This window comes from Sphaerodactylus townsendi, linkage group LG02 (assembly GCF_021028975.2).
Source record: "Sphaerodactylus townsendi isolate TG3544 linkage group LG02, MPM_Stown_v2.3, whole genome shotgun sequence".
In the NCBI taxonomy this organism is placed as follows: domain Eukaryota; kingdom Metazoa; phylum Chordata; class Lepidosauria; order Squamata; family Sphaerodactylidae; genus Sphaerodactylus; species Sphaerodactylus townsendi.
This window is the reverse complement of record NC_059426.1, coordinates 103,365,956-103,426,903: the sequence shown is the minus strand read 5'-3', so window position 1 is coordinate 103,426,903 and position 60,948 is coordinate 103,365,956. Positions and strand designations below refer to the sequence as shown.

General features: G+C 41.3%; 2 protein-coding genes across 8 annotated transcripts; one reads left to right on the top strand and one right to left on the bottom strand.

Annotated features, from left to right (window-relative positions):
- The first annotated feature begins 233 nt into the window (after positions 1-233).
- On the top strand, positions 234-35,801 carry ZDHHC13 (zinc finger DHHC-type palmitoyltransferase 13). 6 transcript variants are annotated; one of them, XM_048484304.1, is made up of 17 exons: positions 234-380; positions 4,133-4,278; positions 7,980-8,102; positions 9,459-9,536; positions 10,385-10,529; positions 12,502-12,566; positions 14,192-14,354; positions 16,088-16,213; positions 20,125-20,258; positions 21,445-21,545; positions 23,853-23,977; positions 26,831-26,893; positions 29,193-29,286; positions 29,804-29,887; positions 30,570-30,727; positions 34,058-34,155; positions 35,197-35,801. In XM_048484304.1, exons 1-17 carry the CDS (start codon positions 336-338, stop codon positions 35,333-35,335), a joined length of 1,887 nt encoding a protein of 628 aa, XP_048340261.1. In that variant the 5' UTR covers positions 234-335; the 3' UTR covers positions 35,336-35,801. The 6 variants fall into 6 exon arrangements, with proteins under 6 accessions (XP_048340261.1, XP_048340262.1, XP_048340259.1 ...); XM_048484305.1 differs by having other exon boundaries at positions 258-380; positions 4,136-4,278; XM_048484302.1 differs by lacking the exon at positions 234-380 and adding an exon at positions 507-624.
- A 428-nt stretch (positions 35,802-36,229) lies between these two features.
- On the bottom strand, positions 36,230-58,936 carry CSRP3 (cysteine and glycine rich protein 3). Of its 2 annotated transcripts, none has more exons than XM_048484310.1 (6): positions 58,841-58,936; positions 50,430-50,574; positions 46,097-46,265; positions 42,024-42,159; positions 39,590-39,683; positions 36,230-37,086 (listed from the first exon to the last, which is right to left on the bottom strand). In XM_048484310.1, the coding sequence occupies exons 2-6, from the start codon at positions 50,539-50,541 to the stop codon at positions 37,013-37,015; spliced, it is 585 nt and encodes a 194-aa protein (XP_048340267.1). In that variant the 5' UTR covers positions 50,542-50,574; positions 58,841-58,936; the 3' UTR covers positions 36,230-37,012. The 2 variants fall into 2 exon arrangements, with proteins under 2 accessions (XP_048340267.1, XP_048340265.1); XM_048484308.1 differs by lacking the exon at positions 58,841-58,936 and adding an exon at positions 56,372-56,436.
- Positions 58,937-60,948: the final 2,012 nt, after the last annotated feature.

Sequence of the window (60,948 nt, the reverse complement as noted above, 5' to 3'; positions counted from 1 at the left end):
GAAGCCTTAAAAAAAAAACATGGTTTCCTTCAGAATAAGCAGCGTTAAAATGGGGCTGCCCTATTCGCTGGGGTTTACTCCTTGCTTTGCAACATGTGCCACTTCTAGCTGGATCGGGGTCTCTGAGATGACCCGCGTTCTCAGAAAAGACATCACAGGTGACAGGCGCCTCGGCTCGAGTGACTTGCAAGCCGCCTCCATGCCACAAGGGGCCCGGTCGTCCCTTCGTCTTCCTCCCTCCCTCCCGCTCCTCCTCCTTCTCTGGCCGCGCTCGGTCTCGGGAGGGAGGGAGGCGTTTTCGTATCTCGGTAACCAGGAAACTGGCGCTTGTCGGGATGACCGGGATGGAGGGAGGAGGAAGCGGCGGCGGTCGCCTCCCGGTAAGGGAAGACGAGTCACGAAGGGAAAGCAAGCAGGGAGGGAGGGAGGGAGGGCGAGACGCTGGGGGGTGTGAGGCCTAGAGGCGTGGCGAGATGAGGGGAGGGCAAAGGAGGCTGCCTGGGCGATGGCGTCCTCCCTGTTTCACCAGCAGCCCCTCGGATGCGCTTTCTGAGCGCGTCTCGGGAAAACATAAACAAGGCCGGGCGAACAGCTCCATCTCCCCTCCCCCCTCCATCTTGTGTGGTCTGTTTCATTTTTATTACTTCCTTGTGGACTGCGAATGTGTTTACAGAGCAAGGAGTTCTTGACACTTTAGGCCCAACTCATGTCAGATCATCTGTGCCCCAGAGGGGACTGGCTCACTTCAGAAAGAGCTGGGGCTCGGTGACCCCCTTCAGATGTCACTCTTTTGTAATGCTAAGAATTGGGATATATTCAGTAAAATGGATCGCCAGTCAAGGCGGAATGAAGTCCCTTGCCGTGCAAGCTTCAGAGAAACAGAGCTGACTTCGTTGCTTTGCAATGTAAATCTATCAGGCTGAATGATAAACACAACTGAAGGGGGGAGGGGTGTTAAAAAGAGAAGCCATTCAAAACAAAATCTAATCCAAAGAGTAATTCACTAAGAAGGACTGTGAGACCCCCCCACCTGTTAGGAAGGCAAAATGTAACACCCAGTACAGATAAGCAAATACAGATAAGGAAGTTACAGAGGTGTGGCTGAAGCAATTAATATTGCTAAAACGTGTGTGGGACTTCTGACTTGCTGGACTTGGTGAAAACCTACCTAATCTTTAGAAGGATCTTAGCTAATATCATTTGGCCAGTGACCCCTAATTGTCTAATGGCCTAGCAACTGTTTTTCACTTGTGTACCGATCTACCATTTCCCTACAATTGCACCCGCATATCAGCAAACCCATTATGTTATTTTTTGGCATACCCCCCAAACACTCTGGTGTGTACTCTTGGGGACCCCAGGTTGGGAACTGTCCTAGCAGAACCGTCCTAAGCAGACCATCTTAGAGGGCAACCGTGTTGGTGTGCAGTAGAAGAGCTAGATTGGAGTCCAGTAGTACCTTAGAAACTAACAAGGTTTCCAGGATGTGAGCTTTTAAGAGCCAGTATTTCTTTTGTCAGAAAGCTATATCTGACCAAACACTATACTCAAATCTGGGACTTTTTTAAAGTGGAGAAGTTCTGAAAGGTTAACACAAAATAAGAAAGAACAGCACCTCAAGCATGTGTTCTTACATTCGTTCCTATCACTTTCTGCATCCATAGTTAGTGGACAAGATTTCAAGTTCAGACAAAGATTGCTATAAAGAAAGCACATTTCTTTTTAGATGTTCATTTTGTGTTCTTCAGTGGACTCATTTAATTGATGTGCTCTCAATAAGCAAAGGCATCAGAAATCTTGAACAACCTGCTGTCTCTTTTTTCCATTAACCAAGTTTTATGAAGAGCAACCGAAATGATCAAGAGGTTAGAACACTTTTGATATGAGGAAAGTCTAATGGGTACACATTTGTTGGAGAAAAGCATTTTATGCGGTTATACATGATTTGGTGACAAGTTCTTCTCCTATATCTGTAATGCTAAGACTCAGCATATTCTCAATGAAATTCATTGGCTGTGGGTTCAAAACAGACAGAAGGAAACACTGTTTTCCACATTCAGTTACTACCACAAAATATAATTATGGTTACCTGCTTAGGCAGGTTTTTAAAAGACATGTGCGGAACTGTACGTTCAAATCCTTACTTGGCTGTGGGGCTTGCTGACTGACCTTGGGCCTGCCAGTCTTTCTCTGTCAGCCTGACTTACTTTACATGGTTGTTTATATCCCACCATTTTTTCCAATGGGAGCTCAAAAGCAACTTACATCATTTTGGTCTCCTCCATTTTATCGTCCCAGCAACCCTGTGAGATGGGTTAGGGTGAGATTGTGATCTTCATTTGAATGCCATGGGGGGAAGGCAGGGTAAAATTGGACCAAGGAGCAATGCCTCACCAGAGACTATTGAGACAACTCAGCAATCAAGGAATAAGAGGAGAAGGAATAAGAGGAGAATTATGGATGAAAAACTGGTTGAGAAACAGGAAGCAAAGGGTGGGTGTAAATGGGAAGTTCTCACAATGGAGAGATGTAGGGAGTGGTGTCCTCCAAGGATCCGTTTGGGGACCAGTGCTCTTTAACCTATTCATAAATGACCTGGAAGTAGGGGTGAGTAGCGTGGTGGCCAAGTTTGTAGATGATACCAAATTACGTAGGGTGGTGAGAACCGCAAAGGATTGCGAAGAGCTCCAAGAGGACCTTGATAAATTAGGTGAGTGGGCTAAGAAATGGCAAATGCAGTTCAATGTAGCAAAATGCAAAGTGATGCACATAGAGGCAAAAAATCCAAACTTCACATACACGCTACAGGGGTCAGTGCTATCAGTCACAGACCAGGAAAGGGATTTGGGCATCTTAGTTGATAGTTCCATGGGAATGTCAACTCAATGCATGGCAGTTGTGAAAAAGGCAAACTCTATGCTGGGGATAATTAGGAAAGGAGTTGATAATAAAACTGCAAAGATTGTCATGCCCTTATATAAAGCAGTGGTGCGACCGCACGTGGAGTACTGTGTTCAGTTCTGGTCGCCACATCTCAAAAAGGATATTGAAGAGATAGAAAAAGTGCAGAGAAGGGCAACGAGGATGATTGAGGGATTGGAGCACCTCCCTTATGAGGAGAGGCTGCAGCGTTTGAGACTCTTTAGTTTGGAGAGGAGACATCTGAGGGGGGATATGATTGAAGTCTATAAAATTATGCATGGGGTAGAACATGTTGACAGATAGCAATTTTTCTCTTTCTCACAATACTAGAACCAGGGGGCATTCATTGAAAATGCTGGGGGGAAGAATTAGGACTAATAAAAGGAAACTTTTTTTCACATAATGTGTGATTGGTGTTTGGAATATGCTGCCACAGGAGGTGGTGATGGTCACTAACCTGGATAGCTTTAAAAAGGGCTTGGACAGATTTATGGAGGAGAAGTCGATCTATGGCTACCAATCTTGATCCTCCTTGATCTGAGATTGCAAATGCCGTAGCAGACCAGGTGCTTGGGAGCAGCTGCACCAGAAGGCCATTGCTTTCACATCCTGCTTGTGAGCTCCCAAAGGCACCTGGTGGGCCACTGTGAGTAGCAGAGTGCTGGACTAGATGGACTCTGGTCTGATCCAGCAGGCTTGTTCTTACGTTCTTATGGTGACTGGGACATGTTCCTTCAGGGTGGGAGGACTGAATGTCTAGCCTGTGAGTTTACATGCACCATCTCAGCAGGGCAAATAACATTCACTAGAGCCATTTTAAATCGGGAAATGTCATTGTGGGGAGACCCACACAATTACTAGTGGCAGATGCTACCTGAATGGCATGGCTGGAAACATTAGGTCCTCTTTCCCCGCACCTTTTGTGCACAAGTCCTCTCTTCCTCTCTTTCAACCTGGATAGGCTTGTGACTATACCTAATCATTGTTAAGACTTTTCCTTAGGACTGTACTGACCCTTGTTAAGTTAGGGACAGTTGTACGAATGACTTTGTGATGTGTGTGGGTTATCTCCCTGCATGGTATCTATTTCATGACAGTTGTAAACAACAAATGCCAAATTGCAGCTAAGCAATATCATCATGCTCTTTCAACTTGTAAGTATATCACCTTCTGTGAAAAATAATGATTGTGAAATGTTTTTGTTAATCAGCAGTGTAAAAATCACAGCCACAATCCCCCTGGTCATCATGGCTACAACTGGCCTGACAGGCATGAACATAAAGATCTACCCAAAGAGCAAGATCATCTTCCTTTTGTGCAGGACCATAGCAACTTCGATATTGTCAAAGCAACCCAGTAAGTCTCCTGAATATTTTTTATAAAGCAAACGGTTTATACATGAAAGATGTATTCAGTTTCAACAAGACTGTATTTGAGAATGTACTATACTCTGAGGAATGGTAGGTGAGAGAGAGCTCACCACTTCTGCTCTATAGCCAACACACAGGAAACTGGTTACTTTAATAAGTCTCTTTATTGCTTCTAGCAGGGAGAAAACATTTGTTATGGAAAATGCTCTCACACACTAAGAAATTACAGCCTAAACAACAAATGCTGCAGCCCAGAAAGAAATCTCTTGTAGAGGCCTTGGGGAAGATAGAGAAATTAGTTCCTGAGGGCTCAAGGAATGCATATATTTATGCATCTTAAATGACTGAATTTAAAGATGTAAACCCCATCAATTTCAGTGTATATCCTTCTTGTGCCAGTGAGAACCCTGTTTCTCAAATGAAAACTTTTCCCCTGCTATTGAGATTCTCATTCTGTTAGCTCCCTGAAAGACATAAACATCTGTTTTTAAAATAAAATGTATTATTTTTTCACAAAATGTTATAACAACAAAAAAGAAAAAATACAGGTGAAGAAATAATAAGTATACAAACACACAACGGATAGATCTGCACTGATTCTCATTACGTTGCAGATCTGATAAAAGAGAAAAAAACTTGGAAGGTAAAGAAAGTGAAACTGAAAAAGGGATGGGTGGTAGGGGAAAAATGGAAAGGCAGATGCTGAAGCTGAAGGCAGCTCACACTTACTGATCCTAGATGTTTTCAGAACTGGTGGGTCTGGAATATCTAGTTCACCTATCGAATTGAAGGTCTTTGGAATTTCTGGAGAGGCTAGAGTCAGACCTGGTCTGCTTTGATGCCAGTGAGCACCCCTTTCAGTAGAGTGCAGCAGGGAGCTTGTGTGAGCCCAGACCAGTCGAATTGTCATGTTCCCTAGAAGGTCGAAGAAATAAACATCCAGAAATCTTTCTCTCTTCTCTAGAAACATCTGGAAACTCTTTCTTTTCTAAAACACACCTTTTCAAGTAATTTAAATCAGCAAACTGTATTCCAAAGAAGCATTCCAAAGAAACACAATAAAGCCAAATTAAAACAATTCATCCTGTTTCAACGATAGTAGACTTTTGAGTTCTGTATGAGAGACTACTATTTAAAAAATGCATATTCATGAAGAGCAGCCCAATCCACACCCCTGGACAGCTGGGGACAGCAGTGCTGCCACACCACTTCCAGAGGGCTTTCCAATGGCACAGGCAGGCAGAAAAAAAATTCCCACCACTGGAAAGCTCTACATAGGATTTAATGGACTTACGCCACCCAAAAGTGTGGCATAAATTCAAGTCCTGGGCTGTGGTGTAACTGGCTGCAAAGCTGGGTGGAAGCTGATTAATTTCAGCTCCACTCCTTGCATGCCCCCACTGCGCCAAAGGGCCTGGCATTTGTCCACTAGCATATTTGCCCCTCTGCTAGGGTAAGTGCCCCAGGGAGGGTAAAATTCACTGCTGTCACCCCCCCCCCACACACACACACACACACAATTGGGCAATAAATAGATATTATATTTGGTCAAGAAGCCATTGCAGGTATATTCCTGAAATGGGGCTTCAGATGGCTCACATAAATGTAGGTCAGATTTATTCAAGAGGACAATACTGTAGAAGAGACAATGCATACTTCCCCATGTTTCTGGCACAGCCTTAATTCAGAATATATGAGCCATTTTACATGTTACAATTACATATGAACATATACATAAACAATTGACTTGTAGAAAGATAGGCAAATACTTTTAATTGGGTACCAGATTCTTACCTGTGGTCTTATGATGATCTATTTTTAAATTAAGCCACAGTTTTAACGTTGAGAAAAACCTCTTTTTAAAACAATCCTAATTAATTCTGTCAGTATCAATTCTTGTGCTTAGTGATTTCCTGGGAATTTTTTTCCATTTCTTAACCAGTAATTTTATCCACTGGCGTAATGCCCATTGGGCAAGGTGGGCAGCTGCCCAGGGCATCACCTTGTGGGGGGTATCAAAATGCTGGATTCGTTTTTGGGTATTTTTAGTGGTTCCCCATTTTTGGCCTGCAGGGGGCGCGGTTTTTAGGCTAGCGGCGCCAAAATTTCAGCGTATCATCAGGAGACTGTCCTTATGCTACCCCCCAAGTTTGGTGAGATTTGGTTCAGGGAGTCCAAAGTTATGGACTCCCAAAGGGGGTGCCCCTATCCCCCATTGTTTCCAATGGGAGCTAATAGAAGATGGGGGCTACAGTTTTGAGGGTTCATAACTTTGGCCCCCCTGAACCAAACTGCACCAAAACTGGGGGGGGGGTATCATCAGGAAAGTCTCCTGATGAGATCATGAAAGTTTTGAGACTGTGCCTTCAGAAATGTGCCTCCCCCAGCCTGCAACCCCCATTGACAGCAATGCAGAAAACTCAATGCAGAACAAAGATTCCTGGGCAAATTTCGGGATGTTCCTGCAGGGGGTGCATTTTTTAATGTATCGGCACCAAAATTTCAGGGTATCATCTGGAGATGATGGCACCCCCCAAGTTTGGTGCAGTTTGGTTCAGGGGGATAAGTCCATAACTTTGGACCCTCAAAGGGTATCCCCCATTTCCTTAGCAAAGAATGGGGGATGGGGCACCCCCTTTGAGGGTACATAACTCTGTACCCCCTAAACCAAACTGCACCAAACTTGGGGGGTACCATAAGGACAGTTTCCAGATGATACCCTGAGAAATTTTGGTAGTGATACATCCAAAAATGCGCCCCCTGCAGGAACATTCCAGAAATTTGCCCAAGAATTTTAGTTCTGCATTGAGTTTTCTGTATTGCTGTCCATGGGGGTTGCAGGCGGGGGGTGGAGGGGAACATTTCTGAAGGCACAGTCTCAAAATTTTCAGGGTCTCATCAGGAGACTGCCTTGATGATACCCCCCAGGTTTGGTGCAGTTTGGTTCAGGGGGGCCCTAGTTATGGACCCTCAAAACTGTAGCCCCCATCTCCTATTAGTTCCCATTGGAAACAATGGGGCACCCCCTTTGGGAGTCCATAGCTTTGGACTCCTTGAACCAAACCTCACCAATCTTGGGGAGTATCATAAGGACAGTCTCCTGATGATATGCTGAAACTTTGGTGCTGATATGTCTAAAAATGCACCCCCTGCAGGCACCAATGTCCTGATGCAAAAAAAAATTTGGTTGTGGTGGAGTGGCCGCCCCTGGGGGGGGGGGGGGCATCCAACTCAGGTTTTGCCCAGGGCTACAGTTTGCCCAGGGCTGCCTCGTTATGCCCCTGATTTTATCCCTTCTAAATGGATAGTAACTTTTGCAAGAACAGCTAAAATAACTCAGCAGACAGCAAGGTTTTGTTCTTTTAATGTAACCTCCAGTTTTGGTACATTTGGATTATAACTGAGGAGGTATGGTTGTGCTTGACAGAAACTTCCAGCGTCATTTTGCTTTTATGGCAACCTCAACTCCTAACATCAAAAATGATCTGGATATGGCAAAATCCTTTTTTGATTCCAAATCCTTTTTATATTGTCCACATAAAGTTAGGAAATGAAGTGTCGCAGTCAGTGTCTCATAAGTTAATTATCTGGGAAAAGGTATATTTTCTTTCATTGTGCCATTCAAATATACTTCACAACAATTAGCAGTAAAAAATAAATTAGATTCTTTTTTTCCTGTTCTTTTAGATATGGACTTTTGGAAAGGTGTCAGGAATTGATAGAAGCAGGATATGATGTAAGACAACCAGACAAAGAAAACATAACTCTTCTTCACTGGGCAGCAATCAATAATCGATTGGAACTTGCAAAGTAAGTTGGTATGTGAGTGAGATTGTAAGAGCTTGTGCCTGTAAAACAAGGTTCCCCAACCTTTTTGAGCTGGTGGGCACATTTGAAATTCTGACATGGCATGGTGGGCACAGAAACAAAATGGAGGCCACAAAATGGCTTCTGTAGGAGGGGGAGACAGCCACAAAATGATTGCCACAGCTTAACTTCAGTAACACAGAGTAGATTCTTGTGCTGTGGTGTCAGCTGTTGCCAATGCAACATTAAAAAAATGTACACAGCCAGTCATTATATATTGTCACAGTCAGTGACCAGCATAATTGGCACAGTCAGTGACCAGCATAATTGGCTGTTTTTAATGGGGTTTAGTATTTTAATGTGCATAGAGCCTATATTATTTATGGTTGTTTGATCTGTTTAAATTGTGCTCTATCTGTTAATTTGTTGTGCACCGCCCTGAGCCCTCTGGGGGAGGGCGGTATATTACAACAACAACAACAACCACCACCACAACCACAACAACAACAACAACAACAACAACAACAATTTAAAAACACCAAGAATTACTCAGATCTCCAAAAGTCAATCCTTGTTGGGTAAAAGCCCTACCTGGCCCCACCCACTTCCTAAAAATAGCTGGTGGGTGCCAGAAAAGGTGTCGGTGGGTGCCATAGCGTCCACAGGCAATATCACTGGGGACTCCTGCTGTTAATAAATGAATTGGGCATAATATAGGTTGTTTATGTGCTCATAGTTTTAAAGAGAATCTGTCAGAATGTACTGTTTAATTTCAGAAGTGCGTATAAGTCTGTACTTATAAGTCTGTGCCAAAGCAATATCATTTTATAACTGTTCATCTGTGTGTACCTTTTCTAATCTTGCAATTGAAAATAGAAAGCTTTTAAAAGTACAGTGTTTCAGAATAACTTGCTTAACAAAAGTAGAGTATTAATTTCACAGTAAGAACCCAGTGTTTACATATTTATTTAAAACATGTATTAGCTGTCTTTCTGTCTTATGGCACTCAAAGCAGCTTAAAATATAAATACAACAACAGTTATAAAACACAAGAGAAGATTATTTAAGAGTTATTGTTTCTACAATCAGTTCAAGATAATCTTGAATATTTTTCTTGAAATTATAAGAATATAAAGGTAGTGCTGAATTGTATACCAAATTGTTTGGCATACAAGTGTATTATTACTTACTGAATATTTTGTTCCTTAAACTGTTCAACAGGTAGACGTTCAGTGATATTTTTGCTTACGTAGACATACATCTACCTGATCTGTGCCTGGGCATTTGTGCAGATTTTTTTCTCTTGGTATTGATCAGTCATTTACTTATGCAATGACTTGTATTGCTGTTGTTGTGCAGGTTCTTTATTTCTAAAGGTGCAATAGTAGATCAACTAGGAGGAGACTTAAATTCAACTCCACTTCATTGGGCTATTAGGTATGGAATTTAACAATACCAAATTATACATATTTAATCTGTATGAGGTGTAGTGTGTCCTAATGCTGTTTGTTAAGGAAAACCAGATTCTGAATTTCTGAAAATGACTTTGCTACAAATGAGTATCTTAGCAGCTGAATGAGTGTGTGCCAGTCTTAAAGACTTACTGAGAAGGGTCATTACCAAAAAATATCTTCATGAAACCCAACTGTCTCTTTGGTGGAATTAAAACAGCAGACAAACGTCTAGATCATACTAATAAATGGTGAATAAATGCTCCCTCAAGCATTCACCACTTTCAGGGTTCAAACTTCTGACTTTCAGGGAAAATCAGAAATGAACAGCCTAATCTGAGGGGGTGGGGAGGTGGGTTTTGAAGCAGCTCCTGGAACCAACACAGGTCCACTCTGGCATGTTTGCCCACCCCACCAATGAAAGTAGCACCAACACTAGTGAAAAGAGCAAGCATGGTGTCTGACAGGCATCACACAGCTCTACAGCACACAACCCAGAAAAGTCTGCTGCCTGCCAAGCCATGGTTGCCTAAAGGTAGAACGGTGGTGTAGCTACAGCAGGGACATCCAGGGTCCTATTCTTCATGTGAGATTTCTGTGACCCTGTTCCCCCGCATCAGCCCCCATACTGTTCTCTAGCACCCACCAGTCCCAAGGAGTTGGATTTCAGCTAGCACTACAGATTGGCGGAAGAAGGGGGAGGTGGGAAATGTCTAATCCACAAGCACAACTGTGCACTCAGTGCCTAGAATCCATCACATTTGGGGAAAAATACTAATGGAGCTTGTTCCATAGAGAAGTCTTCTTAAATAAATAGCTTCTGTCTTTTTCCAGACAAGGACATTTATCTATGGTTATATTGTTATTAAAATTTGGAGCAGACCCAGCTCTTATTGATGGTGAAGGATACAGCAGTCTGCATTTGGCTGTGCTGTTTCAGCACATGCCCATCATAGCTTACCTCATATCATATGGTCAGGTATGTTTTTAGTATGTTGTTCTATGTTTTTTCCCCCTAATTTTGACTTAATCTGTGTGGTGACAATATGTAACTTTATTGTCATTATTGTTATATCTTTAGGGGGGAAAATGCTGGATGCAGTAGTGGTGTTTATTGTGTTTATTGTGAACAGTGTTTATTGGAACATACTGATAACTAACTCATTAAACTGGCCACAACTAGGCCTCAGTAATTCTGACTCCAGTTATGGTCATAATGAGACCTGAGCCTCTGGGAGTTGTCCTTAAAGCAACAGTACCCATATACCTCAATTATAGTGCAGTGGTTAAAATGTTAGATAAAGGAGACTAAAATTCAAATCCCCACTTTACCATAATGTGTACTGAGTGGCCTTGGGCCATCCCTATTCCTTAGACCAGGGGTAGGGAACCTGCGGCTCGATAGCCGCATGCGGCTCTTCTGCCCTTACACTGCGGCTCCACAAGCTGAGCTGCCGGCTTCATCCTTGCCTGCCCTGCAGGCAGCAGGGCGGGCGCACCAACTGCCCGCGGACGGCTGGGCCGCGCCGTGGGCTTCCCCTCTCGCCCGCCCCATTGGGATGGGGTGGGCGCTTTCCCAGCAGACAGAAGGCCCAGCCGCCGGCTTCATCCTTGCCCGCCCTGCAGGTTTAAGGGCAAGTGCACCAATTGCCCGCGGCCGTCTTCTCAGAATGAGTGAAGTAAAAGGTTAAAAAACCCCAATATATACAGTGTTATCTTTATTTTAAATGTCAAAAATTATTTGTGGCTCCAAGTGTTTTCTTTTCCCGTGGAAAACGGGTCCAAATGGCTCTTTGAGTGTTAAAGGTTCCCTACCCCTGCCTTAGACTAATCTTGTTTTGTGAATAAATGGGGAGAGATAAACCTTGTATTCTGTTGAGACCTCAATAGAAGAAGGAGGGGTGCGGGGGGTGATAAAAACTGAATGAGTAGATTTTATCATTCAGGTAAAAACTGAATGAACAAATAGTACTGAAGTCCTAGTGTTTGTGCTGTTGTAAACATCCCACTTCATAATTTCACAGGTACAGCAACTATAAATCTCATCATGGGCCTTTTTTGTGTGTACGCAGCAAATCAAGCGCCTGTTGTTATCAGTGCTATTAGTTTGAGTTTTGCTTCAAGCCTGAACATGTATGTTATGTCTAGGATTGCCACCAGGGGCAGGGGATCCCACCATTTGGGCCCCCTCCCCCTGGACACCATCCAGCTGGCTGGTGGGGATTTTCCCAGGCTTAAAATGAGTCCTAGACCTTGATGTCACCAGCGTGATGATGTCACTTGTGGAAATGATGGTCACAACAAGGTGACAACAGGGGAGATGCTCTGATATTTGGGCAAAACTATACGGTATAAACAGTTTCTACCACACAGTTTTTGTCCTAATACCACAGTGTCTCCTTCATTGTGGTCAACATGATAACATCACTTCCAGAAGTGACATTCTTATGCAGACGATGTTCAGATCTAGGCTTCATTTTAAGCTTGGTAAGATCACACCCACCTTCCTCACTGTTGGTCAGGGAGGACCTGACGACCCTACTTATATCTGATAATGCATTTCAGATGTAAATTTTATCTTTCATAAAATTTAATAGGTATGAAAAGTAGGCTATTCAGTTACAATTTTTCTCATGACTTCCGTAGTGTTTTGTGCTGATATGTAAAAAGTAATGTTACCTGGTGTGCATTGGTTAAAAAAATACTAGTCTTACACTACAGCCTAGATTAGAAAGAAACTGTCTTGAAAACTGATTGAATCAGTAGATTCAGGGGACGTAAATCTGCTCAGATTTGCCCTGTTAGCATTCCCTGCAGATTATTTTTTGTTTGGGAGTGAAACTATAAATGGTTAATGGAATTCATTTAGTTCAGTACAGCAGTGCCAAGTTATACCTCTAGTAATTGCTGTTAACTTCATTTCCTGAAATTTTAGTTCTTTTCATACACAGAGTATAGATACAACAGATCACAATGGACAGACCCCTCTTATGCTAGCAGCTCATAAAGTACTTGGGTGAGTATGAGTATAAATAGCAAGCTGCTTATCTTATTGTATTGCAATGCCTGCTCAACAGATCCTTTGAGGAGAAATAAGAAGTGACATGTTTATTTCCAATGCAGTTATTCACAGGTAATTGAAGCAGTAACTATCTGAGGTAGGATTTTATTGTGGAAAGTATGATGTGGCCCCTATAAGTATAACTTTATGAAACTGATATTGTGTGAGCGATACCTTTCTGATAAGATAATCCAAAGTATGTTTGTTCCTGCTGTAACTCTGTTATTGCTCTTGAATGTTATGTTATTCCTATCTCCTAAAAATTCTTCAATCAAAATAGCATATTTAACTCTGAATGAAGTAATGTTGTTTTATTTATTTATTGTGTCATTTTATTAAATTTATATCCGGCCCTATCCCCTTAGGGCTTTTTAAGAGTCACCTGGACATTAGAACAATTTACATAATATCGTTAAGGTTTTAGCAGAAGCGTTTTAGTTAAACCATGCCTTTTAAAACAAATTTTGCTTCTTTGATAATATCTTTTGAATTATATTGTGTATCATAGAATTCATTCTCTAATGTAGTATCTCGTTAGCAAAGAGTTAGTTTCAAAGTTAATTTACAAAACATTCTTATGAACAAGGGAGAGGTTGTATTACAACTTATTTTTAATTATTGTGAATTTGATTGTTTTATCACTGAAGATACTTCAACTATGTGAAAGATTATCAAAAACATAGTCCTGTGATGATACTGCTTTTGTTATTTATCTCTGACCATATTTGTGGCCTATTTACATGTTATATGTCAACCATTAATAAGTGTTTTGTTCTTGCACTATGCTAACCAGATCCAATAATTTCAATATAGTATATATCAATATAGTGGTCTGATTTTAGAGTGGGCTAGTACAAATCATCTTTAGGGAAGTATCACACCTTGCAGTTCTATTCTGACCAGTTCAGTCATGTTAGATCAGGGGTCTGCAACCTGCAGCTCTCCAGATGTTCATGGACTACAAATCCCATCAGCCCCTGCCAGCATGGCCAATTGGGATTTGTAGTCCATGAACATCTGAAGAGCCGCAGGTTGCAGCCCCCTGTGTTAGATACATTTATTTTCATCTAAACATTTGTTTACTCAGATGGTCTCTTGTCAACATAAGCTGCTCCCATTAATTTTAGGGACACAGTGCTAATTCATTGGGTTGGATCTATAAGCAGTTGGCATTGGTACATTTTTATTACCTTTCTCCTCTTCCAGTAGCCCTTGAAAAGATGGGGGATCTTCAAGAGCAAAATGCTGTGCAGCCATAGAGAGGAAGGGGAAGTGGGTGAGATTCTCCACTCTCTGAAGCTAGCAGAGTCTCTGGTGCCAGTGTTTTCACCCAGTTCTCTCTCTGCACTGCAGCCTCGTGGTAGTTTGTTCCAACCTCTGCCATCACCTCCTTGGTGGTCAAAATAGACTTTTGGGGTGGACACTAGGGAATATGGTGAAGATCTGTCATGGGATCAGCATATTCCCAGATATCAGCCTGCCACATCTGATGTAAAAGAATGATTTAGTAAAGGGGAACATTCCTGTAGCTAGCTGCCTTGTCTTGGCTAACTTCTATATATACGTTTACTTCTTTCTAGGCTGGATCCTACTCGTTTTTTATTAAAGTTTAATCCTTCTCTGAATGCTGTAGACAACATAGAAAAGAACACCGCCTTGCATTGTGCCATTGCAGCAGGAAATGTCAGTGCTGTAGATCTTTTTCTGGAAGCTGGATCTAGTTTGGACATCAAAAATATCAAGGTGTGGCTTGGTTTTGTCATGAAGATCCTTATAGCTAATGAAATCGAATGGCAGTGTACAAAATACTGCTCATGAGCTGCATCCTTTCTCCTTAAAGTCAAAGAATCTTGATTTTTATTTCAAACAAAAGAGCAATGATAGCTACAGCAAATATTACATTGCTATTCCATTTTCCTAAATCACAGATGAGCTTGAGCTCTGTACAGAGAACAGAAGTCAATTGTGAGTGTACCTGAGTTCCTTAATCTTTATCACCATTTTAATCCCCTTGTGAAGATGAAAGCCAAGAATTCTGAAACCTGTTTAGCAACTAGATCTTATGAATTATTGCAGGATAGTGGTTGTGAGCTGGAAAGATCCTGCTTCAAATCTTAACTAAACCATAATCTCCCTATGTGGCCTGAGGCAAATCCCCTATCCCAACTTCATTTCCTGTGTGGAAATGATACTGAATCTCCTTCATATGGTTGTAAGGATCACAGAAAGTATGCATGTGATACAAGTACTGTTTGAAGTGCTGCATAAACATTGGTTAGGATCCAAATAACCTCCAAACACTTGTTCTGTGGGACCAGGAGGTTTTCTCAAATCAGCAGCCCTGTTGCTAGTTATATTGCAAACTGTTTTTGGAACAAAATACTTTCCAAAGCATGTTTTGATATGGCATGGCATTTTGTTGGTCAAAGAAAAAAATCCAGTTCCACTGAGCATGACCAAGTCCTAAGTGACCACACTGTGCATTCCAGCTTGTAGTATTCACAATATTATTAATTTATGAAATTGCAACAGCAAAATGCTTCATAAAGTTCTCATTCTTTTCATGTCTGAAAAGATGAAAACAGGATGGAGATATAATAATCCCTGAGTAAATTCAATAGGAAGATTTCCAAAGGGAGTAACAATTGTTCTGTTGCTTGGTAATGAAGAGGTAGCTGAATGTTAGTATTTTAAAAGAAATATGTCTTAAGATACCCCACTACATGAATTAAATATATTATTTTAAATGGAGCAGCTAAACAAATTTGAGCTGGAAGGATAACTTGTTGAGGGATTTCGCTGTGCTTTTATTAATTCTGTTATACTTCAGAATTCTTAAACATCTTGCTCTGTGTGATCCTTCTGCTTGATAATGCTGTTTTATTTTAACTTTGCTAGGAGGTCTGACTGCATGGTGCATACAAGATATAACTATTCAACCCACGAATAATATAATAGTCCTTAAATTCATCCAAATATAATTTGTTTTACATAAAGATTATCTAGTAATCTCTTTCCTATCTTTTAGTTGTAAACTTTTTTCAGTCTTGCAATGCCTGTATAACATTCGTGTGGTTCACATATAATGCCAAATCATGCTTTGGTATTGTCTGAACGGTTCAATTGCTCACATGCTCCCAGCTCCCTTCCTCTTTCTTTGCATGCTCTGGTTCTCTCCTTTTTGTTGCAAACCAGCTTTGTTTGGAAGGCCAGCAGAAACCATAGTTTTCTACTTCAGATGTATGCAGTTGCTCAAAAAAATAATGGGGAGGAATTAAAGGGAGGGAACGAAGTAGTGTGCAAGACTCAGATCTGATAACCGCCCTATGACTTGACTTTTGTGTTGTGCCGTCTAGTTTTGCACTAAAATAGGACTAGGCAGTTAAATGGATGTTAAAATCAATCAGCCATCTAATTTCCTGTTTCCTGTTCCTAATTTTCTTCATTTTTAAAATAATTAATGTATCTGTTTAAAGGGGGACACACCACTTGACCTTGCTCATCAAACTCAACATCGCTTAATTATTCATCTGATCACTGAAGAGGGAAGAATGCGAGCCAGGAAGAATTCCAGGTTGCAGAGAATACTGGGGGAAAATGAGGTATTATACATGAAACAGATTTCAGAATGCAGCTTAAAGTAAAAAGTATATAAATTAGGGATATTGTCAGATCAGTATGGAGATGAAGCATGGAAACAAAACCAGAATTTACTGAAATTTTGGGGGTGAATCCAGCATGATACAGATGAATGGTGGAGTTACAGAACGAGAAAGTTCAGCTTTTTTATTGATAGGCAGGGAGCAATAGGATTGTGGAAGGACGTTGGGCCAGGTTATGCCTTCCCCTCCTTCCAATCCTTCTGCTAGCCAAAGAGACCCTGGAAAAATGTGCTGGCCAATTGCAATGCCTGAATATGCTTCTACAGAAAGCAAGTTGGTTCAAATAAAACATCTCTCATCTAGGATTAGACAGTAGATGAGGAGGTAGACTTGGTATGCATGGCAAAAGCCTGGGTGGATGAAGAGGGAATGATGACTGTCTCCCAACTGGTCCAGGCTTGGTGAGCAGAGAGGGGGGATGACTGTCATCTGTGATTTTTGCTATGCTGAGTTCCCATTCTGAGTCCATGTACTTGATGCTAGGGGTTCTGGATACAACAGGGATTCTGTTAGCTTAACATGCCTGAACTGACTGAGGCTGTTTTGGATTTGGTGCTGAAAATCATGAGGTTATTTGTCCTTTGAGGCCAATGCTAAGGCTGCCCAGATGGGAGCAGTTCAAGACTTTTGGGCAGCCATAATAACTATGGGGCTGCCCAAGAACTTTCTTCTCCCTACGCATATAGGGGAAAATGGACTTGATCCATAGCTGTTAGTATTGTGCCAGGCTGGGATAGTTAAGTGGATCCAAAAATAATGAACACCTTATATTGTGGGAGAGTGAACTTCCAAGTGACTTGAATGGCATAGCTGAAAGACCTCTCTTGAAGAAACCCCCCCTGAATTCCACTGCCACCTGGTAGCAAACATTTCTTTTTTCATGCGAGGTGCTTGAGTAAGTGGTACCTATGCTGCTTCAAGTGGTCTTGGATGCATCTTTCCATCATTTTCCTGATGAAGATCATCAGTCCAGGTGATCAAGGCTATTTCTGTGCAAACCCAGGCCTGAAATGAGTCTAGATAATCTGTCTCTTCTCCTAGTAGGCTAGGCTGGGAGTAGGGGATACCTTTCTTTGGTGGTTCTGCTTTTACTCAACTGAAGCCAAAAAGTACTGGCTAGGAGAGAACTGCTTAGCTCCATGACATTTGCGCTATGGAATCCCACAGGATTCCATCCTGTCCCCCATGATGTTTAATGTCTACACGAAACCACTGGGAAAGATCATCACAACATTTGGAATAAGGTGCTACCAATGCATGGATGACACTTAGCTCCATTTCTTCTTAATAGTTTAATCAGGTTGATCTGTGGAAGACCTGAAAATGTGCCTAGACAAAGTTATGGGATACATGAGGACCAATAAACTGAAGCTCTGGCCAGGCAAGACTGAGGTATTATTAGTCAATGACAAAGCTGCTTGAGGACTGAGGAGTCAGCATGTCCTTGAAAGGGTTGGTGTTTGCCCCCCACTTCCCCCCCCCAAGGAGCAGGTTCATAGTTTGGGGATGCTGCTGGATTCTGACTTATGGCTGAGTCTCCTTTATGGCACATAGTGCATTTAGTCAGCTTTGGTTGATATACCAGGTACAGCCATTCCTCAAAAAGCTTGATTTGACAAGTGTAATGCCTTCTCTGAATACACCCAGGATAGATTGTTGTAATGCACTCTTGCCATGGAAATGGAGGCTTTGAGTCAGGTTTTTCAACAATGGGGTATCCCCTCCAAGAAGCCAACCTCCACACATTCCCTCTTCTACCTGCCTCCAAGAGTTCTGGAGCAGGCAAGGGCCTTCTTGGCTGCTACCACTCTGATCTAAGAGGTCCCAAGTAGAGTGGGTCTAGAGCACTACCCTTCCTTCATCTGTCAGAGCAACATCCTTCAGTTGATTGGGCATTGATAAGCATAAGATCAAACTTGAGGCATGAGGACTCAAGCAAGGTGAAACAGCTGGCTTATTAAAATGAAGCAATCAACAGATAGATAAAATAATTGTAAATGGCTAGAAGGTAAATACTGGGCTCCTGATAAGCAAGGCAAAACTGACATTTGAAGAAGCTAACAAAAAAAACAGTAAGGTCTCCAACATGGCTAGCTAGTCCACAGTTGTGCATCCATATCTGGTCCTTTCAGGGTCAGTGACATTTACTTGGGTGAAGGCTCCTGGTTTACAGAAAACAGCTTCTCTGCTGCCCAGTTCCTAGGAGAACACTGTCTCTGCTTAACATAGCCTTGTATTATCCTTCTCAAGGCCCTCCTTCCTCTACATCCATTAGCCTGCCTTTTCCGTCTAATTCCACGAGGCCCAATCCTGGGCCAACAGGATGCTTAGGAAATATAGGTGGATAGGAAAATTTGCAGCATGCCCCAGGCCTTAGTGTTGGAGGAATGCTTCTCTGAGCCTGCAGGCTATTCCTGGAGTTCAAAGAAAGGGAAAGCAGCATGTAATCAGTGGCACAGGGACCCAGATCTATGAGAGGACTATATAAAATGCCTTTGAAGACTGTCCAGAAACTTCAAGTAGTTGGAGTGTGACAGCCAGGCTTTTTTCAGGGGCAATATTTGTGTAATTCGAATGCTGGGAAATCTGCACTGCCTGTCCATCCATGCCTGGGCCCAATTCCAAGTGCTGGTTCTTACTTTTAAAGCCCTAAAGCTCTCCTTGAAGAACCATTTCCCCCCATAGTGTCCAGCCCACCTGTTGAGATTTTCCTCTTAAGGCCTCCTGACTGTGCCCCCACCATCAGAGGTAAGAGGCAGGTATCAACAAGAGGCAGGGCTTTTTCAACAGTGGCACTTTCCCTATGGAGTGGCCCTCCCCTTGAGGCTGATGTGGCACCCTCACTGGCTCACTTTGAGGTGGCGGGGACAAAATGTTTCTGTTTATCCACATTTTGTAATTAAGGATTAATCTTTTAACATTTTATAGTGTGTTTTTAGACTGAAAACTGTTGTTCTATTTAAGCTTTCTATTTATGTTTTATGCTGTGACAGGGTTTTTAATGCTGGGTTTTAATTAACTATATATATGTGTATGGATATATGGATATATGTATATGTGTGTGTGTGTGTGTACCCTGTTTCCCCGAATATAAGACATCCCCAAAAAGTAAGACATAGTAGAGGTTTTGCTGAAGTGCAAAATATAAGGCATCCCCTGAAAGTAAGACATAGCAAAGTTTTTGTTTGGAAGTATGCCCGACGAACAGAACACAGAAAAAATAAGACATCCCCTGAAAATAAGACATAGTGCATCTTTGGGAGCAAAATTTAATATAAGACACTGTCTTATATTCGGGGAAACACGGTATGTATATGTGTATATATGTATGTATATATTAATATGTATATTAATATATGTGTATATAGATATATGTATATATTAATATGTGTGTGTGTGCGTATATATAAATTGTGTGTTTATATATATATTTTGTAAGGCGTTTTGGACTGGTTTCCCTATGCAGGTGGCATAAAAAATGTTCTAAATAAATAAGTCTGACTGTTACAAACTGCCGTCTTCTGAATAACTGTTGGGGGCAACAGGAATCTTCTTCAAGGCTAAATCTTGGTCTTATCAAACAGCAGCAAAACAAAAGAAACAACAAGGATTGAAGGCTTTCACGTGCTTATTTAAGCAAGACAGCCATATCTGTGGCTATAGATCTTTAACTGTAGAATCATTGCTGGGTGGAAGCTGCTGCTGCTTATAGGTTGGCCCTGCTTTGAGATGAATAGGCAAGATTGTACCAGATTGTGCCATTAAACAATCACAGCTGATACTTTCTCTCTCCTTTCTTGGTTTTTCCACAGCACATTCCAATGAAACATTTCTTTTCTTTTCTTTCTTAGTTCTTGCTTTTGCTGGTGATGGCATTGATAGTGACATGGGCTATAGGATATGTAGTTGAGTTAAATTCTGATTCTTGGCTTTTGAAAGGAAGCTTGCTGCTCTTCATATGTGTTATCATCTCCCTATTTGCAAGGTATGTAGAGTTACCTTTCTTAATTATGTTGGGCCTGTGTTGGAGAAGGTGGTTACTACTGGAATTACTGGTGTTCTATACAGCATTGGAGGATTAAAACAGTCCAAATAAATCCTGTAGGCACTTCACTGGCTGCCCATCAGTTATCAGGCTCTGGGAGGGCGGGATATAAATACAAATATAAAATAAAATAAATATACAAAGCCTATAATGGCCTTGGACCCTCAATCTGCAAGACTCCCTCTCCCGCTATGCTCCCCCAAGACAGCTTCATCAGAGTAGGGTTTTCTGCAGGTGCCAACCTGCAAATGGATATAATGAACTACTGGCCACACACATGCTTTCTCTGTTGTGGCTTCACCTTGTGGAACAGCCTGCCTGAAGGGGTCAGGAAGGTTCCCACTCCCATGGCTTTCCACAAACTTTGCAAAACTGAATTATTCAAGGGTATCTCTATGCAGGCAATAAACTTGCACTGTGTCAAATGATTCACAAAATTACTTAGAAAATGATTAGGGACTGTTATCTATACTATTGTGTACAGCTTGATGAAACTAAGATCCTACTATGGAATTTTACATAATTTAATATGTCATGTGAATAATTATTCTTTGCTTCTATTTTTAGACTTCGGATTGGTTCTATAATCCTAATCCTATTTCATTGTTTATTGAATGTCTCATCCATCAATTGTATTGACTCACTTTGTGTCCCAGTGAAAAAACCAGACTATAAATATCATAAATAAATAAATAAATAAATTTCTATTAATACTGATCACATTTAACATATACTCTTAATTTCAGCGATAACCAAGTCATTCCCAGGGCAGGGGGTGTTTCCCATGGAAGACACTTTCCTACAGTTTGTAATGTTTGGAGGTTTTGCACATTAATATACTATGCAGATCCATTTGTGCACATAATTTGGGAAACTAAAGCCAATCACCAATTAGCATTCATCTAAACTGAATTACATAAGTGTAGAATTGTTATAAGTATCATGTAGTGTTTCCTGTATTTTCCAACATTGAAGTGGTTGTTATATAAGAAAACATGTGAATCAGTTTCATTGTTTTTTGAATTCTGCCCTCAACCATACTTTATGAATAGAACACAATAACCCCAGCAAATGGTTTCCTTAAATGATTGTTTTGATTGCAATGTCTTTCAAACTTCCATTTCAGGCAGTTTGTAGGATTCAACAAACTGAAATATTTTCCAGTAGCATTTTTGTTTGGCTCCATGTTCTGGATATCTGTGACCTGTTTCATCTGGTTCCTACCTGATATCCTTTTGTGTGATGACTATCATTGATTAAACACAGGTCTTGTTCTTATCGACATGAATGCTTTGTTTACAGGCAACATTTCTGTATGGCCCTCCTAGAAGAGATGTGTTCTCATCTCTGAATTTGGCACAGAACCGCTTGTTTACTGCATAGTTTATATTGCGTGAATTTGTGTGAGTCTGACATACAAGAGTTGTATTTGCTGCTTTATATCTTGCATGTTACTACACAAACAGCTTTGTTGTTTAGATTGTAATTCATTTCTTTAAAAAATAACAGTGGAGACATTTGAAAGTACTATTCTAAGCCAACTTTAATCTATTCCAGTGCTAAAAAATATTGCAGTGATAATTACTTCATGCTTGAATCAGCATTTTCTTTTTGCTTGGTAGCTAATGAGAACTCATTAATACAGTTATCTGAATTAATGATTGTGTATTGTTGGAGTAAATTCCAATTAGAATTGTACAAATAAATTAGCCTTGCTCCCAAGAAACATATTTGATGCTATTGCTGCCTGACTGGGGCTTCATTCACAAAATGTATTTTAAATGATGTCAATGTAGACCTGTGTTTCAGGCATTAAACCATCAGTTGGGACCTTTTGCAAAAATGCAATTTCCACAAATGGAATCCATTTGAGTTTTCACCCTTTCCTTTCCGATTTTTAGGTGGCTACACAGAGCTATGGAGTAAATGGAAGGAAAAGCTCCTATTATGGAACCTTTTCTTCCCTACTAGAGCTGAACAGGGCATGAATGACCATAAAGTACTATGCTTAGACAAAAATGGTTCTACTAGGACAGGGGTCTGCAACCTGTAGCTCTCCAGATGTTCATGGACTAGAATTCTCATCAGCCCCTGCCACCAGGGGCTGATGGGAATTGTAGTCCATGAACATCTGGAGAGCCGCAGGTTGCAGACCCCTGCACTAGAACAAAAGCACCAATAACTGCTGTTACTGAGACCTCTGGTTAAAGGTCAAATTCTGTCAGTTGGTGATATTTTCAATAATATTGGCAGGTAGCCTGTTAAAAATTTTTACTAGCCCATGAACTTCAACTTTTGCCTAACTCTTTATCACATATAGCATAACTACATAGCGTATGTATTGATGGAAGAAGAGGATTTGCCTTCATGATCAAATTACTAGTTAAAAGTGTTTAACTGTTAGAAACAGTTCGGTGCTTCTTAAATTGCCATGAAGTAATTGCTATTTTAACTAAGAATTGTTAAAGAGGTATGCAGGTCTGCTATGACATTTTTGTGGTACATTTTGTGGTAAACATATCACTCTCATAAGTTGCAACATAGACACCATGGTTGATTGAATTAAATCTCAGGGTGATATTGGAGTGCAGTCTGACTCAGTAAGTGAGGACTGATAAAGAGGACAAGCTGCTTAGAAGTGTGTCCCTTGCTGTTACTATAGGTCTGACCTCCATCCCATCCTGAGGCACAATGGTGGTAAAGTTAGAGAAATAAACTGCAGCCCGGGTTCCCCTGATTAGGCTGCTATTAGGAGGTGGGGGGCCTCAATTGCACAGAACAGCTTAACTGTTCTACGGCCCTTTCCACACTGCGGAAAGGGCGCCCCTGCACCGGCAGGAATTCTGCCGGTGGAGGGGTGGGGGCCCTTCGCACCGGAGCATGCAAGCGGCCCCCACAGAGGCCGGCGCGGGAGAGGCAGCTCCGCACGGGAGTCAGCTTCTCTCTTCTCCTGGCCCCCCCCACTCACCTCCCATCGGGTCCAAGTGCGTTGCCCTGCTGGGCAGACTCCTAGACCATGCCTTGACGCTGCCCTCCGACCTCCAGGGGTTGGAGGACAGCGAGGGAGCATCTCAGCAGTCCAGTAGAGCGACACAGGACCTAATGCAGGTGAGTGTGGGGACGGAGAAAACTTCGCGTGTTCCCCGGCTGTGCCCGTTCGGGCCAGCTCTGGGGGGAGGTGGTGGAGGGGAGCCAGGTAGCCAGCTATGCGTTTTCATGGCAGCGCCGCCTATGCAAACGGCTCCCTGGGGATGGCGTTTTTGCCGTCCCCAGGGCGCCATATATGGTCCATGCGGAAAGGGCCTACATGTCTTTTGTGCCTTTATGCATCAGCTTATATTTATTGGCTCACCTTGTCTTTATCAACCTTTATTTATTTTGTTGACTTGTTTTATTTGGCATGATTTTTAAAAAAATATTTGTTTAGGTTGATTTTGTGTTTTTTTCTATAGAGGAAAAGCATGCACCTTTTTTAAATAAATGCTAAATTGCAGCAATACGTGAATATAAAATATTGTTCCTTAACGAGGTCACATTTTTCAGGCGCAGTTTCTCAGTTTCCTTTCTTTTTTGGCATGGTATGGCTTCTCTATTATTTCTACAAAATGTTCCAAACTGATCCTGGATACATTAAGACTACAGAAGAAGAAAGAAAAAAGGTATTTTGGTTCAACAAGGATATCTGCCATGTTTCCCCCATAATTTTCATTTGTCTTAGGGGAAGGTTAATGTGACCAAACAGCAAATTCTGAGGATAGTGGTGATAATTTCATCTTAATAATTAAAAATATCATTAAATATTTGTTTGTTTTGTTACCAAAACCTGGGGAAGAGATTGAGAGTTTAGCATGGAATATAGTCACCAGTACAAGAAAATTAGGATTTGTGCCTTGTGTCTGTTACATAGTAAGGTCAAGGTAGAGCAGGATGGCCAAGCTGCTGCTCGTGAACTACATGTAGCTCTTTGCCGCATATTGTGCTTCTTGTGGCCATGGAGGTTGGAGGTAGAGCAGGTCTCTACTCCCACTCCCACTGGGCAAGTCCTTGCCTCTGGATGTGCTGCTGCACTTTGCTTACAGGGCAGGGAGGCCGAAAGGGGCAGCAGTAGCCTAAGCACAGGAGTCACTGTCAGAAGTGCTCAAGGCTCCCAGCAAAGCATGGTTAACATGGCCAGAGACAGGGATGTGCACAGCAGGAAGCATTCAGGTAGCATTTTTTCAGAGGCAGCACGTGATAGCTAAGTGCAGACATTGGCTGAGCCTGCACTAGCTCTGCTGGCTGTAGAGACTGTCAGACTATGGTAAAGGGTGGGTAATAAATGTAAATAGAAATAGGTTTTCCCGCAACACAGAGGCTGCAGCTCAGCCTGCTGTATGGCTGCTTAACATCACAGTCCATTTCAGCTTGTGTACTCAACCCCACACAAATACCCCTTCCAAGGTTATCTGTGTTCTCAGGGACTTAAATGGGTAATTTTATCTCATTCTCCCACCCCTTCCTTTTAACTGACACAGCTGTCATTGACATTCAATCCCCATGTTCAAGCTTTTTGACAGAGGGACATTTTTGTTCAGGTTAATTAAGGAAATCATATTCTATCAAGCTCCCATGGAAGTCAATAGGTCTTAAAATGGCTTAACACTTGGGTTGGTTCACTTTAGCACATCTCTTGTTATTATTTAGGAAAAAATTGTTATGTGGAGGATGAAATCCACAATTTATAGTGGGGGAGGCACTATAATAATAAATAGTATCCAAATTCATTTTTCTGAGTGGAAATCTGGCACTTCCATGACAACATTCTGTATTTAAATAGGCAGAGGTAGCCTTGGGGGTTTTTTAATTCCCCCAAAAGTCTTTGACTTAAAGGAGTCATCTGAGCCAGGAAATGGGCACTTAAAATTGTATCCTGGTTTGCTTTGTACTTCGAATTCCAAAGCTAGAGTTAGATGACTGGATTTTTGTGGATTAGAATCCACTTCTTTCAATGATTGTAGCAAGAATCCTGTTTATATCGGTAGTAACAGACTAACCTTAGCTTTCTTTTTAGAATGATTCTCACATTTAATGTTAATAAAAAATTACATACATTAATAATTATTATTACTTATGTTTATTTCTTCATATTTATATGAAAGGTTTGTCACAAAAAGTGCATATAACGATAAAAGATGTGTGAAATGTTTATTCATATCTTGTGTTTCTCAAACATCTGAAGTTTATTCTCCTACATTAAGCAAGTTTGGCCATCCCTGAGCTAGAGGGTTTAGAGACATCCTCTGTTGAAGGAAGCAAAAAGAGAGTACATGCAGGTATATCAGAAGTAGGAGTGTATTGTAAACTGCAAATTGAAAATGCAACCTGAACCCACAATATGAAAGAAGTGTAATCAGCATACATTTATGAACAATATTCCATGTTTCATTATCGATATATATGAATACACAGGAAAAATGGTCAGTATAAATGTGTGAATACGTCCAAAAGGAGCTAAAACAAACAACAGATTTCCATCCTGTTTTGAATAGACCTCGATCAGGCTATTTCTGTTTTACCCTGTTTATTCAGTTCTAAATAGCCACTAGTTCAAAGCAAAGAGCTGAAAAAGGTATCTCACCTGGGCTGTTTAAAATGAAATTATCAATGATCTGAATAAACAAGACAGTACAGAAATGATCTTATGAATATTCACTCAAAATGGACATAGGCTGACAATCCATCTGTTTGTCATGTAGTTTTAGTATACCCTATATTTGCATATTCATTGTTGTCCATTTTTATGTGTATTCATATATCCATTGATAATATGTTGAATATTGCTCATAATTATATGCTAGTTACATTTTCTCATATTGTGGAATCAGGTGGTGTTTTCAAGTTGCAGCATACAATACACCTCTGTTTTTGATATAGTAGTTTGGTTTTGCATTCTTTGAGCTTCTTGTTGCCTCTCTTAGGATACCACCTTTATTTGCCAATTGTCTGTGTGCCTTGTATGTATGAAAAGAAAAGCCATGTTTAGTAAACAGCTAATCGGCATTGCCTGCAGAGTTAAGTCTAAAGAAGATATCAGGTAAAACAGTAAGGGTACAGGAGGGTCTTCATCACTATGATATATATAACAACAGAGGAAGAGTGGGAAATGCTAAGAGCAAGAGGAGTAAAGATATGTTTTGAAGAACTGCACATCCTTACTAATCAGAAATCTTTGATCTCATGATGCTTTCTCTGCCTGGAGCCAACGAGCAGCTAGTGTCCTGCGCATAGGCCTATTTTGTAGACTCTTACAGTAATCAAATGCAATTAGATGTGACCTATTTAGAATATTGGGAAACTAGTGAAAACCCCACCTTATTTTATTCATTGCTGCTCTCTTTCAAAGGAAAGATGACAAGTGAGCTCATGATGTTATGATGATGCCAAGAATCCTTGGCCTATAAAATGTTATGATTGTTTGCAGTCCTGTAGGTGTAAGGTGTAACAATGATTGCAAAACATCATCTTTCTTTCAGAACATTATTACCCTTGCAGAATCCGGCTCCTTGGATTTCAGAACATTTTGCACCTCTTGTCTTGTAAGTGAGGATGGGTTGTTTCTTTATGTTTCTGTCCTTGCTCATTTTCACAGGCATATGTGCAAGCCTGAATACAGGAGCTTCCTTGAAGCTGGGCAGGTACTCTTGACCCGATTCTGTTGCTAGCTCACCAGCTTATTAGCAACGTGTGCTGGGTACAAGTTGATGAGGGATGGTCCTGTTCAGTTGCTCCCTGACTGCCACTGCAACTAAAATTGAAGAACTGGTCATTCTGTAGCAGCAGGAAAAGTGGACAGAATGCGTGGTTGCATGGAGAACTATTACAGATTGGCAATTCTGTTTCCTTAAAGCTAGTTTGACATATTTATCTATTCAAAACAATTTTATGCTGCCTTTACACCCAGTTAGGGCTCCCAAAGTGTGTGGGTGTATAACAGTTAAAAATTAAACCCTACAGATTGGTAGGAGGGTCAGAGAGGGAATGCCGAGCCAAATGGAAAATCCTTTACCTGCTAGTAGAAGACAACGATCAAGGAGGACATATGACTCTCCCTGGGGAGAGAACTCCTTAGTTCTGGTGCCAAGATTGAGAAGGCCCTTTCTTGGGTTGCCATCCATCTGGGCTCAGATGATGGAGGCCACTGAAGCAGGACCTCTGAAGATGATTGTAGTAGTCAGGTAGAATCATATAGGAGTAGGCACTAAAATATGCTCGGCCATAGCTGGTGAAAGGTGCTCCAGGCAAACTGCTTTTCCAACAAGAGGCCTGGGTCCAGCAGCACCCACAAGCTGTGAATCTGCTTCTTTTGAAGGAGTGTAACCTGATACCGAACAAGAGACACCTCAGTTCCTGTGTCTATCCTTTGCCCACCAATAGCACCCCTATGCCTATTAAAGGTTAATAAAGATAAAGACCTCTTTTTGTCAACATTCAGTTTATTAGCCCTCATTCCAAAACTGTGATTCATCATTTCCATATCCTTCTTAGGATTCACTCAAAGCACAAGATAGAGCTGAGTATCTACATACTGGTGACAACTTAGCCCAGATTTTCAAATAATGTATCCTAGTGGCTTCTTGTAAATGTTAACAAGCAAGAGGGATTAGGTGAAATCTTGTGAGACCCCAGAGGCCACGGCCTGAGTGGTAGTCCTTCACCACCTTCTGAAAACTATCTTCCAGGTAGGACCACGACTACTACAGAATAGTGCTTCCCAGTCCAGAAAGATGCCATGATGATTAGTGTTAAAAGCCGCCAAAAGCTCCAGGAGAATCAACAAGGACCTTTCGCTTCATACAAGGGGGGGGGGGGTGTAATATAAATTTAATAAAATAAAATAAACTTCTAGCACAGGCCATCCACCAAGACCTCCAAGATCATTGTAGTACACTAACCAGGCCTGAAAACAGATGGAAAAGGATCAAAATTATCTGCTTTGTCCCTTGGCTGACTGAAGATGGGATGGTGGTTCATAGTGGTAAATAAGTTTTTTGTTTATGTTGCAAATGCAGTTTATAATGGGTACCCAACAGATAAATTTAAGCAACAGATAGAATCATAAAGTTGGAAGAAACCACAAGGGCCATCAAGTCCAACCCTCTGCTATACAGGAATACACAGTCAAAGCACTCCTGACAGATAGCCATCCAGCCTCTGTTTAAAAACCTCCGAAGAAGGAGATCCGTCACACTCTGAGGCAATGTATTCCACTGTTGAAAAGCCTTACCATGAGGAAGTTCTTCCTAATGTTTAGGTGGATCTCTTTTCCTGTACCTTGAATCCATTACTCCTGATCCTAGACTCTGGAGCAGCAGAAAACAAGCTTGTTTCCTCTTCAACATGACATTTCTTCAAATATTTAAACATGACAATCGTGTCACCCCTTAACCTTCTCTTCTCCAGACTAAACATACCTAGCTCCTAAGCTGTTCTTCATAGGGCATGGAATTCAAACCTTTTACCATTTTGGTTGCCCTCCTCTGGACCCATTCAAGCTTTTCAATATCCTTCTTGAATTGTGGTGCCCAGAACTGGACATAGTATTCCAGGTGAGGTCTAACCAATGCAGAATAGAGTGGTACTATTACATCCCTCGATCTTGACACTATACTCCGATTGATGCAGCCCAGAATTGCATTGGCTTGCTTGGCTGTCGTATCACACTGTTTACTCATGTTCAGTTTGTGGTCTAAACATGATAATATATTCTGATAACATGTTATATATATGTTACATATGATCACATGCTATATATATGCTGTACATATTATCTGAACAGATAATATGTATCTTTTGAATGGACCATATTTTAATTCTTTTTTTGGCTCCCTTTATCAGGTGAAAAAACCTTTGCGATCCATGCATTGCCACAGTTGCAATTCATGTGTAGCTAGATACGACCAGCATTGTATTTGGATTGGGCAATGTATAGGTGAGTTTATTTGAATACAACAGACACTCTGTGTTGTTTTGTGTTCTGGTACTGAGAATGCTTCTGAGGACAAATGTCCTTAATTTTATAGCATGCCTCTAGTGGTGAAGTGCAGCATGAAGAGTTGCTGACCAGCTTCACAGAGAATTGTGTCCTGATGAACTCTACATCCCACAAAATAAGAGTACAATAGCTTCAGTTTGGATGTTTTAAAGATCTTGTTAAAGATATTTAAAACTTGAAGAACTGGAACTTGAAGTTTTATTGAATATAGTTTTCAGATACCCAACTTATGCTAATCCATGATTATTTTCAACTGTAGCACTGTTAATTTAAATCCTGGTAATACTGCTGGGGTGTTTTGGCAAACACTAACAGGGCAGAATCTTGCTCAGCTTTTCATATGTGTAGGAGAAAGAAAGAGAGCTCTCTTCAATTAGTTTGCTGTTTAGAGGTCTGGGTGGCTGATAAGTGTCTTTGTGAATGGGATGTAACCATTTCACCTTTTTAACTCTAGGTGTTGGCAACCATCGTTATTTTGTCCTGTTTCTCCTTTTCCTGACAATGGTGAATATCTGGGCTTTATATGGAACAGTTTTATGTATGTATGCCTGACTCTTATTTCTCTACGTAGTTTGCTAGAAACAGCAGTATGTTGATCCTTAGCATTCTGTGTGTAGCATTTAATCCAAACTGACATACAGACTCATGCTGCAGTGAAAATGATAGAAAATTGGAGACATAGGCTTGGGATATGAACAATCACAACAGTAATGAAATAATCAGCATGGGAACTGTATTGTTACTGGTGCAAAAAGTGACTTCACATAAGAAGCAGTGGAATGAATGACTTTTGATTAGGGCCAGTTTTTGCAAACAGAGATATGGGGTAAAAAAATTTCTAGTGCTTTATTTTCCTACAGAAATGTTTACAGTCGTAAAGATTTGGTGTTTCATAAAATTAATAACGAATGAATGTCATTGCCAATACAGTATTGGACAGACTTGGTAATTTCAAAGTTGCAATTCATGTTTTTCGATTGGTTATTCCTAGGTAATTGTATGAGAGAATGCATATTTGTTTTATTGTTTTTTAATTTGGAGGGGGGAATAATACCACAAAATACAAGTGAAAAAATCTAATTTTGAATTGACTTGAAGTGCATGACAAATCAAAACCAAAGCTAAAAATACTTATTTGTATGTCTCCTCTCACATGATGGAAGCTATATTGCAATAATCAAACCTATATTTAAAATAATAATAATAGTTTCTTCTCTCAGACTGGTCAGAACACTGCACAGTAACGTACCAGAAAGATGGAGCATGGATTTCCTTCACACAGATAATATCTTGTTCTCCATGGGTATCATATATTTTTACACTTGTATCCTTTCATACTTCATGGGCTTCACTGCTGTTAGCCCTTCAGCTTTATCAGGTATTATTTTGATTTTTTTAATGAGTATTGCGTAAAAGCGTTGCACTTCTTGATTGCTTCTCAGCAACCTACTTTTGTGTTGCCTATGTGTAACATTTCTGAATTGAACCAAAATCTCATACCTATCTAATCCATAGTTTGAATCAATATATACTGCTGAGGAGAATCTCTACAAATCCGAAGGTTATTTAGATGACATTTGAGGATTGAAAACATTATGGTTTCCTATAGAAACTTAGAGAATTTATCAGTGTGGTCTTGGCATCGGTGTAAGAGCCAAACTGTTGCCATCATTCCAGTAATGGGCAGTAATGCCAGTAGAACTAAAGCCAGTAATGAGGAGGTTCTTACGCTAATATATCTGTGCAACACAGTCGTTCTGCACAGTTTGTTCAGCTCAGGAAGTAATGAGAAGTGCTTAGCTACTTTAAGGCCCCAACATTGATGTTATCCTTCACATGTTTATTTTTTAATAGAACATTACTAAATGTAGGATATTGTTTTTATTGAAGCTCTACAAACTTTTGTCTGAACTCTTGCAAATAACTGGCCCCTGAAGGCTAGGTTGTCAGTTTAATTCTGATTTATAGCAATGTTTGTTGTTGAAAAAGCATTAAGATTCTAATGGAAAGGCGTGAGAGAAAAACAGAACTGATGTTAGTATCTAAATGTATGGGATGAATAATTTATCCTGCCCACTGGTATGATTAGTGCTGAACTGAAAACTGTCCTGTAGCTCAGCTGCACATCATTATTCTATACTAAATCTTCTATGACCTCTGGAATTAGCTGACTTGGGAACACTAAGCCTTTTATAAAAATACTACCTTAAGTGGAGAGAGGTAGTTTGGTTGCATAAATATCTACTTTTGTGGCACTTTTCACTCATGAAGCAAATACTGAAGATGTTGAAAGTCTACTTGATGAATTGCTAAATGTCATTTAGTCAAGAGTTTAGTTGGAATTAAGAATGTGACAGTAGAGTTTATAGCCTTCTGTTCTAGCTTCCACCTGTATTTGTTGGGCCTGATTAAGGGCAGTGTGCAAAAAACCAGGAATGTATTTGGTCCAAGATTGGAATTAGATCTCAGCTGCTGAAATCCAGCAGCAGGCATCCATACTACCATGAAGGACATTTGGATAAATCATGTGTTGTAGTAAAGTATAAGTACACGTGAGTTCTCTCTTACAGCTAAAAGTGAATGATTAATTACTGCTGCCAGAATATCATTAGCATGTGTGGAAGGAGCCCAGGGATAAAAAGGTTGATATATCATGCTGTTGGACAACCTGATAACTTGTAAATATGTGGTAGAGGAAACATTGCTCTAAAGATTATAGGATCTCCTTTGTAGAACTCTGGAACCAAAGTTATTTAATAGATGAAGTTAAGAAAGAAGATTTGGAATATATTTAGTCTTGGTTGTTATTTTTAGTGGTTGGTGTTCAAAAGACTTGTTTGGTCTTGATTTATCAGACATATGAGTTACTTTATGTTGATTGTCAACTATACAGTTATATAATCTGTGATAATGATGTCAATTATGTGGAGACTAACAATAAAGCCCGCTGTCGTAAACAATACAGCAGGCTGTAAACAGCTGTTGTTGGCAGGCGCAGCAGTAAGGCAAATATATAGGTTCCCTTTTTTTAGTTTAGAGGACATGTCTTCGAAGCTTCACAGGCTCGATCTGAGAATCCATGCTGATATTCACATCAAGTCTGTGAAATTTCAAAGACACGTCCTCTAAAATAAAAAGGGAACATGCTGCATGCTGGACTGAGCGCGCTCAATTCAGCACCTTGGATCAGGCTCTCCTTCCTCCACCTCACTTTCCAAGGCCCACAGGGATGGGCCAGAGGGGGATTGGCCAGGCTGCTGCTGGGCCAGACAGGAGGGTGCCTTGCCATTGTTGTCCTGCTGGGCCCTGCTTGTTCTTTTGGGGGAGATGTGGAGGGTGGTCAGGGGACTGGTACGCATCCTGGCATAGAAGATCACTCCCCTCACTGGTGGGGGAGGGAGAGTGGAGCTGACCGTAAATGCCGATCTGAACAGCCGAGCATGGAAGATTGCCCCCTTCTCTCCTGCCCCAGTGTGAAATGGATGGGACAGGAAGAAGAAGGAGAGGAGGAAGAGGAGGAGTAGTAGTTTGGATTTATATCCCACATTTCTTACAAGCTCCTTTCCCTGCCTTTCCCCACAACAGACACCTTGTGAGGTAGGTGGGGCTGAAAGAGTTCTGAAGAAGTGTGGCTCACTAGCCCAAGATCACCCAGCAGGAATATAGGAGTGTGGAAACACGTCTGGTTCACCAGATAAGCTTCTGGCAGGTGGAGGCGTGGGGAATCAAACCTGGTTCTCCAGATTAGAATCCACTGGCTCTTAACCACTACACCACACTGGACAGTTGGGGGAGAGCAGACTCTATCCTTCAAGCTTGATTGAGCAGCCCAGCATGAAAGATTGCTCCCCAACCCCTGCCTGTCCTGTCCCAGTCCTTTCAGGTGGGATAGGAGCAGTGGGGGAGAGTGCACCAGATCCTGCATGTAAAGTCTGTTGTGGCCAGTTGCCACTCAGGACTCATTTCCAGCCAAGTATCACTCATGGCTTGGCTGGAGGTGAGTCCTGCATAGCAATTGGATAGGAGTACATCGTCACCACATTCCAAAGCTTAGTGAAGTATGTCTTAGGATATATGAGGGGATGTTCTGTTTGACTTTTATATTGCATCAAACCAAAGACAGTGATCATTTGGTCCTTGGTTTGATGTAATATAAAAGTCAAACAGAACAGGAATTAACTCAGTGATGATCTAGTCCTTGGTTTTGATGTTCTCTGTTCAATAACATGATGGTGCTGTGAAAGGTCCCTGCTACTATGTACCTTGGTCAGGATTAGGAGGAACTAAGAGGTCAGGTTGCTTCCAGGATTGCATCTCTGACTTGATTATTAATGGTTGACCAAGATGTACTGATAAGTTTCCTTTTTACTTTTGTGAGTAAAGAATAGACTCTTCTCTCAGTCTAAACTACCTAACCTGTGACAGAATGGAGGAGGGGAAAGTTGTTGTGAGCTACTTGAAGGTTGCAAGATTTAAATGTGATCAGCGACAAGGCTCAAGAGTCATTGTTAGTGTTGCCTCTTTCCCAGTTTTTCATTGTACTAGTCACCCATTTAAAAACATAAACAAATGATTGTATTTATAGCTTGTTTAAAATGCATGGGGAGAAATTGACTTGGCTACGTATGACATTTAAGTTGGCACATTTCTTTCAACACAGGTATTGAATTGGCCTTCAAATGTCATTTTCCCTTTTTGTTCTTCTAAGGTTGTATTCCTTGGATTGACCTCACATGAAAGGATTACCCTCTGGAGGCAGAACATGCGTTCAAAGCATCCTGTTTCACTCAGGAAAACTCCATATAAGTAAGTAGCTTTTGGAGGGAAGCTTTCTTTTTCAAAATTCACATTTCAATGTCTGTTATATCTTGTGCTGCATAGACATATGCAGCTGGTGTAGCTGAATACTGAGCCATCTTCACCCAGAGTTTTCAACAGTGATCAGTTACAGAGGGATGGCTGGACTGTACATATTTCCCTTAGGATACATCATGTATAGAAAAAGAGAGAAAGTTCTGTTGGCTTCACTCTTGTTAAACACCATCAAGTGTCCGCTGCCACCTTGCTGTTGTTCTGGCAGAGTTCCAGAGAGAGAGAAAGAATCGGCACCTGACTTCAGTTTTTCATTCCACCTGAACTACCTTGTACTGGCTTAAAATATTTATATGCCACCTTTCTATTGCACTATGGGGCCCATGTGTCTTTCTAGCTTATTAAGGTACACAGATCAACTCAGCTCTTCCTGTAGATTCAGGCAATATATGGGTTTCCCTTTTTAAAAAAAAGTCACTGGGCTATCTGCAAAGAAACACACACACATGCATATCAGTCTCATATGCATGCTTGTGTTTCTTCGCAGATAGCTCAGTGAAATCTTTTTAAGAAAGGGAAACCTATATATTGCCTGAGTTGGCAGGAAGAGCGGAGTTGAATCATGTACTTTATAAGCTACAAGAAAGCATGGGCCCCATACATACACAGCAAATGTCCCTAAGGAACTTAGCAAATGGTGGCTGGGATGGAGCTCTCAAGCAGGAGAAAATGCCAGGTACGGGAGAACCGGATGGGGAAACCACCTGTCGGAGGAGACACTTCCTTGTCCATGCTGTCAGAACAAAAAAAGAGGAGACTGGGGTTGTTGTTGTTTTTACATGCTCTCAGCACATATTATTTTTGCTATGTATAAAGGACCACAGACTCTGGCAGTGGACTCTGTACTTTCCCAAGGAAAACATGTAGAGGTCACTAATAGTGATAACCAGCTCTGTGTTTCAGAGAGTTTATTTTGCTGATAATTGGGTTAATACACTTCTGTTTTTACTGTCTTTTTTCCCCTCCTCTTCGTAGTCATGGATGCTTGCAGAACATGGCAGATTTCTTTCAGTGCAGATGCTTTGGAATGTTGAAGCCCAATATAGTCGACTGGACAAAGCAGTATGCAGTGACATTTCATTCACTGAAAGATAAAAATATTCACCCTGTGTGAAGAAAATTGTACCAAACCTTTTTGTCTTCAGCTAGAGGCTTTAGCAAATAGTTGAATTTGGCAGATTATATGGTTTGTTCTGAGATAGCTTTTATTGCTGTATTTGAGCATGTGGGGGGAGGGGGTGAAGTTTGCAGGCATAAGTTGCTGCAAACTGGTAATATGATGATGCAGCAGCTTGAGTATGAAATTTTCAAACAATTTCATTTGGAAGGAGACACAACTGTGAAATGTCACTTTTTTATGTTGTTAATGAGATGTGTTTTTATAAAGCAACTCAGAAATCCTATGCATCATTGTTTATATATTTCTGACTATTAAAATTGCACTTAATGGTTAAGGGAAATAATGGATGTTTGGAAATTTCAAAATATTTTAGTATATGAAAACTGATTTGTATCTTGTAATTACTTATCTGTCTTCTGATGTATAAATCTGTATATAAAAGCTGTTTAGATTTAACATATTCATGTGCACATTTATTACAGGGGGGTGTATTTACAAGTACAATTACTTTCAGGGAAAATAACTTTTTTGAATCTGTCAACTAGATAGCTGTGGCTAGGGGCCCTAATAATAACTGAAGTATTTCAATTCTGCTTATGAATTTAAAAACATGAAGAGGAAAGGGTATCATGGGTTCCCAGAATGTACTCATTTGGAGAAATCAGCTTGAGATTGTAGAAAGTCCTGTGCCTTAAAACTGAAAAGATTGTAACTCAGCAAGTTAATTTAAAGTTAAACTTGTACACTCCACCACCCAAGAGGGCTACCTTGGATTGGTCAGGGACATCCTTATATTTCCTATTGTGATAAATTTGTAGAGCAACAACTGCAGCTCTTCAATCTTTCCTTGGACTCCCTTCAATCAGTCACCAGTCAGGAAGTCACCAGTCAGCTAACAGCACAATTAAGAAATGTTTATTTTGGTACAATTACAACAGTACAATCTGCAGAACATGACATGTTTGTTCTACCCAATTTGTCAGTATTCTTCCATCTGCCAACTTCCCAACTACTACTGTTCATATTTGACTGTTTCTTAGTATAGGATGTATCTTTATGTTGGTGTGCCTAAATGCCTTACCATCTAGAGTTTTGCAAAGAGAGGTATCTTAAGATACCCTACTCTGGTAAAATATTGGACTGTGGGGCAGGCAGTGTAGACACTATATCACCTGACTTTTGAGTGGAACTATTTTACTGAGGCTAAAAATCTTTTAATTTTTCCTTTGCTCCAATATGTATATCATGCAGAGACATTGCCTCTTTTATTAGATGGTAATTGTAGACTTATCTCTCTTTCAGTTGCTAAGTGTTATGCCCTTGTGATCAGTATTTGCAGCTGTTCAGATGTGGCCTGGTTTTTTCACATTTTAGTAATCTTAAAATCAATACATTAAGAAGTGTGAGGTAGAGAGAGAGAGAGAGGCATGCAGCTGTAATTTGATAGTCACATTTCACAGTGCTGTGAATTTTGTGCCTGAGGAGAACAGAGCAATGGTTACACTGAAGAACAGAAGATAAAAATTAGTAAACAGAGGGGACACAAAATATGATATATGCTTAGGTGCGTGTACAATACGTAGCTTATTAATTTTTCCAATGAAATGAAAAAAGTGTTCTTGGTAACCCTGTTAGCTTTGAATGATTGTTTAGGCCTCAGTGGGAAAGAGATTATTCTTGTTTTTCAACTTGAGTGAGGCCACCAAATCCAATTCCTTTAGGTCCAAAATTCTTTGCATAGCAAACTGCAAAAGAAATAGAAACACACTATAGGTTAGCAACCCTCATTGCTACGCAAGTCACCAGTACTGACAGTAGTATTGTTCTTTTCATTGCCTCTATTTGCATACACCACCAAGACATTTTAGAGATTTTCTTATCATGTAAACATTGCCCAGAAAAGCCAAAAGAAAGTAGCTCCAGACATACCACCAGGACTGCTGTAATATACATGAGAAAATTTGGAATATAACTTACAGCACCTATTGGATAATAACTATTATATATTATCTATTCTATTGGATAATAACCCTTTCTCCCTTGCCACTTCCAGTGTCTGAAGCAGTTTGGAATAGTGGGTGCCTCTCTCTGCCTGAACTTGCAGACTTTTGAAAAGTAGAAAGGATGAGGGGGAAATGGCAACTTTCCCTTAGTAAAAGGAACAGGCAAGATCAGAAGCCACTTTGTCTGATTTAGTCAACTGTACATTTCTTTGGAGTTATATGGGAGTGGGGTGGAGCTGCAGTAAGAGTTTCACCTGCCCCTCAGTAAGAGTGCCTCCTTTAACCTTCATTGTATTCTGTCCGACTTTCACTGTTCGCAGTTTTATTAAGCTATGATGATCAGATCTAGAACCCCAGTAGCAGTTGCATATTAAAGTGAGAAGATCAGCAATTTCATGCTTGAGCTCTTTAAGAACTCTTGGGTGAATGCAATCTGGACTTGGCTGCTTGGGTTGCAGCTGCTGGGATGCTTTTTTTTTTTTTTTGCAACTGCTAGCACATTCAGCAATTGAGCCTGAAGCCCTAACCCCTCTTCCTCTCCTTCCTTGCCCTTTTCTCTCTCTTTCTTGTCCCCACCCCTGGTATGTCTGTCATTCTCTCTCTCTCTCTCTCTCTCTCTCTCTCTCTCTATCTATCTATCTATCTATCTATCTCTATCTCTATCTCTATATATATATATATATATATATATATAAAAAAAATATTTTTAACAATATTGGTCTATTTGAAGTTGCTTCTGCTCTCATTGGTTACAGGGGGCAGGGGGGGGGCTGATGAAACAGAGGCTCATACCGTGTGTGTGTGCAAAAGGTTTCAGTGCAGCTTGAGTTATCCATCCTGCAACCTTTAAAATATGACTTCCAGCATTATATATATATATATATATATATATATATATATATATATATATATATATATATATATATATATATATATATATATATATATATATATATATCTTCCCCTTTTAATTGCCCCCCCCCCCACTTTACAAGATGTATATTGCACCTTGGACACTCCATGCCTATAGATCTTATTGATGGGAAAGAGAAATAAAAGGAAACATCAAGGGTATCTTTTTGTGCATGTGTGTGTTTAAGGGCATAAAATTTCCAGATGTTTCTTTATGAAGTGAGTTTTTGGGTTTTCTTTGCCTTCATCTTTTCTTCCTTTTGGAAACGGCCACTCAACATATTTTGGATTTATTGCAAGGAGAATAGCACTGTATGTGAAGAAAACTGGATTATAAGAAACCACTACAAACAAGAAGCAACCAAAAAAAGGGATTCCCCCTCCCAAATTAGTTGCAAGTTTTGATTCATGAAGAAGTTCTCCCCTTTTGCAATCAAAATCTGGATATCAGAATGAACTAAGCAATCTGTTTCTACAGTTGTGTTAAGTTAGCAGTACTGACATAGTGCTTTGTTTTAGTCTTGTGTTTTCCTAATAGAATATATTGTGGCTACACGGAGGACCAAAATAAGTTAAATTAAACTAAACATTTAATGTGTCTGCTTTTAAACATCTTGCTTTCCAGCCTTACCCACCCACCACCACCCCACCATCCGTAGGAATCTGGTAGAAGTTACCGGTTTCCAGCCATCACAATATTCTTCATTCCGCTGCTTCAGTTCTAGCAGATTTGTTCTATTAGACGCTATTGAGAAGGAGCTAACTATACACACAGTTCCCATGTTTGAAAGCAACTGTAAGTTGTGTGGCATTTAGCTTAGCCGTCAGGATTTTTCCTTAAGGGCTAGTCAGTGAGCTGTGAAATACAATAAAATTTGCTCTCAAATGTGCACCACTTGATTCTATAAAGTAGACTTTTATCATTTGTTCACAGAGTCATGGCTGCAGCATCTGCCCATCACTACCAGCTTTAATCTGGTCTGCAAGACATATGGCAGATCTGGGATTGGATCTCCTGACTTCTTAATTTTTTAATAATAAGAGGAGGGGAGGGTGTCTGCAATTAATCCAAGAAACCTGAGCTTAATTTCCTGCCTCCAACCACTGCTTTAATAAAATTTGGAGCCCTCACCCATTCTTTAAAATGTTGAAAATGTCAGGAAATCTAATCAAGGATCTTTCATAAAAGCATTGAGAAGAATTACAGGATGACAATGCTTTGAAACAGAATAATGTTCTTTATCTACAAGTCTTCAAGGGGTGCACTATAACATGCAAGTCTCTTAATAAATTTCTCTTGAATTATAATGTAAGTATACCGTACTTCACTTGCCTTTACAGTAAATCTCTCCATCTTTGTCTGTAACATTTGTAGATTCTAGACTCTTCCCACAAAAAGCACATCGGAAGCATGTCTTGTGCCAAGGCTGAAAAATGAAAGCCAAATAGCAGGGTTTTTTTAAAAAAATCACCAAACAGCTCTACATTTACATTTGTTCCACTTAATCAACTAGTATATCAAGAACAAAACCAGCTGGGAAGATCTATACAAATCCTATTGAATTTTAACATACTCTGCAAAATGATTATAGGCCTCACTACAGGGAAGCTAATTTTTTCTATAGTTGATCCATGTAAATCTGAATTGCTATACTAGAGGCACATTCCCACCAACATTCCCACCAACTCTCTGAGAGTTAAACATATGAAATCAGTTGAATATGTTTTAATCTTGGCTCAACTGAACCAAGCATAAGAGTATTCTTCTGGTTCACTACCTATCTATCTATCTATCTATCTATCTATCTATCTATCTATCTATCTATCTATCTATCTATCTATCTATCTATCTATCTATCTATCTATCTATCTATCTATCTATCTATCTATCTATCTATCTATCTATCTATCTATCTATCTATCTATCTATCTATCTATCTATCTATCTATCTATCTATCTATCTATCTATCTATCTATCTATCTATCTATCAATAGCTAACAGTGTTTTTGTTGATGTCAGTATACCTCAGTAACTGCTGGGGCAATTCCTCTGAAAATTCCCAGCCACTATAGTCAGCCAGGCGAGAGTGTTTTTAGATGTTCACGTACCTGAAATTTCACACCTGGCCCAAGTAAAACACCTTTTTCCTGGCACTCCCTGATGAAGGACATGCAGCTGCCTGTGTGTATCTGTCACCCTTAGAATGTTCGTGCTGTTTAGAATGTTCACTCAGATGGCCAGATATGAGCAGTGAAAACAGTACATAGGCAGTCACTCAAGTGGAAGTGAAACACATACACACACACGAGGGAGAGGGAGAGGGAGGGGTGGCATGCAAGGGAAGAGAGGGAGGGAGAGGAAAGGGACGGAGGGGGAGGCATGCAAGGGAAGAGATGTGAGAGAGGGGAGAGAGTGAGGGGTGGCATGCAAGGGAGGGGAGGCAGGGGGTCCAGCATCTTGATATGACCCACCCACCCTAGCGGAGGGAAAGGGAGGGGTGGCATGCAAGGGAAGAAAAGTGAGGGAGGGAAGAGTGAGGGGCGACATGCAAGGGACGGAAGGGAGGGGCCAGGCACCCTAGATTCCCTGAATACTGCGGTTACAGTTAAGAAAACCAGGCACACATTACTCAGGAGTAAGCTCAGTACAGCAACCGTGACATACTTTGAATGGCTGCGTCGCGCCCCTCAGGGTTTCCTCAGAAGCAACACCCATTGCCACCAACCAAACTTACTCCCAGGTAAAGGATCATAACCAGCCAGCCTAGATGTGTGTGAGAGGTACCTTTCCATTCCCCCACCCCCAAGGAATGCGGGCACACACATCACTGACATCGCACAGTACCAGGCTGCGTGTTTGCATGAGCACGTACTGCTGGCCTCTGCAATTTATTTGCTGCTACTGTTCCTTTCCCATTTCAACACAATAAGCCACAGCAACGCGTGGCTGGGCCCCGCTAGTATATATAAAAATCTATCAGTGCGTTTTTCTGCTGACAGGTAATCTCCCAAACTACTGGACTGATTGCTTTGAAATTTTCACACAACGTCACATTTGTGTGCGGCCAGGATTCCATACTGTTTCCACACCTCCTGTTGTGTACATGTCATAACTGTGCCAGTTATTGTGTACATGCCACACCTGTGACAGTTGGAACCACAGTTCTGTTCCGCAGCAGCGCCACCTGCTGGCCATCAAAGCAACACCCTCTTGATACAAGGGAACCAACCATGCCTTCCTTGAAAACCGCTGCCTTATGGAGTGAAAGGGATGGGGCAGGCCATCTTCACATGGCCCACCCACCCTAGCAGAGGAAGGAGAAGGTGAGGGAGGGTCCAGGGGTTTGCTGGACCAAACGCTCTGAAATTTGAACACAATGTAGCTCATGCCTCCCAACGTGTTTTACGCTAGATAATTCGCCTGCAAGGGAAGGGAGTAAAAGGGACAGGACCAGCCACCTGCACATGGCCCACCCACCCTAGCAGAGGAAGGGGAAGGGAGGGACCAGCCGGGTTGCCATGCAAGGGAACGGGAGAGAGGGAGGGGAGCGAGGGGCCCCTTGCCCCTCCCCACCCTTGCAAGCATTGTGCAATGACACATGTTTGAACCGTTCGCCTCCCCTTTTCTTTCTTTTCCACTTCACCAGACTCAGCCACAGCAACGTTTGGCCGGGCCCGCTAGTTCTGTATATGAATCAACAGCTATGACCAAAAAAAACTTTTGTTAAAGCCCAATAACATTTTACATGATAAGCTAATCTCTTACCTTCCCTCCTCCCATTATCTTCTCTGCAGCATATACTGACTTGTTACAACGAGGACATTTGTCTACATCTCCAAACTTTTTGGCAAACTTTGAAGGGTTGGTAGGTGTAGAAGGACGAGCAGGCTTTGGTGACGATCTGGAAGCAAGGATGTTTGGTACATACACCATTTATTCAAAGTAACAAAATTTCAGAATATGTACAAAGCTACTGATTTCTGGAAAGTTTTCAGATCTGATTAATTGAACCATCTCCAGCATAACATTATGGCAAGCACTGTGTATGTGTTCCAAATGTAGTGAATCTCACTCTTGGATGAAGAATACTGACTTTAGAGGGCCGCTAGAAGTGGTGGGATTCAGCAGGTTCACACCACTTCGGCAGAACCGGTTGTTAAAATGGTGATTGTAAACAACCAGTTGTTAAATTATTTGAATCCCACCACCAGAACCGGTTGTTAATTTAATTGAAACTCACCACTGGCCACTAGGTACTGTTCAGCTAGTAATACAATCAGAGCAAAACTTAGCACAATCATGGTTATGAGTGATAAATGGTCAAATGATATCCTGAAACTTTTCTTGATCTCTACGGTGTTACTGGACTCTAAATGTTCCAGTGACATATTTGACCAATGAACTATGGGCAGATTGGGAGGGAAAAAAATAGCCTCCACTACCAGCTCATCCTGGTCCTAGCTCAAAGGGAAGGAGGGGAAAAGTGTGCCCTGCCAGCACCATGCTGTCTTGGGTGCCTTCCTCACAATGGAAGGCTGGTGTAGGTGCTTCCTTCCCTGTACCTTACTCTAAGGATCTCTAACTCTGCATGTACAACTTTCAATAGCAGTAAAAGCAATACCTTAATTGTGACTAACCAAATTTTACAAGGTTGTACAAAAGCTTCTGAGTTTTGTATTTCTTAGGCTATGGTACACTTTTGTACAAAAGAACGAATAAAACAAAGTAACAGCTGTCTCTAGTTCCATGCCAGCCACCACTAATTAGAATTTTCCTCACTCCATGCCACTATAAACATGGATACTCTCAACCAACTCTGACTTGTGAGTATACTAATATGGGAGACAAGAAATGAATAACAAATCTGGTTGAAGAAATCTTAAAATATGTGCCTTAGGGGACATGATCTGCCCTGCTGGGATGCTATGTAGCCCATTAGTACATGTTCAGGCCCCCAAGTGGGAAAATAACACTACCGGGGCCATTTAAAGTCAGGAGAATAGCATGGAGAGAAGACTGAAGCCCCCCCTTCCCTGAATCATGTCTCAATTTGAATCAGGCCTGGTCACACTTAGGAAATTTGTTCCTCTGCTCCAACTATTGACATCAAGTCAGGTTGGGAGAACTCTAATTCTACATTGCAAATCATAACACGTAGAGTAGGAGCTCTCCTAACCTGACTTTGGTACTGACTATTATACACTTGGACTTGACTGAGGGAGAGTGAAACCCTGCCCTTGGTCCCAATCTCCTGCACTTAAGAAACTGAGGACCTGGAGAAAAAATAGCTAGAAAATGGCTTCTATAGTGATGCTGTAGACATTTCTCCATGTCACTACAGCCTTTACCCCAAAGTCACATCAGATTCTCCCCAAACTCCACCATCCCCTGGCACCACTATCAAAATTTCCTGGCATTTATGGAAGCAGTGCTGGCAAATATGTAGTTCATGCCTAGGGCTGCTTTGGTACCATAAACTATGAAGACCTAAACCTCAGAGTTCACTTCTGACATAAAAGGGAATATTATTTCTTTATTAGCAGGCAGACAAAGTGGGCTGTGACCCTAAGAAAGTGTGCCACACAAACCGTGAGTTTTAAGGTGCTTTCATTACCTGCCAAAGTAGGGTTGCCAACCTCCAGGTGGTGGCTGGAAATCTGCTATTACAACTGATCTCTAGGTGACAGAGATCAGTTTACCTGGAGAAAATGGCTGCTTTGGAAGGTAGATTCTATGACTTTACTACACCTTGATGAAGTCCCTCCCCTTCCCAAACCTTGACCTCCTCAGGCTCCACCCCCAACCTCAACTCTCCAAGCATTTCTCAACCTGGAACTAGCAGTCCTATGTCCACACATTCTTTTATTATATTTCACTTGACAAGCCTGGAAACATACTTTTTGAGCAACTTAACATTACGCAAAGTACATCAAACAGCCAGATTAAACAAAAAATTCAATCCAAAATAACAACTAGAAATAAAACAAGGTGCAAACAACACTGGCTGCTAAGATTAGCAAGTAACATGCAGCATATGGATTGGTGAGGCCTACTGGACTCAAATCTAACTCTGAGAAGTAATTGTTTTCTGATTCTATTAGGCCGGATTCTGCACGGGCCGAAAACAGTGGTGTGAGGACGGTAAAAACACCATTTAGGGGAAGGACTTTGCACAGCTACTGCTGATATGTACACATATATAGTTCACAGTGTTTTAAGCCATATATATATATATATAGTAGCCTGCACAAAAGGGTGGAGCATGTTATATAAAATCATCTTAGCTAACATCCCTGCAGAGGCTTGGAATTGAAGTTGCTGAAAATCAGGTAAACACAAGGAATGTGAAGGGGTGCCAAGGAGCAGCCTGACACTAGCTCTAAGTTAAAAGGAACGGGGCCTCTCAGTAGAGATTAGCTAGCAAGATGTTCACAAAATAGATAAGAGTTAGCAGAAGACTTGATTGCTATAGAAACTGTGTACATGAGGTGTTTTTAGACTCAAGTTACATTAAAAATATGAGATGGAAAGGTATGGTAAGAGGTGGGATAAGATGACCAGGTCTATACGTTTACTTGACTCAACCCAATGAGCAAGAAACGGGGAGGTATGTTTTTGTAACTATAAATTATGTTACACAAGCAACAGCCCTTTTGAACCTCCTCCCTGTTGCTAACAGAGGAGAGTTCCCTCTTCTGCGCAGAATTGAAACAATAAACTCTGAACACTGAAGAAGCTTATGGATGGTTATTTGTGAGTAACCGGACAGAGTTTTAGCTCTGAACACAGGGCTCTGCCCTGTGCCTAACACTGCTGCTGAAACGAAACTGCAATGTCCTATTTTCCCCCAACTAGTGTATATGTGACTCACTAAACGAGCGAGTCTTTTCAAAAACGCCGTTCTGCAGCTGGCGCTGAGCAAACGGCCAGGCAGGAGGTGCTTCTGCTTTGGCTATGCTTGTGTGATTTTAAAAATTTCCAGTTCACTTCCGCATAGCCACACAGGCGCACAAGGTCATATCAGGGTCTCACGGGATGGCTGTGTGGGGTTCATGTGTGCATTCCTGAGTAGCTACGCAGGAATGAATGCCCAACAAACAAAAACCCTGCCCTGCCTCCATGCGAAGGCCCACAGCCCGGCTGATTTGCATGCTGTTCACAGGACGCCCCGCCATGCAAATGCTCCGGGGCAGCTGCATTTCTGTTTACGCTGTTTTCAGCCTGTGCAGAATCCACCTAGAGCTAGCACTTTGGTAATATCACCACCAGAGTAACGGCGCTCTAATTCTATGGCTTATTTTGTTGCAATTGTAATATTTCATATTTTATATTAAATTGAACAGAGAACTTTACAAAAGAAGTAATACTTGCCTAATTCTATTATTTTTCTGTTTTTTTATTCAAAAGATCATTTTAAGAGCACAAAGGAAATTTTCTGAATAGAGGCTGTCTCCCTCTAGGGAGCACATTGCTTTGTGACTATTCCAGTGTTAATAAAATCTCAGTACAATGAAGCTAGTTTTGTCATTGTGCCAAGAACATCTTTCTTTGATTATACCACTCTTAATGAGTTAAAATTGCTATGAATATCTGAGATTCTGCAGAGATTCTGCAGCATAATTACCCACTGGAATAGGAAATCATTTTAAAGAAATGTTCCACAGAGACTGAGTATCATTAAAATGGGGGGGGGGGGGAGAGATTAGAGCTACAGAAGAAAAGTCTACAGAAGAATCTATTCCACTATTTTTCTGCATGTTGTTATGGAAACAGAGTGAAATGTCATAATACAATGGAGAATATTTTATTATTATGAGGCTACCAAGAATTTCACTCACTGCTGCAGATTCAGACCAAGATGCTCTCCAGTATCGGTGCTGAGGCAGCCTGCACCTTGCCCAAATCCAATTCCTTTGGGACCGTATTTTCTCCCATAACAGGTTTTACAATAAATTTCTGATTCATGAGCTGCTACCGTCGTACTGTCCAGAGCTTTTCGGCATGCCACTAGAACAAAACAAAATGTGTATCCAAGTATACTATCAGCACATATTTATTAAAATATTACCCTGCCATGCTAAGGCATGACCCCCCCTTTCATCCTCCCCCCCCCAAAAAACCACACCCAAACTTCCAAGATAGATCAGGTTGAAACTGACTAGTTCAAAGTCACCCAATAAACATGGAATAGTGGGGACTGGAATCTACATCTCCTTAGTCATAGTCTGACACTAATACAACACACTGCCATACACAGGTTTCTATACTTTGGTAGGAAGCAGCTGACTACTGGCCTTATATGCAAAGATTCATTTTGAAAGGAAAGATGCTGGGGTCAAATCTCCTTGGTAGCCATCTAAGAAGACCTGTGCTAGATCTTGTAAGTGGAGAGGGCACTGCCCATTGCAGAGCCCTGCCCCCCATGTCCCTGCAGACCAGCTCCTGCTCTCCCAAGGGCCTGGAGAGGGCAGGAGGGCAGGGCTCCATGGCTGCTGCCTGCCATGGAGCCCCGCCCCCCACATCCCTGCAGGCAGGATCCTGCTCTCCCCATGCACCAGGGAAGGCAGAAGCTTGCCTGCAGGGATGCTGGGAAGAGGCGGAGTGCTGCGGTGTGCTGGGAAGGGGCAGAGTGCCATGGTGTATGCCTGGGGACATGGGATACACTGGCAGGGGGGGGGGGGCTGACATTTAAATCAAGTTTAAAAAACAGTTAAGTCCTCTATTTCCCCTCCAGCTATGTATCCCCTTAAGGAGCAACTCAACCATGCTGTGGTTGTACCACAGTCAACTTTAAGGCCTTACACGACCTGGGACCCTCGTATCTTCGAGACTGCATCACCCCATATGTCCCTGCACGACCTCTCCGTTCGGTGGAGGCCAATTTACTAGTGGTCCCTGGCCCCTCAATGATGCGGCTGGCCTCCACGAGGGGCAGGGCCTTTACGGCTCTGGCCCCGGCCTGGTGGAACACTCTTCCTCCGGCTGTCGGGGCCCTGCGGGACCTTAGCGAGTTCCACAGGGCCTGTAAGACGGAGTTGTTCCGCCGGGCCTTTGGAGGGACCAGCTGCTGAAGGTGCCCCCCCCCCCCCGCTGGCTCCTTACATCTGGGCCTTTTCCATCTAATGGGACTCGCCGTCCCTCCCTCTTGGGGAGGATTTTTAAAAATGGGGCTGGTTGGATGCCTTTTATTACTCTTATCGCTGTTTCAAAGGTTTTAGCAACTCATTTATAATTATATTGTATGTTGTACACCGCCCGGAGCCCCTTGGGGATGGGGCAGTATAAAAGTCCAAATAAATAGATAGATAGATAGATAGATAGATAGATAGATAGATAGATAGATAGATAGATAGATAGATAGATAGATAGATAGATAGATAGATAGATAGATAGATAGATAGATAGATAGATGATAGATAGATAGATAGATAGATAGATAGATAGATAGATAGATAGATAGATAGATAGATAGATAGATAGATAGATAGATAGATAGATAGATAGATAGATAGATAGATAGATAGATAGATAGATAGATAGATAGATAGATAGATAGATAGATAGATAGATAGATAGATAGATAGATAGATAAAACTATGGCTCATCTTCCAGGGTTTAGGATTGTGCTGCCTGCCTTCCTTGAATCTTGCAGAGTATGTCATAACTTTGGAACATAACTACTGTCCAATTCTATAGGTTTTAGCATAGAACTCACTAAATAAAATAAAGCCAAGACTAGAGTTCTAGTGTTCCATTCCCATCATTACGTTTGTTTTGCAGTAATTGTGGGAAAAGTCACATTCTCTTTGCAGATGCCTGATAGGCATCTAAACAAAAGGTGCAGCAAATAATTCCAAAATTTGAAGATCCACAATTGGTATTTGAAATGGACTGGGGAGAAAAATTGTTTCCCAAAACTTATGAATATTAAAGCAAGAAGCATCTATGACTTTGTGAGCCAGACCCTTCCCTGTTCTGCTTTATCAACTGTGAGGTAATGATAATTATGTTTACCCTAGATGTTAAGGGACAACAGAAACTCCCACGGGCTGATAGTGCTTCTATTTCTGGCATTTTAGGGACAGAGTATCTGTTTGACACAACAGATGGAGCAGAAGCCCTTGAAGTGGTATTGTTGAAATAGCTCTGAAATCTGCCAGTCTGTTGGCAGAGTTGGGGGTTTATAAATTGTGATCATGCCACATGTCTGCCTGCCACAAGTGTGTCTGAAGTAAAAGCCAGCTGGGAGGTATTGCAGGGAAACTGCACATGTGCCTCTGTCAGGTTCGTCACAGGGTAGATAAAAATAAATTGTTTCAAAAGGACTTTTTTCACTTTTCCATCTAACGTCAAGATAAAATGCCACTTTTATCAGTATTCAGCTACCATTGGAACAGACTAACTTACTGTGAGGGAAAATAGATCCAAGGCAGCTACTGTTTCAAGTGACAAATTTTTGTTACTTGGGAGGCTAGAAATAAGACTTTGAAGACTGCTATAGCCATTTGACAGCAAATGTCATACAGGTAAACCAGAAAGAAAAATATATAAACAGGTACAGAGTAACTATATAGAACCAAAAGAAGCAAATGTGCCACAACTGCTTAAAAGATAACAAGAACAATGTTCTAGTGCAGGTGATTTAAGCTCCAGTCACTGGACAACTTTGACATTTGGACTTTGATGTCTGCGGCTTGAATATTTAGGTCCTCCAAAGAGTGTATTGAGCTGGTACCTAATTGTATGGCCTCCATTTGTTTGTTTTGTTTGTTTACTTACATTGCATTTTGCATTTTGCACTGTATTAGTGACAGAAGCAGTTCTAATTTCAGCACTGTTTGTTGAATGCTCTTTGGATCTTATAGAAAATTCTTTTATCCTAAAGCGCTGTTTGTTGATTGTGCTCTCCACCTTTTACCCTTGCACTTTATTCATATTAAATCACCTGCACTAGAACATTGTTCTTGTTATCTTTTAAGCAGTCTAGGTACAGCAAACAAATTTTAAGGCTTTCCTTCTTTAACTTAAAAAAATAAAACCTGATGCGAGTGGCATCCAATAAATATATATTGACTTCTCCAGCTGTTTTTTTATATTCTAAAGCTATCTTGTTTATTAAACACTTCTGATCCAACCATATGCTAGTTCCATGCAAGCAGCCATAGAACTTCGTTGTGCTGTTAATCTATAGGACTCTTTACTATAGTTTCCATATTTTTAGTGACTCATATTCCAGGACTGATTTGATGGGTTTATTTCCTTTTTTCTTTTAATAACATTGTATTTTGGAGTTTATCACTTGATTTTAAACTGTGCAACCCTATTTTTGTGATCTGTGTGATGTTAGTACTTTTGTGATGTCAATAAAGTCTATGGAATTGAATGGAATGGAATGGACTTCTCCAGCTGATATTTAAAGTTTGTGGTACGGGCACCTCGAATTCTCACATTTGTGCTGATTGTGACTTAAACTTTTAAACTTGGTAGGAAAGAGTCTCACATAGTCTAATATTGCCAGTCTAACATTATCAGGTGGTATCTTTTGTTTTTTTTCCCCTTCAATGAATCTGGGGAAAACGTTAACAGAAGCATCATTAAGCAGTTTCAATACAGAACATCTTATAAGAGGCATCAGCAATTGGAGTCTCCTAGCTAATTCTAGCACTTGGAGGAATTCTTATTTATGTGGCAGATTTTTCTCCTGCTTTCTCCAGGAGTTCAGAGTGACCTATGTAGTTCCTCCTCTTCCTGCAGTTTATCCACACAACAACCCTGTAAGGATGAAAAAATACATATATACACACACATACAACAAGGCTGTGCAGCTGGAGGAGAAATCAGAAGAAATCACACACATGGTCAAGTTCTTACATGAACAAAGCAAACGCTGATGTAATAGGGGACAATTTTCCTCTTTCAGCCACCTGCACTGCCGTCCATGCCATTCCTTAAGCCCCACCCCCCACCCCAAAAAAACCCTGGAGGAATGGCTTTGTAGATCCCTGCCACCTCTGAACATATCTTGCCCTGAAAATCCTACAGGATTGCTGTAAGTCAGCTGTGACTTGATGGCACTTTACACACATACATGAGATTCATAAGGTCATTGCTGCATGCAAATATTGGAACAAAACTGAAGCTGTGGACAGTTGGTAAAATAGATTCACTTACTGCAATGGAAGCATGTCTTGTGAAAACTCTTGCCATTGCACTGGATTTCCTCAGCATGATAGACTGTCTTTTCACAGGCACCACACTTGGCTCCTCCTCCCCAGTTTGGCATCTTGGAAGCTTTTGGTGGTCTGAGGGACAGTACCTTTATCCCCAAAAGCAAATAAGTCAGCGTTAACAGAAATTCATCTCTGTGCTACATTAACCCCAGGATGAAAACTTTATTGCCCTAGTAGATTTTTTTAAAATGTGACATCTTCCTGGAGTCATTGCACTGTGACCAGGAAAACTGTTTATAGTGAAATGTAACCATCTATGCAGCTCAAAGGTACTGGAATCTCTTCAGGTCTCTGACCACAAAACCCACCCGTGGGAAGTAGGACAAGGGTCAGTGTAGTAAGGTCTGTTGTTGGGCTGGCTGCTAGTCCATTTTCATGGTATGATTCATCAAGTTTCAGAAATGAAATGGAAAAGTGGGAACCCTCAAGGACTTGAGGAACACATTTCGTTACCTCCTATCTTACTATTTCCTGTTTCTCTTTTCTGAAAATCACCATAACCGCTCCTCTTTTCCTGCTCTCCTTCCAGAGTTGCCAACTCCAGGTGGGGTCTGGGGATCTCCTGGAATTAGTGTGTCTCCCAACTACAGAGATCAGTTACCTGATAAGGTTGCCACCTCCAGATTGGGAAATTCCTGGAGATTTGGGGGTGGAGCTATGGAACCCTTTCCATTCCCTTATGGTAACCCTTTCCATTCCACAAAGGAACTGTTCAGAGTGCGAATCCCACTGTCCATGAGGCTGGTTGACACGCACAGTCCTGGCTTGGGTAAGGCAGAACTGGGGCAAGGAGGCTATCCCAGCCAGGCAGCAGAGGCATGGTGGTGAGGCTTTCAGATCGAGGCCAGCTCCCTGGGTTCTTAAAGGGCAATGTGCAAAAGAAGCTGAGCCAGTAGTGTTGGTTCGCCCCCCACCCCGCGGATTTTCTTAGAAGAAAAAGGCAAACTCCAGCTCGCTTTTAGTAAGAGAGAGCTGTGGCGAATATGGGTGAGGAAGTGAGTAAGTGGTGGTTGGATGTGAGGGAGGGCAGAGTGAGGTGTGTGAGGATGAGCTGGATGTGTATTGTGTGGTAGCAGTGGGTGAGGCACAGAGAGTGAAAGTTACCTGCATGTGAGGGGGGGAACCCCACCTGACATCTCACACGGCAAAGTGTGTATGTGTTTCACTTCCACTCGTATTACCCAACAGTACTGTTTTCACTGCTCATCTGTGGCCACCTGCATGAACATTCTAAGGGCATACCAACCCCTCAGGCCACAGACAGACTGCACGAACATTCTAAGGATGACAGTTAAACACAAACAGCTTCATGGCCTGGTGTGCCAGGAAAAAGACATTTTACCTGGCTCAGGTATGGACTTTCAGCAATTTGAAGGTCCAATTACCTGCCCGCAACAGGGAGGAACATTATGTGAAAATTTGGGGGCAATCCATCCAGCCGTTTCGGCGTTAGGGCATGACTAACAAAGTCACTGTTAGCTTTTTATATATATAGATATTGTCTGCCAGATGGTAACATTTCAAAAAGAGAGTATGCTGGATGAAACGGGAATATTCTGAACTTTCTTTAGGCAGCGTGAATTATAAAGTTATTCCAAAGAGGGGAGAGGGCAGCCAATGATTCTCTGGGCAGTAGTGATCACTCTTTGGAGCGCCTTCCTATCCTGGTGGGCCACTGCGAGTAGCAGAGAGCTGGACTAGATGGACTTTGGTCTGATCCAGCTGGCTTGTTCTTATGTTCTTATGTTCTTATGCCACTGTGCAACTGGCAAACCATGCACAGATGCAGTCTCCATAGCACAGTGGTAGAAGGTCACCAGCAGTTTTCATTCAGTTGTTTCCTTAAAAGTCTCAGATAGTACAGTCTCTGCTGGGCCTTCTTAACCACCATGAGAGTCTGAACACCCCAGGTCAAGTCCTCTTTAATCATAACACCCAGGAATTTAAAGCTGGCCACATCTCTTTCTCTAATATATGTGCAAGAACAATACAGATACATGCTATAATGGTAGTTGGTTAGCAGACAGAAGCCTGTGGCAAAAGCAGATACAGAACTCAGATGTTTGTTTGTTTGTTTGTTTGTTTGGGAATATCTATGCTACCTCTTTAGTCTTTACTTAGGAAGGTTTGCTTTGCTCATTGTGCTTTCTTGAGGTCTCTGAGTCATACTTTCTAGAAAGATCTGAATGTTCACCTGTCATTAGCACATCAGATTGTTATTCACCGAGCTGTTCTGACCTCTTACCACAGCCATCCCTTATCCTTCTCAGTAGGTCACTCACTTTCTTATTATAGTCCCCCCACCCAAAGTTAGCAGTGTTCACATCCCAGCTTATACAAGGGATATGAGACAAAATCACATCTAAGATATTCCTAGCTAAGTTAAAGGGTACAGAGAGATTCATTTACTTGTAATATAACTGCCATTTAGATGTCAAAAACAGGTGACTTCTATGTGTTGTTATAATACAGAAAGGAGAAGTGTTGACTGCTTCACTGTTTACAGCGCAGGAAGACAGACATGCCTCTCTAGTTGTGAATTACATGGGACTATTTAAATGAAACATGACACTGCATTTTTTAAAAGATTAATTGATTTGCTAGCTGGCCACAGTTACATTTGCTAGGTAATATTTAGGTTAGATTACAGGTTCTCTGTATGCGGCTGCTGCTGAAGACTGTAGTGAATACCCTAACAGGAATTTGCCATGAGAAACAATACAGTGTCAGCTGATGGTTGCCAGTTTGTTTCTGGGTCCAAACCAAACTTCCGGTTATGATATTTAAATCTCCAAATGGCCTTGAACAGAGTTATCTAAAGAAGTATCTCCACCGACATGAACCTACCTGTGATTATCTCTTGGGGTCCTCTTCTATGTACCTACACTGACTGAAATTAGCTTGATGGACATTTACCCTGTTATAAAGGGGAATATTGTTTTCTTTTTACTATAACATCTGAAGATGTGAGCTCTAACTCACAAAAGCTCATGCTGCAGTAAAGGTTGTTTGTCTTTCAGATGTGACTGGTGTAATGTCTGGAGTTAAATAAAGCTACAGCACACAAAGTCTCAGTGGGTATCCATCTTGGGGAAAACCTGCACTAGCCCCACTTCCCCTAGGAGCATTACTAGTCTGACTGCCCATCAAAAAGTGTCTGCCACTTGGCTACCCAGGTGGCAACAAATGAAAGCATACATGACACTGGTCTTCTATTTGTTTTATTTATTTTGCTGCAACTGACAGGACAGAGCCTAAAGAGAGTGAATCTAGTCTAAGCCTATTCATTTTAATTAGACTAGAGCAACAATGCATCAGACTGTGCTGTAAGATGAGTACTCCTCTGGAATTATGTATTATATCAAACAGGCCCCTTTAATCTGTTACATCCATATTATAGCATGAGTTGCTCCAAGAAGGCCGTCTCTTCCATTCCCTTCTACTTTTTTCAACATTTGTTGAAACCATTTCAGATTCAGAAGGTGTTTGAGACTGGATTACAAAATCTTTTATGCTTCTTTTACTACGATAGTGTGGTTGGTCCTGTCAACCAGTGTTTATTTCCTTCTTTGTACTGACTGTTGTTTAATTGTGCCAAAATTCAGCCTTTATTTTCAAGGTTTCTATTCAACACTTATAGCTAAAATCCAGAAGCGATGTCATGCCTCTCTAGGAATTGCCAGAGACTCGATCATAAAATTATACAGTTTTCAGAGATTCCTAGAGAGAACTGCTGTCACACCAGTGGCGTACCACTAATGGGAACATGAGGTATCCCATGTCCCTAGGCGCACACCATTTTATCACATGGGGGGCCGCTGGCCGGGTCCCACAAGGACCTGGCTGGCGCCCAGCAGTTCTGTATTGCTCAGGTGGACGCAGCAGCCGCAGGCCACCTCCTGCACTCCTGGCAACTCTGCTTACAAGGAGGTCGGCTGCAGCCACGGCACCAACCTGAGCTGCCTGTTGCTGAGCTGCAGGTGCAGGCTGGCTGAAGAGCCAGCCTCTCTGTCAGCAGGGAGGCAGGAGCCGGCCTCAGGTGCCCGCCTGAGGCGTGAGCTGTGGCTCAGTGGTGAGTGGCTTAGTGGCTTGGGGGGGAGCTCTGCCGACTGAAGGAGCAACCTGGCAGGCCCCTGCAGGCTCCAGGCCTGGCTGCTCCAGCCCACTGGATGCACCTTGGCCCGGCCCTGCCAGGCTGCTCTTTCAGCTGGTGGAGCCTCCACCGGCTGACGGAGCAGCCTGACTGGGCTGCTGCAAGGCACCCCTTGACTCGGCCTTGCCAGGATGCCCAAGACTGCCAGAGCAGCTACTGGCTAAGGTAAATGGAGCGTGGGGGCTGTGGTTGCCATGGGGGGCAGTGGAGAGTGGGGGCGTGGGGTGTGGGGGGCCCCAGGGGCAGTGGGAGGCGCCCGAAGCAGGTGTTGCCCTCAGGCACAATTTTCCCCTGGTACATCACACCTGGCCTGATGGTCATTTAATTTTTTTGTCCCAGTGCCATTCTGAGTAACAGCAGAAAGCAAAAGACAGGATTGGGGGATTCCCCTGCTCCCCTCCAGGGACAGCCAACCCTACATAGGAACTTGCATCCAAGTTAAAAAAAAGATCAGAACAGAAAAGCAAAAATAATTTAGAATAAAATATTAGAAGTAAAATAAGCAATCTTAAACTAATAAACAGTAAAATCATATTTCATAAAACCAAAAATATCAGGAACAACAAAAATGAAACCAGTAGCCAGAAAAGATGTAAAAACAAACAACCCTTCCCCCAAAACATCAGATATAATACATGGTCTTCATACATGTCCAGAATGCTAGGGGTGAAGGAGCAAAAAGGGCTTCCTGGGACAGGGAATTCTAGGAACGAGGGGGCGTCACCAAAAAAGCCATCTTCTACAGGTCCACAATTTTATCCTATTGTTGCATGCACATGAAGCAGGGCAGCAACAGTTAGTCTTAGGCTACAGGTAGATTAGTACAGAAGAAGGCTGGTGTAATTTTATCTAGTTCTTTATCTTCTTAGCTCCCTTGGCATAACATATACAGAGTGTAAGTATTAATCACAGCATTCTAGCCCAGTACAGTCAATTCTGAGTGGCAATCTCTCTCCAAGGTCATCAACAAAAATTCCTGCTACTTGAAATCTCTTTTATTATGGAAACTGTGGACATTTAAACCTAGGACTTTCACCATGCTCTCGCATAGATTTATTGCCTCTCCCTAGGACTTCTGTTTTCCTCAGTGCAAACCATTGTTTAGCCAGAAAATGTATATACTTCCATTGTCATCTCTACAGAGACCTGCTCAAGTTGGCTTACAAGGTACAAACAATACAGTAAATATTTGCATATATAGATATATCTAGAAGATTAGCATAAAAGTCTTATAAAAACGACTTAAGAGGGCTTGTCAAAGTTCAGCCTCTTACTGCTGTAGTCCCTGATAGACCTGTTATCATTGGAGCTCTGAAAGGAAGCCTTGTTGCTGATGCTAATTATAGTAGTACTGCCACACTTCTTTTCATCACCATTAGATGAAAGGCCAGTGGGATGAGACGAAGCTTGCAGCCAGTCAGCTACGTCTGTGAACAAGTAGATCTATGGAAAGAAGACAGGTTCTTGGCCCTCTGTGAGCCATTTGGCAGCGGGAAGCAGCTCTGGTACATTTCCTTGCCAAGAACTACTTCTTGCACATTTTTTGTTCCACCCTTTCAGTATAAATGTGTGTGTAATAGTTGGTCAAAAGCAATCTAATGCTTATTTATTACTGGATGCTGCTGTGATGACCTCACACACTTGAATTGTGCTGGAATTTTATCAGTAAAACCATAAGAAGAGCCCTGCTGGATCAGATCAAAGGCCCATCTCTCCAGAATTTTGCTTACCCAGTGGCCAACCAGCTACCTCTAGGAAGTCCACAAATAGCATTTGTACATATGCTAATTGGTAGATCTTGGATTTCTGGCAGAATAAAACAAAAGAGATAACTCTACCTTGGGTGATACAGAATCAGATATCACAACATTCAGTGAAAGTGAGTAGAAATTTTTAATATGGATAGACTGCCATTAGATGAATAGTATTATTGTATGACTGTCACCACTTTGGTTGGTTTTCCTGTCAAGCAGTGCAAGTGACTGGTTTTACAGGATTCCTGTTTCTCTAGAAATTTGTCTAGAAATGTGACAAAATTATCAGCATTCAACAGAGGAATACACAAAAAAGGGACCCCAAATGATCCATGTGCACATCGTCTTTTAAGAGAACTGAGGATAGCAAAAAATTAATATATAGGGTTGAAGCTTGTTCTGCCATGAAGATGTTGTGATTAAGAAATGCTTCTCCTGTTGACTTTTATCTGTTATTGTATCTAATATCTACTAAAATACCTAGCTCTAGGAATCCGTGGCATCAAACCCATCTGGGAATGTAGCTGTCATCTTTTCTTCCCATTTCAGATCTGTAGCCTTGTTAGCAGCAACACATGCCATCTGGAAATGGCCAGCTAGGTAAGGTTTGTGTAATGCCTACTCTGGCAACTATTAAAAGCTCTGTAAGGTTGCTTTGTTGTTGTTGTTTTTAAAAAAACCTTTTGTGAATTAAACTGGACAAACACAAAGCTCTTTTTAAAAGTGGCATTTATTTAGTGTAGTTTTTCTATTCATTTGAAAAAATGATTTACCTTACAGTGGGCTGAATTTTTTTTATTTTTTGAAGATTCTTATTAGCATTTTATTGTGGTTGCTTATTGTGGTTTGCTTATTGTCTATGATGGTTGATTATTATGACATTTTATAATTTTTGGAAATAATTGTGTAAATGGTAGAAGCAGCCTATAAATGTTTCAAATAAATAAAAGTGCACCAGTGCAGGGTTGGATCCAGACTAACTTGTCCGCTCATATAAAGAACTTCTTCATTCTCATTTACTTCCCAATAAGTAGTTTAGGATTTCAACTTTCATTACCCTGTGTCATATCTTTACAGTGAGGCAAGCCTGCTAATGGCATCCAAACTACTTGAACCAGAGATGATGGTATTTTCTAGTATTCAAATGCTACATTTGCTACTCAGCGATAATGCAGACACAGACACACCCTCCCACAAACACATACACACATGCTTCTCAGGTTATGGCATCTTACTCCACTCATGAAGACAGCAGTACCCTATACTATGTCTAACTAACCAGTGGAAATTAGGTCTCCCAGATTTTTAATAGATAACTGCAATAGTAGAGCTTGCCTTTGCTCCCATACACCTTAGCATAGGTGGTGACCCTGAAGCCCTGCAATATGAAACCTTAGCAATTACACTACATTTGTAAAATATAAAGATCTAGTGATTTTTCACATATAAATTTTCTATACAAATAAAAGATTTCAAAAACCCGAGTCTCATCTTTAAATTAATATAGTCTACTCCATCCCACAAATCAAGCTGTTTTCTTTGAATTACTCTTTCTTTTGATACACATGAAGTTGCTTTTATGGATAAATTTATAGCCAGCCTAAGAGTAAACTGTTTCTTGCAGTAATTGATTTATCCATGTTCTATCCATGGAACGAAAACTGGATTCCGTCTCAAGATTAACACTAACTGTTAACTTATGCTAATAAAAGGCACTGGCTGACTGACTGTTAACTGAATTGAAATCTACTGTAAATTATTCTTATTCCCAAACTAGTACTACTACTAATGGGAGGAGGGTCGATTTTGCATATCACAAAAGTTATATTGCTTAGAATAAATGATGAGTTTAAGTGGCATTCTGATTTTTCATCACCTTTACTTCCCAAAACAATTTTCACCAACATCAAACATGAATCTAAATTAAATTAGTTAAGAAGGCTTTAACTTAATAGAAGGGAAATACAGTGAAAATTCATATTCCTAGTAATAGCCAACTCAAAGGGTTGGATCCAGACTAACTTGTCCGCTCATATGAAGAACTTCTGCCAGTAGAAGAGAACATTTCTGTCTCTTCTCCACCTGCTACAGCCTGCTGGTTTCCCTGAAATGCTGCTCCTGGGGGACAGAGAACCCTCAGGAACAGCATGAAAGGCAAATTGAGGGGCTATGGCAGGGAGAGGGAATCAGTAGAAATTAGCCCTCCCATTCTGTTACTGGAAAACTTACTCCAATCCAACCCATGATATATTAGCAACTACCAACAACATTATAACACAGCATGCTCCTATGGCTGTACAATATAGAACTCGTAATTTACTACCTTGAGCTGTTTATTCACTGAATTTTAGGTATATATTTATCTTTCAGAAAAATAACCCAACGTGCTCTTCAGTAAATAAATACGAAGGAGAAGTTGCTTGATGCTTTTTCATCAGTACATACCAGACTGAGTTGTATTCTCCTGCCTCCTGTATCTTGCTGAAAAGTCGGAGCCTGATGGGCCCTGCAGTCTTTAAATACTTTGAGTGGTTATTGGCATTTGCTAGGAAAGGGCAAGGGACAGACAATATTTGTGTGACTACGTGAGCAATGCTGCTGCTATCAGGTGGCTTAAAATAACTTGTGACAAAGCCTTGGATTGAGTACCCACTATGAGCAAGTTGGAGAACAATGTCAGTCCCTCAAATTGCACCCAGAGACCCTCCCCAAATACAGTTGCCTAGATAGAGATACATTAAATAAATCAATATTATAATGAGACATGAGGTGGATTAGAAGTAGATTATAACAGAACTCGGATAGAATGAGACAAAGGATTTAGAAATACAAGACCACTGCTAGGATAAAGGCCACTGCTAGGATGCCTTTCACTGGGAAACGATTATATTCAAAAGACAAGTCACCCAAAGAAATGAAATCAGAATGGCAACTCCTCTATTCCTGTGCATTTGATTTCCAGTTAGGATCAGGATGATAGTGTACACAGTGAAGTGACATTAGCATTCCCCTGCGCCATTTTCCCAACTTGAAACAGTCTCAGTAGGCTGCTGTTTGGAAAAGCCCACATGTTCCCTGGGATACACATGCAGTTTCCCAATGGTACCCCTTCCCCAATGGTTTCAGAATGAGAAAACAGCACAGGGGAGATGTCTGCGAAGCTACACATACACTATAGTCTGGATCACAATCAAGTATTGCATCACACAGGAAGAAAGAGAAGCAACAACTTGCACAATACGGGGGAGACCCAGACCCAGTTTATGTAATATGTGAAGAGATGATTTTAATGAAGTGGAAACAAAAGTTTTCTTGTGTTAAGGGTTCTGATTCAACATATCAGATATCAATGGGCCTTACTGCCCTGTCCCTCCCTAGTTCAAAAGCAGCGCAGGATACTGCAGCAATATGCCACTAGGAGACCCATTTGTAGCGACTGGGAATAACTGGTTTATAGTATGTTCCATAACATCTGTTAATCTCAGTTTAAGTAAAAATAGTTACTTTGCATCAGACTCATTGCAGCTGCTGCATCCATTTTTTAAAAAAATTGCTAAAAGTGCAAGATGTAGTTATTTAGTCTAACTGAACGTGCAAAGACTATGAATGCTGTTAAGATATTTGAAAGCAGCACATCAAAAACATGAAGTCAGACATAAGATCAAAGAAAGCTTCACAAAGCAGGCAAGTGAATCAGGTAATCAGGTCATGTTTCAGTCAGGTGGAAGAAAGCACAGCAAGCAAGAAATGCAGATCACTGAAGACATAAAATATCTAAAACGGGAGAAACTATAGAAGTTCAGTCTGCAAAGAGATCAGGAATCAACATCCAAGAAATTTAAAATAAAAGTAGGCACAAAATTGTGGCTTGAGGGAATCTTTTTGGTTTCAGAGCACAGCAGAAAGGTTTCATCTTAACATCAATGCATCTAATTCTCAACATTGTGGATACTTAAATTCAGAGAATGAAGCCATGAACAGACAAGACAGATCTTCATACTAATGTAATGAAAGCCCTACAAACCAGGAGGGAGGCCCATCAGCACCTATTAGGGAACTTTGTATCATGCTTTTTTTGTGATTCACCCAGGTGAAGTAGGAGCTTCCAGTTCACTTGATGCCACACGACTCACCTGAACAAGTTGCTACTACATGGCTTTTGCAACTTGGCCAGACTTTTCCCAAGCAATGGTTGGTAGGGGGAGGGTCTAACAGCCTATCTATCGACTAGATCAGGGGTCTGCAACCTGTGGCTCTCCAGATGTTCATGGACTACCCATCCCATCAGTCCTTGCCAACATGGCTAATTAACAGGGGGTGATGGGAATTGTAGTCCATGAACATCTGGAGAGCCACAGGTTGCAGAACCCTGGTCTGGATAGGCTGTTAGACAGCGCTGGGGTGGAATCAGCAGTTGTGATCAACATTGGCACCAACGACATTAGGAAATGTAGCCGGGAGGTTCTGGAAGCTAAATTTAAACTGCTGGGTAACAGGTTGAAGTTCAGGACCCCCAAGGTACAGGACCCCCAATTCTCAGAAATGCTACCTGT

What these genes read in the sequence shown, in the direction of transcription:
- CSRP3 (XM_048484310.1), bottom strand. Translation starts at nt 50,541, where the DNA reads ATGCCAAACTGGGGAGGAGGAGCCAAGTGTGGTGCCTGTGAAAAGACA. An exon ending in CTTGGTCTGAATCTGCAGCA is followed by an intron (nt 42,160 to 46,096) that starts GTGAGTGAAATT and finishes CCTTGCTTCCAG; the next exon opens with ATCGTCACCAAAGCCTGCTC. An exon ending in AGATAATGGGAGGAGGGAAG is followed by an intron (nt 39,684 to 42,023) that starts GTAAGAGATTAG and finishes TTCATTTTTCAG; the next exon opens with CCTTGGCACAAGACATGCTT.
- ZDHHC13 (XM_048484302.1), top strand. Translation starts at nt 541, where the DNA reads ATGCGCTTTCTGAGCGCGTCTCGGGAAAACATAAACAAGGCCGGGCGA. An exon ending in TGGACATCAAAAATATCAAG is followed by an intron (nt 14,355 to 16,087) that starts GTGTGGCTTGGT and finishes ATCTGTTTAAAG; the next exon opens with GGGGACACACCACTTGACCT. An exon ending in CATTTTGCACCTCTTGTCTT is followed by an intron (nt 26,894 to 29,192) that starts GTAAGTGAGGAT and finishes TCCCTTTATCAG; the next exon opens with GTGAAAAAACCTTTGCGATC.